Below are 72,089 nucleotides of genomic sequence, written 5' to 3' on the forward strand. Positions count from 1 at the left end.
GCCATCCTGAATATTGTGGGTTTTTAAAATTATTTTGCTAATATCATATTCCAGGAGAAAAAAAGCCTACAAACACCTTGATTAACAGAGTTTTTATGCCATCTTTTACACAGTGGTAAAACTAAGCCAAAGCACTAGACACGTTTCATGAAGGCACATAAGCTGCATAAGGGGTCTGAAAGAAAAAGGTACAATGTAAGATCTGTGAGTTTAAGTTTTATTCAGGGTCTTACTGTGGACTGTAGCCTGGGAGACAGCCTCTCAGACAGCTCTGAGGAACTGCTCCAAAGAAGTAGGGAAGGAGCCAGGATATACATGACTTTGGGCTAAGGAATAAGGGCAGTCAACCAAGCATACCTCTCAGTAAACGATTACCTCTAGTCACAATGAACAGGTAGTTCAGTTAATGATTTTAGTGCTTTTCTATGCATGGGAAGATACAAGAATCTGGGTTCATTAAAATTCTTCCTCAGATATGCATCTCACTGTCTAAAGGCCTGTTTTTCCAAAGCACATTTCATCCTGTTTTTCATCCTGAATTCTTTCTGGGGTACACTGTTGGTCAGTGACTGCAGTGGCTAAAGACTCGATCCTTGTAGAACTGAAGGGTGGGAAACACTCTTTGCTGTACAGGTCTATACAGCTCTGTTAGGGTGGGTGACAATGTAACTTTTTTGCATGTGTGAATCCCTCTAATTCAGATTCTCCTAGAATAGAAAGGTTGAGGAACTGATCTTTCACTGGTTCTTTTACCTTTATTCTTTCATCCCCAAATCCCTCACATTTTCCCCACACACACTCTGACACACACACACACACACACACACACACACACACACACACATACAATCACACTCACACACAAGCAAGAAAGGTGATTTTTGTCCAAGTAACGAAGACCCAAACTCATGGTGCCTTAAAGGAGATAGAAGTAAAAATCTGAATGTGGGCACAGTGTGCTCTGCCCACAGGACAAAGCTTCCACCCCGTTACTATCCTGTGCAGCTCCATTCCTCAGTGCATCACTCTGGCCACATCACCTGCAGGTTAGTCGGCAGGAAGGTGAGGGCAGAAGGATGGGGAAAGGACAGGGAATGGAGAATCTGTCCTTGAAGGAAGTTTCCTAGAGTTTCCATGCTCAAAGGAAAGAGGGTGAGCAATTAGAAGAAGACAGTCTGACTTTCAGTATTAAAGCTACTGAGTACCATGGATTTGAATTAGGAGGATCTGAGCCATATTCTAATCCTGTGCCTGCATGTTTGCTCGCTCAACTGAGACCACAGTTGTTTTTTATTGAACATAAAATCTCCTATTTGATTCTAAGCAGTGGAATAGGGTTTTTATTTGCTAGTAAGTGGATTTTGAATTTCCTCCCAAAAGAAGCTAAACTTTGGTGATAGTTACAATAGTATCTCATTCACACAAAGGTCTAGAACATTTAAGATTCTCTGGGGAGATACCAACTTCTGTGGGCAGGAGACTCAGTAATTTAAAGACAATTTTAGCTGAAAGCATTGCCCTGGTTATCAAGGCAGTTGCTTTCATGCTCCACAAAGCACCAGAGGTATCTTTGAAATCTCCAGTTTCAAAGAGTGGTACAAACCAGGCAGAGCCCACCCACCACAGCCCATCCCCATTCCATCCGCATTTTATGAATATGGCTTCTATATGAGATACTGTTTAAAGAAACATTTTCACTACTTTTAAATATTTGACCTCATTGTTCCCAGCTCAAAATCTATTTCTTGTGGATTTGTTTCTAGTGGACATTACAGCCTTGAAATTCCTTGGCCTTTTAGGAACTGGTGACAAAGGGTAGAAAGAGAAGGGACATATGTGAAAACTTCTGCTAACTTGTCATCATGACATATTTTTGTAAAACTTAATTAAATCATTTAGAAGCATCACAATGATGCTTGCAAAATAGACCTTCAGAATGCCTTGATGAGTGAGATTATATTAGCAAATACCTTTGTTTTCCTGGCAGTCACAACCTATGTGTATATTTGAAATTATTTCATTTTTTATAGTTATTTAAATTTTGCATTCTAATTCTTAAGTCTTTTTAATTGTGTGAATATATTGGTTGCTCCCACAAAACTGAATATTCGTATCTAGGTCAACATATGCAGAGGCAATGACCACCGAGTGACAAGGTTTGCTGGGTTTTCACATCACAGCTGCACCACAACTTTATTGTTTGTTTCTGAATCAGAATCCTCTCAGCAACCCCACTTCATCTGTCAAATACTCCATGGGGACCAAAAAGAGAGAAAGCATTTGTAGTCTTGTTGTTGTTGCAAAAATCCAATCTTTTCTTTCTGGCAGATCAATTACTTAAGTAAAACTCACATCGCTAAAGGAACAGTCAAGGGTTTCACACTAAATAAAATACTCTAAGAATTTATTTCTCTCAGCATCTGTTTCTTCACTTTCCAACTCGTATTTCTTCATGGCAACAAAATATCGAATAAAAGTTTCCCCTAGAGCCTGTCTCAGACATTGATCTTCCTCCAGTGCCATGAGGGCATCTTCTAGTTTCAAAGGGATCTCAGAAAATTTGGGCTGATGAAGGTCTGTGCCATCCTCTGGAGCAGCCAAAACACCATCGTTTCTTTGAAGTCCATCCAAGCCTGCAGCCACAGTGGCAGCCAGCACCAGGTAAGGGTTTGCCGTGGCTGAGCCCAGCTTATTTTCTATTCTGGTGCCTTTCTCACCATGGCACTTGATATTAAAAGCACAGCTGTTATCGTTGTATGCCCACGTTGTCGGCACACTCTCCTTCAGGTCTTTACTGTCCTTGAAATAGCGCTTCCGGCAGCTAGCAGCAGGAGCCATCAAGCAGCTGAGAGCAGCAGAGTGCTTCAAGAGACCTGCCAACCATTTTTTCCCAGTGGTCGTGAGCTGCTCCATTCCAGAACTGCTACAGAACATGTTTTTTTTTCCATCGACATCCCAGAGACTATGAGACAAAATTCCTGAATTGCAGAATCCAGTCTCAATGAAAAAGCTGGTGATGTAATTATATTTCCTTGCCACTTCTTTGACAGCTGTTCTAAAGGTAAATGCATTATCAGCTGAACTGATGCCAAATTCGGGCAGAAAGCAGATTTCCATCTGGCCAGGCCTGGTAGAGGAGGAAAAGCTCTCAACATTGGCCCCAGTGTGATACAACCCATCCACGAGTTCCTGGATGAAAGGCTGGTCGTGGTCATTCAGCAATGCTGAAGCAGGAAGAGATATGGTCTTTGAATTGATAATTTCGGGTACACCAAAAGTGCAAAAATCATAGATGAAGGCAGAGAACAGGGAGAAGCCAGAGTCCTGCAGCCGGCTCAGCTGCCTCTTTGCGATGTGCCTTGGGGAAGTCAGCAGAGGCTCGCCAGTCACAGTGAACGTGTCACAGATCACCCTTGCTGTCCTCTCGGCCCACGGCAAAACTCTGAAGGTCGATAGCTCTGGCATCAGGACTATGTCACTATTAAAACATGTTGCTCTTATGTGATCCACTTCATTGTCCTTAGGATTTGGTATCAATTCAAGATAACCTCGGGGCATGTAAACGCCATGGATCACTTTTTCCTAAAGAAGTTAAAGGATAGAGCAATCAAGTTTTGAAACTTGAAAACAAACAAAAACGTTGGGGGTGGGAGAACGAGAAAAAAATGTTTAACATCTGTTGGTTAAAGCTAGCTTAGTATCAGATAAATTTTAAATAGTTTAAAATAGAACCCCCAAAGGTAATTTATAAACAAGTCTTAATAGCTTTAGCCTTGGAGACTTTATATGCTCATGTTCATGAAAACAGCACTCATAAAGAAAAGCTATAATGATAAAGAAAATGTCTATAGCAAATGACAAAGGTAAAACCTAACGGAATTATTTGAACTGCTCATAACCAAAAATATTTTTTAAAGCACTTTTTATCATGTGGCGTAGTGGCTAATACTTCAGATAAGGCTTATTCTATTGTAATCCCCACAGGTAATTGACTCTCCAAAGTCTACAGTAAAGAATCCTCAGTCTTTCTCAGAGAGCTGACTGTTGTCACACCCGGGACACACAGGACAGAAGAGCCAGGACTGCTGACAGCTGCACTCCACTCTTCACTCACCTTTACAACACACTAACGAACAAACTACCTCACAGGCGCAGAGTTCCAGAAACCTTGCCCGTGAATGTGGACCTATGTTATAGTTTCCAAAATGTTGCAGCCTTCAAGTCAGCAGTCCTAACTCTGTCATTAATTCCTTGTGTGAAGTTAAGCAGGTCACAGAACTATGTTATGTGCCTCAGCCTCCATATCTGTGAAACAGAAGTGTTAGAGTAGATGATTGCTAAGACACTTTCTAGTCAAATACCTCTTGGGTTCAATGGATTTAACTTTTATTTAACTTTTCTATGTGCCCTACAACAGGGAAATAATGAAGTTATAAAGTTGAACAGACACATAAAAATGTAGAAATTGTGTAGTAGGAATATCAATAAGGTTTCATGTGTTGACGTTTCCATTAATGGGTGGAGAAAAAGCTGACTGTAAAGTTTGGTTCCTATGATGTCAGTGAACACCGTGAGGTTAACAAAACCTACTCACATTCTGCAAGCCAAATTGGTTGTTATATTACTTCCAAATCTCAAACAGGGTGGCTAATGAGGAAGGGCTGATGCTCGCAGAAGCGACTCTTCTGCAGGTGTCGGTGAGCCACTTCCTCCTTCACTTTCCACCATCTCTGCACATTTCCAAGTGCCGTTTGACCTGGATGATCCAAATCTGCTTTTGCCAGTAGTACAGTTGAGTAAGTCAAGCACTGTTTATTCAGCGCCTGCTTAATTTTCAACCTACTCAAGGACCTATATACATAAACTTCGTGTGTGTGTGTGTGTGTGTGTGTGTGTGTGTGTGTGTGCAGGCAGATCTAAAGAATTTTTGAAGAAACAGATTTGAATCTTTTGGAATTCTTTAAAAAATGTTTTGAAGATGCCCAATTTTTCCCAATATAAAGCAAATGAGAAAAATTACAATTTGATATTGAAGTAATAAGTAAGATATATTTAAACAATAATCTTAGAGGATGCTTAATTTTCATACTTTTGTATATAATACTGATGTCCCTTCCTAAGAAATGATGTTTCAGTAACACAGTAAGTCAGTTATTAAAGTAAATACATGACATAAACTGAAAAATACTCAGAAAATCTCAAAACATATCTAAAAATATCATAGTTCTTGATATCACTATTTTTGAGAACTTAATAATATTTATTGTCATCCAACAAAAATAGGATATATTCTTATCAGAATTAGAAGCTAAAAGGGATATACTTTTTATCTAGAAAATTCTATTTAATCTTATTTTTCTCTTTGTTTTTACTCCTAGGTCTTCTGTTGTAATTTTCTTATATCAAACAAATTATAATCTTCATAATTGCGATAAGAGAAAAAAGTAGTGAAATTATTCAAGGCTGAAGGATGAAATTTACCAGTCTTAATTAGTTTTATATTTATATTGGGTAAATGAATTGCTGTTTGGGAGCTGAAAGTATACATTCAGCTCTTAGGGGAACAATAATGTGTCTGCGGAGTGGCAAGGGAAGAAACAAAATGAATGATTGGTTTTCAACTAGAATTGCTATATAGGTTACAATAAAATAAGAAAGAGCAATAAGGACCATTTACTTGCAAATGAATTGAATGAAATTATATTCAATCATAACTCTACTTGCAAAACTCACTTGGAAAAATTGTGCAGGGATACTCTTAGACCGGGATACACCATGGAGGTCTGTTGCTTCAAATCGCACAAACTGAAGGTGATTTTTGGCCATCTCTTGTTTAATGTGTTTCATTCTAGAGGAGAGTTGAGGTGCAGTAGGAATTTGAGTGCTGTTCCCAGTGTTATCTGTAAAATAAAAAATGGTCTAAATCATTAGATCATGATGAACTGCGAAGTAAAATGAGGCTAGAGAATAGTGAATTAGTCATTATGATCATTAACAAAAGCATCATATGTTTCCATGTCTTTGGCTTATTCCTGAGAACATTGTCTCTAAACAGTCTAAGAGATTATCACCTGGGATAAGGTGAAGGTTAACTCTATTTGCTTAAGTAAATAGTAATATTATATGTAAGCACTTACTGAAAATGTCTTTGCTTATGGAAATTAGAATATATTTACATCACTGTTTTGGCACCATATAAGGCTGTATATAGATGAGTATCATCAAAGAGACTTTAAGTTTCTTGAACTAACTGGTTTTACCCAAATAAAAAGTTCCTGTATGATTAAAGGTAAAATTATTTGTTTGTTTTATTTTCTGTGGGTTTGCTTTTTTGTTTCATTTTCTTTGCCAAAAGAGCTTTATATCTTTATAACGGCATCTGAATCTAAGACATCTACATCTCTGTCAAATTTAAAACTTGTATAAATGAGCATATAAAAGTGTTTTCCAAGAATGAGAGTGTAGGAGATGAAAAATCTAGACTGAGTACTCCATTTTTAAAAACTAGAAAACTTAAAAAGAAGTTTTTTTCAAGACTTTTAAGATAGTCTACAAATTCTAAAACTCTAGAGTTAGAAGAGACTGGAGATAACATCTAATTCAACCAACTCAGTAGCTTAAGTCCCAGAGAAGTACAACCAGGTTCCCTGAATCACGCTCTCAGTCCATCACCAAAATCGAAACTGGAACACAGACCTTTTGATTCTGGGTGGGTGGCTCAATACCATAAAGTGACTGAATGAATCTAAAGTGTATAGAAGGATCGGGCACACAGTACACATCATAGATGTTGGTTACTGTCTGACTTTTAGGAGATGCAGCAGATTGTAGTCATTCAGCAAAAACACTGAAGCTCATCTGCCTCCCTACAAATCCTGCCTTTGCCCTGGCAACTTTCCTTATCTCAGCTTTCTTATGTGTCTCAGCTTTCTCACTGACACAATATTACCTCTTTCATAGGCTTGTTATGATGATTAAACAAGTTATTTAACAGTTCTTGGCAGACAGTAAGCACCATATCAATGTTTCTTAAATGCATCAAGTGAGCACAATTACTCTAACCCTGGTAAATGGTACCATGATCATGTCTGAATCTGAATACCCATCAATCTGTCACATCACTGATGTTGAACAGCTGTAATTTTAAAGTGATGCTTGAGTATCATTTTTTGAGATATAATTAGGCTTTTAAAACATAAAGATTGACAGTTTAAAAACACAGATTAAGTAGATTTTAAGTACATGAAGCACATGTAGTCATTTGATTGGTTCTACCTATGCAATGACTGGTTCTACCTATGCAAATATATTAGGGATGCTGTCCCGTCACTGATAAATTTGGCTGCTCTCATGCTCCATAGGCTTTATAACTACCTTCCATTTAACAGAAACAATTAAGCTGTAGCAGTTACAGTGTTTTATGTCAAATTATCAGTTGCTGTGTTCCCAAACTTATTCTGAAGTATTGGGTGTTCTGCCCAAGATGAATAATTCTCCTTAAAGAAAATAAAATTTATAGGCATTTTAAAATATGGAAAATTTCAGATAATCAGTATTCTAAACCTAATAAGCAATTACATGTAAACCATAAATATATTAATAACATAAAAAAATCAGAAGACATCTCCTATTAAAAGAATAGTCATTTTACTGGTTCACCAATAATACAATCACAGGTAGTCATTAGTTCTTTGCCTTATCTGTATCATCTACAGTTACTACAATAAATGAGTGTTGTTTTAAAATAAGAAAAAGGTTTATCCACTCAATATAGATTTTTTTTTGTTACCACATACTATTTATACTGCACATATATTATAGGGGCAGCCAGAAAAATGTTGGGCACCCTTAGAGAGCTTTATGTTATTGAGTGAGGAAGCTATAGACAATAAACATGCCACCAAATGCAAAGGTGGGATAATTTATCATGGTGAAAGTGCTGGGGAAAAATAACATAGCCATCTGAAGTATTAATTCTGTGAGATTTGATCACAATGTGGACAGGTCCAACCACTGAGTCTCTCTAACATCACCAAGTTGCACTATGGCTGGACAGTGAGTGCATATATTAGTTTGCTAGGGCTGCCATAACAAATACCATAGACCAGGAGGCTTAAACAGAAATTTATTTCCTTACAGTTCTGGAGAGTAGAAGTCCAAGACCAAGGTGTCAGCAAGATTGGTTGTTTCCTTCTGAAGACATCTCTCCTTGGCTTGTAGATGGCCATCTTCTTCACATGGTCTTCCCTCTGTGTGTGTGTTTCCTAATCTCTTCTTATAGGGACACCAGTCATATTGGATTAGGGCCCATTCTACAGAACTCATTCAACATTAATTACCTCTTCTAAAACTCTGTCTTCAAATACAGTCACATTGTGAGGTAGTAGGGGTTAGAACTTCAACATATGAATTCTGGGGAGACACAATTCAGCCCATAATAATATACTGACCAGTTTCCATTTTCTTCAGGGTCCTAATCACCACCTGCCATGTTGTTGTGTAATACATGTTTACTGTCTTCACCACTTGCATGTTAGCTCCAGGAGAGCTTACTTATTTTGTATTTACTTACTTGCTATTGTATCCCCAGTACCTCCAAGCAGTACAGGCATATCATAGGCACTCACTGGCTATTCCTTTAATAATTTAATAATTAATGTGATTTAATTATTTAGTTAAGTAATTAATACATCATGTGATTTGACCTTGTCTAATTAAAAAGTAAAAATTGGCATCACATATTTTGATATGTATCCTAAGTATCAAATTTTCATTTAAAAGTTTAATTCTTTCACCAAATATGAGAGCCCTATTCAATCAAATTTCATTTTCATGACATCAACTAATCTGAATTGTCTGACTTTCTTTTCTTCAAATAAATTGCACTTCTTAGTTACAATTAAAACTTTTGGTCAGCCCTTCCTAGATGTGTATGATAGAGCATACATGTGTATGATAGAAGAGAAGACAGATATTTGCCAGTTCAGGGGCTCATTTGTTTTACTTATACTGTGGCTCCTGAGAGGTGCTCTCCTTTCCCATCTCCTCAGAGAGTTAATAAATTAAATCAATGCGCTTTTATAGAGGAAGTTTCATGGCTGTGAATTTTTAAGGGGAAAAATAAGAAAACATGAAAAACCAAGCAAACCTCAAAGATCTATAGCAGCTAGAAAGCCTTGGAGAAATGTCCATGTTCCGTGACAATGAGGACATGTTTCAGTTATAGAGAACAAGCCATGGTCACTTATAAAAGGCAAATTAAATAGGTGTTTGGGCTTTCAAAAAACTCATTTCAAAAGAGGAAAAGTGTGGGCTTCCCTGGTGGCGCAGTGGTTGAGAGTCCGCCTGCCGATGCAGGGGACACGGGTTCGTGCCCCGGTCTGGGAAGATCCCATGTGCCGCAGAGTGGCTGGGCCCGTGAGCCATGGCTACAGAGCCTGCACATCCGGAGCCTGTGCTCTGCAACGGGAGAGGCCACAAGAGTTAGAGGCCCGCATACAGCAAAAAAAAAAGAGGAAAAGTGCATTTGAGAGTACACTCTGTAATACATTCAGCTTAGGGACGGCTGCCATATTCCTTTCCTTCATCAACCTGGCTGCTCTGAGAGCCACACTGTTAATGCAGATGTGACCCCACCTTTGGCCACATCACATTAGCCCAGCAGTATTCGAAAACAAGGATGGCAGAATAACCTGGTATAAAAGCCGGGACAAAAACAAAAACAATAAAAAGCGAGGGTAGGGGGAGCTATTCTTTGAAAAAAATATATTTTTAATAAATTCAAAGTAGTTATTACAGAGAAGAAAATACCACATTGAAAATCCTTACACTTATTTTGGAGATTTATTTTTATATTTATTTTGAAATTATTTATTGGTGGTTTGTTTGGAGTTGTGAACTTCCTGGTACTTGGGGCCTGTAAAAAATCTAGCCCTGGGCCAAAGAAGAAGACTGTGAATTAATCAAGTTGAATCAATCAATAATTATACCCACACCCCTGGTCATAGTTGATTGGTAAGAAGAGAACTCATGACACAGTTCTTTTCTCAGATATTTTGACTTGAGTCTAAACAATGGTAAATTCCATTTTTTTTTTATGCCTGAAACTATATAAAACAAAGGTCACAAACTGTGAAAGATCCAGTGTAATCAGCAGATATTTTCTCATTAGCCTTCCCAGTGTTTGGAATTTTTTTTAAATTAGCTGACAGTTAAATATCAGAAAATTCCATATAAAAATCTTGAGTTCAACCTTCTCTTGAGAAAAGAGAAAGATTGGGCAACACTGGGTGAACATTTCTCTGCAGCAAACATTGGCTGGAACTCTGAGGTGGCCTTCAAATGGGGTATGTATGCATCCTCTAATTCATGGGTTGGCAAATGTTTTCTGTAAATGGCCAGATAGTAAATATTCACAACTTTGCAAGCCATGTGGTCTCTGAGTGAGTAGCACTCACTACTTTCTCACCAGCATGCCTCACTCATTGGCATTATCTGCCTGGCCCCTGTGGCATTTGTATTGATAGTCCCTGATGCTTGGAGGCTGTCAGTGCTCATGTTCTTCACTTCATGGAGAAATTCATGAAGCCAAACACAGAAAGAGACATTCATGAAGCCACGGAGAAATGCAGGCATGAGAGATGGTATGAATTGCCCCCGAGGATGTTGACACCCTAAACCCTGGAACATGTAGAATATGTTAAACTGCAGGGCAAACAGGACTTTGCAGATGTAATTAAGGTTATGGACCTTAAAACAGGGACATTGTCTTGTATTATTCAGGTGAGCCCTTAAAAGCAGAGAACTTTCTCCAGCTGTAGGCATAAAAGAGGTGTGGAAGACGAGGAATTCAGAGAAATTCCAAACATGAGAAATATCTGAGGCACCACTGGCTCAGAGATGTAGAACCAAAGGCTTCCAGGAGCTAAGGGCCACTCCAGCTGGCAGCCAGCAAGGAAACAGGAACCTCAGTCCTATGACTGCAAGGAACTGGATTCTCCCAACAATGTGAATGATCTTGGAAGTGTATTGTTTCCTAGAATCTCTGGCTAAGAACTAAGATGGCCAACACCTTGATTTTGGCCTTGACATACTTGAAGTACAGAAATCAGCTGTGCAAACCTAGACTTCCGATGTACAGAACTGTGAGATAATGAATTGCGTTCTTTTAAAATGCTAAATTTGTTATGGTGGCAACAGAAAATTAATATATATGGAATCCTTACAGTGTTCACTCCCAGGCTCTATGTCCTTCTTAGGCCCTGTGTGTGGTAAAGAATTTAACCTTGCCCAAAGAGAGCTCTGGCCTTTACCCTTGGCCCTGACTGGTAATCTCTAAGCCCTTAGAATGTCCTGCCTGACAAGAGTGTCTTTGTTTTCCTTGTGTCTCTGGCCACACTAGAAAGTCCAGCAATGTCATTTATTATTGAGTCATGTGGCATCAGCTTGACCGCAGTGGAGCTGGAGACTGAGGTCAGCCGTGTGACCAGTTGACTGTGGAGCTCCAATAAAGACCTGCACACCAAGACTAAGGTGAGCTTCCCTAGTTGGCAATACTCCATTTACATTGTCACACACCATTGCCAAGAAAATAGTGTTGTTCATGACTTCAGTGGCAGAGGACAAGTGGGAGTTCCATGCTTAGAACTTCCTTGGACTCTTCATCATGAATCCTTTCCTTAATTGAATTTAATCTGTATTTTTTTCATTGTAATAAACCATAACCTTGAGGATAATAGCCTTCGGTGAGTTCTGTGAGTTCTTATAGCTAATTATCAAAACTAAGGTTAGTCTTAGGGAACTCCCAATCTTGAAATTGGTTTCAGAAGTGAGAGTAGCCTGGTAGACACTGTATCTCTAACCTTACACCCTGCTATATTTCTACCTTTCCAAACTTTGTTTGTTCAATCTTTTCATCATGGATTCCTATGTGGAATAAATAAGTTTAAAATTATTTTCTATCACTTGGATCCCACAGATTTTTGACCAATACACTCATAGGTCAAAATAGCTATATCACTATTGATAACCCATAAATTTAGAATAACAGAATTTTTAGTATCTGGTCTTACATTTAGGTCTTTAATTCATTTTGAATTTATTTTTGTGTATGGTGTTGGAGAATGTGCTAATTTCAGTCTTTTCCATGTAGCTATCCAGTTTTCCCAGCAACACTTATTGAAGAGACTGTCTTTTCTCCATTGTATATTCTTGCCTCCTTTGTCATAGATTAGGTGACCATAGGTGTGTGGCTTTATCTCTGGGGTTTCTATCCTCTTCCATTGATCTATATTTCTGTTTTTGTGCCAGTATCATACTGTTTGATTACTGTAACTTTGTAGTGTAGTCTGAAGTCAGGGAGCCTGATTCTTCCAGCTCCATTTTTCTTTCTCATAATAGCCTTGGCTATTCAGGGTCTTTTGTGTCTCTGTACAATTGTAAAATATTTTGTCTAATTCTGTGAGAAATGTTACTGGTAATTTGATAGGGATTACTTTGTATATATAGATTACTTTGGGTACTATAATCATTTTGCCAATATTCGTTCCTCCAATACAAGAACATGGTATATCTCTTCATCTGTTTGTGTCATCTTCAGTTTCTTTCATCAGTATCTTATAGTTTTCTGACTACAGATCTTTTGCCTCCTTAGGTAGGCTTACTCCTAAGTATTTTATTATTTTTGATGTAAGTGGGATTGTTTCTTTAATTTCTCCTGATCTTTCATTGTTAGTGTATAGGAATGAAAGAGATTTGGGCATATTAATTTTGTATCCTGCAACTTTACTGAATTAATTGATGAGCGTTAGTGGTTTTCTGGTAGCATCTTTAGGATTTTATATATATAGTATCATGTCAACTGCAAACAGTGACAATTTTACTTCTTCATTTCCAGTTTGGATTCCTTTTACTTCTTTTTCTTCTCTGATTGCCATGGCTAAGACTTCCAAAACTATGCTGAAAAACTCTTAGAGGAAAACATAGACAGAACACTCTCTGACATTAATTGCAGCAAGATCTTTTTTGATCCACCTCTGAGAGTGAAGAAAATAAAAACAGAAATAAACAAATAGGACCTAATTAAACTTAAAATCTTTTGCATAACAAAGGAAACCATAAGCAAAATGAAAAGACAAAGCACAGATTGGGAGAAAGTATTTGCAAATGAAGCAACCAGCAAGGGACTAATCTCCAAAATATACAAACAGCTCATGCAGCTCAACATCAAAAAACCAAATATTCCAATTAAAAATGAGTGGACAATCTAAATAGACATTTCTCTAAAGAAGAAATACAGATGGCCAAGAGGCAAATGAAAAGATGCTGAACATCACTAATTATTAGAGAAATACAACTCAAAACTACAATGAGGTATCACCTCACACCAGTTAAAATGACTATCATCAAAAAAGTCTACAACAATAAATGCTGGAGAGGGTGTGGAGAAAAGGGAACCCTCCTGCACTGTTGGTGGGAATGTAAATTGATACAGCCACTATTGAGAACAGTATGGAGATTCCTTTAAATACTAAAAGTAAAACCACCATATGACCCAGCAATCCCACTACTGGGCATATACCCTGAGAAAAACATAATTCAAAAAGAGATATGTGCCAGAATATTCATTGCAGCACTATTTACAATTGCTAGGACATGGAAACAACCTAAATGTCCATCAACAGATGAATGGATAAAGAAAATGTGGCACATATATACAATGGAATACTACTCAGCCATAAAAATGAAAGAAATTGAGTTATTTCTAATGAGGTAGATGGACCTAGTCTGTCATACAGAGTGAAGTAAGTCTGAAAGAGAAAGACAAATACCATATGCTAATGCACATATATGGAATATTAAAAAAAAACTGGTACTGGTGTACCTAGTGGCAGGGCAGAAATAAAGACACAGATGTAAAGAATGGACTTGAGAACATGGGGGGTGGGAAGGGGGAAGCTGGGATGAAGTGAAAGAGTAGCACTGACATATATACACTACCAAATGTAAAATCGATGGCTAGTGGGAAACTGCTGCATAGCCTAGAGAGATCAGCTCGATGCTTTGTGATGACCTAGAGGGGTGGGCTAGGGAGGGTGGGATGGAGGCTCAAGATAGAGGGGATATGGGGATATATGTATACTTGTAGCTGATTCACTTTGTTGTACAACAGGAACTAACACAACATTGTAAAGCAACTATACTCCAATAAAGATATAAAAAATAAAATAAAAATAGAGCTACCATATGATCCAGAAATCCCACTCTTGAGCATATATCCAGAGAAGACCATAATTCAAAAGGATACATGCACCCCAACGTTCATTACAGCACTATTTACAATAGCCAGGACAAGGAAGCAACCTAAATGTCCATCAACAGATGAATGGTTAAAGAAGATGTGGTACATATGTGCAGTGGAATATTACTCAGCCATTAAAAAGAACAAAATAATGCCATTTACAGCAACATGGATGGACCTAGAGATTGTCATACTGAGGGAAGTACAAAGGGCAGAGAAAGACAAATATCATCCTATATGTGGAATCTTAAAAAAAAAGGTACAAGTGAACCAATTAACAAAACAAAAATTGAGTTATAGATGAAGAAAACAAACTTACATTTACCAAAGGGGAAAAGGGAGAGAGATAAATTAGGATTAACATATACACACTATATATATAAAATAGGTAACTAATATGAATCTTCCTTATAACACAGTGAATAGTCAACACTCTGTAATGATCTATATGGGAATAGAATCTAAAAAAAAATAATAATAATAACAATTTTACTTTTAGAAAAGACTTGAGAGACCATGCATGGCAACCCCTCCATTTTCCATATGAGCAGCCTAGTGGGGAAAGAAAACTGTAAAGCATTTTATAAATGATAGGTGTATAAATTATTTTAAGTGTTCTGACTTTCAGGCTAGCATCTTCAACCAACAACACAATATCACTAATTCAAATACAAATTTGGGATTAGCAACTAGACCCATATGCCAGTTTGTCCCAGAGTCCTTACCAGTATAGTTGGAGTTTGGGTGAAATTCACCATCAGGAGCGTTAACTGATGTTTTGATGGGCAATGGCTTTATCACTATTTTCTGATCTTTGGAATCCTTGTCATCTTCTGACAAATGAGATTCAGCAGAGCCAGGTCCCATGACTGGTTTATTGGTATCCCCCAATTTGTGACACACCATTTGGTTTCTAATCCTTTCTGTAGAAATAAAGAAAAATGTTAAGGTCTTCTGCCCATTTTTGATTTGCCAGTTTGTCCCAGAGTCCTTACCAGTATAGTTGGAGTTTGGGTGAAATTCACCACCAGGAGCGTTAACTGATGTTTTGATGGGCAATGGCTTTATCACTATTTTCTGATCTTTGGAATCCTTGTCATCTTCTGACAAATGAGATTCAGCAGAGCCAGGTCCCATGACTGGTTTATTGGTATCCCCCAATTTGTGACACACCATTTGGTTTCTAATCCTTTCTGTAGAAATAAAGAAAAATGTTAAGGTCTTCTGCCCATTTTTGATTAGGTTGTTTGTTTTCTTGATATGGAGTTTTATGAACTGTTTGTGTATTTTTTATATTAACCTCTTGTTGGTCTCATTGTTTGCAAATATTTTCTCCTATTCCATATGTTGTCTTTTCGTTTTGTTGATGGTTTCCTTTGCTGTGCAAAAGCTTTTAAATTTGATTACGTACCATGTATTTATTTTTGCTTTTATTTCTTTTGCCTTGGCCTAAAGAAAACATTGACTGATGTAAGAAAATATGGCTACAATTCATGTCTCCTAGGAGTTTCATGGTGTCATGTCTTATATTTAGGTCTTTAAACCATTTTGAGTTTATTTTTGTATATGGTGTGAGAGAATGTTTTAAGTTCATTGATTTACATGCAGCTGTCCAACTTTCCCAACACCACTTGCTGAAGAGACTGTTTCTTCTCTATTGTATATTCTTGCCTTCTTTGTCAAATATTAATTGACCTTAGGTATGTGGATTTATTTCTGGGCTCTCTATTCTGTTCCATTGATCTGTATGATGCTTTTGTGCCAATACTATGCTGTTTTGATAACTGTAGCTTTGTAGTATTGTCTGAAATCTGGGATGGTTATACATCCAGCTTTGTTCTTTTTCCTCAGTATTGCTTTGGCAATTCTGGGTCTTTCATGGTTCCATATAGATATTAGAGTTATTTGTTCTAGTTTTGTGAAAAACGTCATAGATAATTTGATAGAGATCACATTAAATCTGCAGATTGCTTTGGGTAGTATGGCCATTTTATCAAAATGAAATAGACATTTCTCCAAAGAAGACATACAGATGGCCAACAGGCACATGAAAGGATGCTCAATATCACTAATTATTAGAGTAATGCAAATCAAAACCACAATAAGGTATCACCTCACACCAGTCAGAATGGCTATCACCATAAAGTCTACAAATAAATGCTAGATTAAAAAAGGGAACCTTCCTAAACCTTTGGTGGAAATGTAAATGGGTGTAGCCACTATGGAAAGCAGTACGTAGGTTCCTTAAAAAACTAAAAGTAGAGCTACCATATGTTCCAGCAATCCCACTCCTGGGCATATATCCAGAAGAGATGAAAACTCTAATTCAAAAAGATACATGTACCCCAATGTTCATAGCAGCACTTTTTACAATAGCCAAGACATGGGAACAACCCACTTGTCCATAAACTGATGATTGGTTTAAGAAGGTGTGGTATGTGTGATGTATGTGTATATATATATATATAAAATGGAATATTACTCAGCCCCCAAAATGAAATATTGCTATTTGCAGCAACATGGATGGACCTAGAGATTATCCTACTGGGTGAAGTAAGTCAGAAAGAGAAATATATGATAATCACTTATATGTGGAATCTAAAAAAGTAAGACAAATTTATATACAAAACAGAAACGGACTTACTGGTTCTGTAGTAGATTTAATGGTTTTCATAGAAACAAACTTATGGTTACCAAAGGGGAAGGGGAGAGTGGGGAGGGAAAATATTAGGAGTATGAGATTGACAGATACACATCACTATATATAAAATACATAAACAACAGGGATTTACTGTATAACACAGGGAACAATATTCAATATTTTGTAATAACCTATAATGGAAAATAATCTGAAAAAATGTATATAACTGAATCACTTTGCTGTACACCTGAAACTAACACAATATTATAAATCAACTATACATCAATTTAAATAAAGAAAGAAAAATGTTTAAAAATGTTAGCACTGTTTTCAACTGTCTTTCAATATGATGTAAAGAGGAATACTTGATAAAATAATTTATTCCTAGGCAATGACATACCAAATAAGGGGCAGTGGGAGTAGTTCACCCTGGTTTCAAGATATATGGGGTTGCATTTTCTGTAGAGAATTTTAAAACAATAATAAAGTTTACAAAAGTCTAACTGCATTTTATTGTTGCCATGCACTGGCCATTTGTACTGCCCCTGCCTTGGAACACCACTCTTCCTAGAATTGAGACTGTTGTCCACATCAACTCCTAGTTTCAGCACTGTTTCAAATCCACTGGAGTCTAGTTGGAATTCCAACATGTGTTATGAAAACTTGATCCACATCTTCATTGTGGCCTCTCTCAGTAATGATCTTTGTACTCATTCTCAGAGCAGAAATATGCTTCTTTTCTTACTCATATGTTCCTTCTGTTCTGTACTCTCTTTTGTTCACACTACTATTTTCTTAGTTCTACTCCCTTAAAATTCTAAATATTTTTATTATTTTTATATATTTATACTGCAAGCCTATATTTTCCATCTTTTATGTTGCCTATGTAGGAATAAATTTTCTTTCTTTCTTTGCTTCTCACATAGAAGAGAAGAAAAATGTTTTATGAAGAAGAGACCAAATAGAGATTATCTTTGACTACATATTCTTGAGGGATCATAGTAGCAAGATACCTTTTGAGTTGGCTATATCCACTTCTCCTATTTCAGTTGACAAACTATGTAGTTTAGTGACTTCCTTTCTTGTATTTCTTAATTTACTCATCCTGCTGGCTTTAGTCTCATTACCTTCATCTCTGATGTCCTGTAATAATTAATAAACAAAAAGTCAAATAACAGATCATGCACACAATGAAATTTGGAGGTCAAGAAAGAATGATGATATAAAAATGATTCTAGAAGACTTTAAAAACAAGGTAAATTTTGTTTCCACATCCACTTGAATAATTCAAAATTAAGAGGCTTAACATTCTGCTGACAGGATGGATTTTCTGTATCTCCTTTTATATGTGGTACAAAAAATATCACCAAATAAATTAAAATCTTGCCCAACTAGTCAGGATTTTCTATATTTTTTACTCTGGGATATTTTGCATTATTTATTCTTAAGTAATTTTACCAAACCCATTTTAGCTTTAAAAGCCCTCTTTTATAATTTCTCTCTCTCTTTTTTAGGATCTCTAATGTTTCTGACCAGAGACATAAGTATTATACCTAAGGAATTAGATTCTCCTCTTCTTACCCTCATCCTAATTGCGTCAATGTTTACTTCAAAAAAGCACATGCTTTCATAAAATTCTATTTTGTGACTGTATTTTATGTATGTGAAACAATGTCATGCTCAAAGTGTTTTATAGCTTAGGAAAACCTAAAGAAATACATATTAAAACAAAATAACCTAACTTCAACACTCTAGTTATAATCTTTGACAGGATCCCTTGACAGAGCTGTCAAGGGCAATTTCCCACGGGGAGCTGGACAGTGAGGCAGGGGCTGGGGATGGAGAGCTATGGTGTCTCTGCCCCATCAGTGGACAGAATAATCCCTGCAGTCCTGAGTCACAACTGAAATAAATAAGAATTTTTTAAAGTAAAAAGCTGACATTGATTTTTTTCATTTATACACTTTTATTTTTACTTCACTGAAATAATTTTTAAAAGAATCAATTATTTTCTACTCAAATGGCTTGATACTTTATGCACATCATAATGTACTGACTACAGATTCTATTTTAAGTTTTGTGTAGGTGTCATTACTTCTACCAAGTCAACTTTTCTGATTTTTTTTAATGAAGTGTAATTGCCTTACAATATTATATTAGTTTCAGGTGTACAATATTAAATATTTTTATACAGTATACTCCATACAAAGTTATTATAAAATATTGACTATATTCCTTGTGCTGCACATTACATCTTTGTAACTTATTTATTATCTACCTAGTAGTCTGTATCTCTTAATCATCTACTCCTATTTTGCCCATCCCTCCCCACACCTCTCCCCTTTGGTAGTTTGTTCTCTGTATCTGCAAGTCTGTTTCTGTTTTGTTATATTTGTTCATTTTTTTAAATTCCACATATAAGTGAAAATATACAGTACTTGTCTTTCTCTGTCTGACTTATTTCACTAAGGATAATATGGCATATATATATAATGGAATATTATTCAGCCATAAAAAATGAAGTTTTACCATTTGCAACAAGTTGGATGAACCTGGAGGGAATTATGCTGTCACTGGTATTTTTAATGTTTTTTTACAAACTCCTCATTGTGGTTTGAGGTGAGAGGATCAGGGTCAAAAACTATATTCTAAAATGTTTCGAGCTATTTTCTTTTTGAAGAGCTATTTCTGAAGTTTCCATCCCTGGAGGCAAGTTATAAATACATGTCCAGAATGGTTGCTGGGGAACAGCTGTACCATTTGTCAATTAAATCAATTCAATCTCTGAAGACTAAAAGAAGAAACATGAATTTAACTGTTTTGTGTCTACATATAGTTATGGTACATTGTTCTTATTGTTACCATGGTTTTTAAAAAGATATATTTCATAGGATAAAGTCTTTGTGTGATTTTTTTTCAAGAAACTAATATTTATTAAGCACTTAATGGATACTAAATACCAACATTATACTTTAAATTTTTTAAATTTTATTATGGTAAGAACACTTAACATGAGATCTAGCCTTTTAAATTTTGAAGCAATTTTTAAGTTGGCCATAGTGTTTTTTTTTTTAACATCTTGTGTGATTTTAAGTTTCACTTTTTAGAAAATTGTGGTCTTTCACTACAGATAATCTTATATTTGGATCATGTGATATTTATAGTAATTTATTTTTTTTAGTAGTTTATAATTTTATTCAAATATTTGTGTAAATTATCCCTATGCACTTTGGATAGGATTCTGACAGTGACATACTAGCCTTATTGTATATATTCACAATTTCTAAGATTGCATTGCCAGAAATATACATTATATAGTTGTAATTTTGGTAAATGTTTTTACATATTCATGTCTCTGGTTATTTTTAAGAAGTCTTCTTTAGAAAATGACTTATTAGGCCAGTTACACAAATTTCAAAGGAAACTGAGCAGACTAATATTTGTGTTAGTTTGATTCATAGGGATCCTCTCATATACAGATTGATGGAATCAAATGAAACAAATTTTAAGATTTCTTCCAGCTTCAAACTCTAACTGCAACCAAATAACAATGTGCTACAATTGAGCACTCTGTCAGGCACATTTCTTCAGCATAACCCTCAAGATGGTAGAATCTCCATCCTACAAATGAGAAAAGTGAGACCCTGAATAACTTGCCCAGGGCCACAAAAGTGAATGGAAAGTACAGAGTATTGATGCAAACATGTCCTCTGGTTTCCAAAATGCCATTCTGCTTCCTAAATTTCAGAAACTCAAACCCAGAGAATGTTTATTTTAGTAATTTTCACCTGCCTTCATATAAACCAGACCAAAAGGGAAAGTTTATTAAGAGAAAAACAAGGACAATTTACCAAGTTCCTACACTGAGAATTTCACCAATAAAAACCCTAGAACTAAGTCATAGTATGTGCCTCTGACTCCAAAATAGATGCTCAATTTTTTTTCAAATGAAGAATACATTTAGTTCAGTCCTCTGATTTTCCTTTATATACTAAAATGATCATTTCTATAATAGCTCAAACAAATTTAGTGGATCCCTGATTTACCTCACCTCCAATAAGTATTTTTATTCTCCTTAATCTCTTAACTACATTTAGTTACAATGTGAATGATGTTTCAGTAAAAAAAAATCTACTAGTCAAGATTCATGTGATTTGAGTCCTAATTCTGACTTTTCCACTAAGTAGCAAGTCCTCTGGATCCTTGGTATTTTCATCTGTAAACACTGCTATAAGTACAATTCCCAAAAGTATATTAACATTTTACAAGTATTTTTATAACCAGTATTATAACAAGTATTTTAAAAAATATGTTATATCTTATTTAATACTCACAACTTTCAGGGAACATTTATTATCACCTACGTTTTGCCAAGGCAGAAACAGGTTCACCAGGAAATGATTTGTTCAAGGTCATATGACTGCCAAGGAAGAATAGGAATTATCTGGGGAGCTTCCCACATCACCATAGCAGACAGCTGAACTAGATGAAATTCCACTTCTATTTTATAAGATTATCTGTATGACTTGTAAAAATTTGTTCACTCAACTCCCTCAGTTACATATTCTTCTACAATTATATTGTGTTTTAATAACTCTTTCCTGAATAAGGGTTAAAACCATCTTAAGTCACTATTAGCTTAAACTTCATCAGTCCAAACAATGAGGACTATGGGTAAGGTAAAATCAAAGACATAAAAATAAATAAAACATGGTCCATTTCATAAAGAATCTTACAATCTAGTATAGGAGATAAAGTGTTGTTATTGAAGTTGAAGGCTCCCATGTTACAAAGAAAGAGATATAGTTAGGATACCCTAGTTCAGAGGCAGCAAACTCAATGCTGAGCAAGTAACAGAGATGCAGTGGGCTGTATGGTGAACACCAGAGCTGACATCCATCCAAGGAAGGAACCAATGTGTGGCTGTAGCCAACAGTTGCCGTGACAAAATGTGGCCCTAGTGATGCCAGTTTTCCAAATTTCCAAGGAATGCCAGAAATCTGGATTTTCATTTGAAATTCTATGATTTTTTAAAATGTTGACAATCAATTTAAAGTATAAAGTAGGTAGTAAAGAAGAGAAGAAAGATACTCAATTCCCATATAGCCAGATCTCAAAAAGACTGGAATGTTGTTCAGAATATTCAGCAGTGCTAGAGGCCCTGGGCACAATGATAGCAGCAGAGACCACCTATCTTTTCCCCATCAGTGGTGGTTAGTAGAGATGGTCAAGATATTTAACCATTAGTACAGATAATAAAAATAACAAATACTTTTATTTTACCTACTATGTGTCAGCTCTCTTCTAAATGCTCTGCGTTTCGTCTCAGAACAACCACTTGAGAGAGATACATTGTCATCTCCATTTTAGAGATGAGTAAAACTGAGTCAAAGAAAGACTAATTAGCCCACACATCTTGTAAATGGTGGAGCTAGGACTCGAGCCCAGGAAACTGGCTCCAGAGCACAAGTGCTTAATGCATTATTAATGAATACAGTCAGTCAGAATGCCCCAGAATCATTGCTGGGGTGCTGGGAAGCCAGGACAGGATTCTAGAGGGTCCCTGCAGGACCAGATGTTAACTCTTTAGTAGATGGATTATGGAGAGGTCTAAGGGCCCCAGGGAAACAGTAGGAGAGCTAGAGAAATTCAGAGGGTTGGGGTATCTTCAAGGGACTCGTCAGCAGCTATTTACCAACCAGTTTAGAAATGTTGATCAAGTAATTGACATTACAGGTGCAGCCGACAAATTTCCTGCTTGCACCGTTTAGTCGGACAAGCAGTGCCTGATGCGTGGTAAGTACTAAATAGGTGTTAGTCATGATTATCTTTACCCAGGCACCATGCATTACTGAAGATCTCTGCTTCAAAGATACCTCTTTCTAGGCTACCTCATGGGCCCTTAACTCATGAGAGATGACTCTTATTCAGTCAGGCTCTAATCCCTCTCTTTTCTAAGCATCTCTAGACTCTGAACACAGTAAACTAGTGGAACCTCTCAGAGAGGTGAGGATATGTCAAGTAGTCTGAGGGTTCTCAGCTGGGAGCCAACATACTCATGCTTGTACTCTACAGCACTGCTATTAAACAGGCAGATTGTTTTATAAATAGGGTCTTCAGAGAGTCTTCAGGGAAACTAGGCCAAGCTTAAACAGAAGAGGGGACACTTGAACTAAAGATAGAAAGAAGTCAATAAACGAAGCTGGAAAAACCATGAGCATAAACACGGATATGTGTGAACATACAAATCTAATTTATGCTTAATTTGGACAGTCTCAAAATTCTACTACAACCGGTTGACTCTGATTTCTTTTGACATTTCCACCAGAGAAGCTTTTCACACTTCAGATACTTTTCTACTTTCATTCTATCAGATGACTTCAGTTCACACACAGGAATGGTCTTTAAAGAATATTTCATATTACAAGATATTTTCATAATTCATGTTTTTTTCATCACAGCATTTCCTTTGAAAATTGTTTATATGGCTTAATATGTTTGTCATTTTGCATTTACACTCAGTGGCTGATCAAGTTATCTAAAAGATTTAACCTAAAGGGATACTGCCAAGCATTAAATTTAGGCATAATTTGACCTAATAAGTTTCTTTCCAATAAAGTAACCAGTGTTATTTAGATTCTAGATATCACTGATTCTGTTCATTTATTTTTAATTTTCTCTAACAGTTACCTTTTCAATGTCAATACTTTAAAAATCCTTGTTTTAACCCCTGTATACTGGGTATAGTCTGTGGTACAATTATTAATGCATTTACCATACACTCTGATTTTGTTGATGAGGGGAGATGCATGAAACAGCCAGCAAGAAAAAAAAAATCCCACATCCCTACATCAAGTATTTTTTTGTTTGTTTCTTTTTAATTTTTGTTTTTGTATTTGCTTGCTTGCTTTTTCATGTACCTCCCCTCATTAATAAAATCAGAGTTTGGGGTTGACATGTACACACTGTTATATTTAAAATGTATAACAAACAAGGAACTACTGTACAGCACAGGGGGAAAAAAGCCACATCAAGTTTTAACCTGTGTTAGAAATAATGTTAAAAAGGATCAATGATTATCAAATTTAAAAGAATATATCAAAGAGAAAAGAATTTCAGTTTCCTTAGAATGTATTCTTCAAAGAAAAGGGGAAGAAATGTGTTCAAAATATTTGTAGAAAGATACTTCAAAGAACACATTCTAAACTCACATCAGCTTATCTAAAAACATCCACACCTATTAAACATTCTCCTACTTCCGGCAACTTGGTCTAAGAAAATAATTCAAAATATGTAAAGTTATATGCATGTCCAGTGCCATCTTTGTTATAATAGTGAAAACTTGAAAGCAGCATAAAGTAGGAAGAGTTGAATACAGTGTGGTAATTCTGTTCAACAATTCCCCATTTAAAAGTACGTGCTTCCATTTCCCACATTTTTCTTAGATTACCACAGTCATAACCAACTTTCTCCTTACCTTCAGTGTTACCATTCTCCTACCCATCCTCCAGACTTCTGCCCATAACACTTCTCTAAATCACAATTTTGGTCTTGTTATTTCTCTGCTTAGGATACTTCCACAGTTTCCCATCTCCTTCAGGAAAAATTCAAATTAGTATTCTCTGAGGCCCTGCATAACCCAGCCTTACCAATCTCTCCAAACCTTAAGGCAATGATTAGTTTAGCCCAAGTATCATGATTCCTTAAGTGCCAAGTATGTATTTAGGTGCCCCTTCTAGAATTAAGAACTTCTGCAGCCATAAACCAAGGAACTACTTAGACCTCCCAATATCCACTTGGGCAGTCTAGGGTATAGATTACAGTGATCTGAACTAGGATAATGGCTGTAGAGATGAGGCAATAAATGAGCATACTACAGATATATTGGGGAGGTAGATTTGGCAGGTTGGTGTTCGACTGGATATAGGAAATAAAGTAGACAGAAGGATTAAAGATAGCAGTAAGGTTTCTGACCAGGAAACCCAAATGAGGAGGAGACCTGAGAGGAGAGTTTCTGGGTTCTATTTCGGGTATATAGAATCTAAGATAAGTGTGTCATCTGGAGGTACCCAGCAAATATTAGCCATATGGGTCAGAACCCAAAAGATGAAACAAAAGGAAAAAAGCAAAGGCCTGACAGTGGTTGGAATTATTAAGGAAAAAAAGAGCAGAGACTGAAAAAAATAAGGACTAAGATAAAAATGAGAACAGCAATATTTAATGATTAAACATAGAAATTGAATCTCAGACAGTAGTCAGAGAACAAAGGATGAGAATGTGAAAGAAAAAACTGGGACAGCATGGCTTCATTGACATAAAAAGATAAAAGCTGTATTTCAAAGAAGGGAGCACCAATAGGCCATGCTACTGAAATGATAAATAAAGTTAGCATTAAAACTTGCCCATCGTTTTTTGCAACAAGGTCACTGGAGGCCTTGGTAAGAGCAGTTTCAGTGGAAGAATGTAAGCAGCAGCCAGAATGCAGTAAACTGAGGAGGACTGAGAAGTGTTCAGTCCTGGGTCCACACACAATAAGTGCACCAGAGATGTCCACCACCATCGAGTGGAGACAGGCAGGAAATACAACTCAAAAATACAAGAGAAGAAGACAGACAGGATGGCCAATGGGAGAGTAGTGCCTAGGGGTCCAAGAAAAGCTTATGTTGCTTTTAGGAAGAAAAGACTTACGTGTATTGTATTTAAATACTTAATGAAAGGAGTCTATAAAGAAGGAGATGTTGAAGAAAGGAGAAAAAGGATAAAGCGAGATCCCTGAAAGGGCAAAAATTATGGAAACTAGAGTTGAAATGAAGGAATAACTTTAATATATCTCCTTCCATAAGAGGAAGTAAAGAAGATAGAAGATAGAAGTTTAGAGGAGGGGAGAAGAGGAAAAATCTGGAGGAAGAGGAGAATTAGGAGTAGGAGAGAAAGAAGGAATCCTCAACGTTTAATGAGTGCTTTTCAGATGACATAACTGTACCTCAGTAAGATTAATTGCACCTAATGAGTGGCAGAATCTGAATTTAAAACTAATTTTAAACTTTGATCTTTCTTATCCATTCTGGGTATGCTCAGACAGTAAGTGTATGGAAAACTAAAGGTTTAAGAAGAATGGAAGTGGTTTGACATAGACATAGCAGAGAACAAGAAAAATCCAACTCAGGAAACAAAAATGTCTAGTGTCTAAAAGAACTGAAGACTTTAAAGTTTTAGTGGCACCAATCTTCACAGGTAAATTATTTTTCTCCAGCAAAGCTCTGTTGGTGTTGTGAAAAACACATGGTTGAGGTTTTGTGATGATACAAACTCAGGAAGACAATGACAAAAATAAGTTGAAGATATTGGCAAGTAAGAGGCTAAAATAATGAGACATGAAATCCAAGACAGATGGCATAGGAAGTGAAATCAGGAAAGACTGACAAAGAGAACCTAGTCAAGGGATTGGAGAGTCCTAGAAGGGGCCATTTTAGATATACCCTTGAGCTTAATATATTGACTAGAATAAAATGGAAATTGATTAAGTATTTTCTAATAAATGAATGAATTAATGGCAACCAAGGTCTACCATGTTGAAACACAAGGCCAGAAGGGACATTTGATTCAGATCTCTCCTTCATAAATAATACCAAATGAGATTTCTTTAAATGTCCAACAGGACTTGATAGTAATCCAATAGGTTGACATAATCAAAACAGCTTTCCTAGATAAAATATTATGTGGAATCCTTCAAAGTTTTCTCGAGAAGGGCTTAGAGAAAGAGAAGCTTCTGCTGGTGACAAGCTGCTCCACAACTCTGTCCCCTCTCCCCATTAATTTCACCATTTCATAATTTCCTTCAGGGTTTTATTCACCATATTTATCCTCAAAACACCTTATCTCCAGGGTTATGATTACTCCCTTTAAAATATAGAATCTTATTTCCAATGCTTCCTTATAGCATAGCTGAAACATGCTAATATTTCAAAAGAATGTTTTAAACATTAAAGAACTATATGAAAGAAAATAAAGAAAACTCAGAAACATTAAAGAGAACCAAAATATTCACTTTCAGTGAAAATATTCACTGGCAGTTAACTATGTTTGTATACGCTGATCTGTTCCATGTCTTATTTAAAACCTTAGTCAAATTATTCTCCTTTTAAGTTGTCTGGCTTCCCAGATAAATGAACATCATTTGGAGTTTATTTAAAAATTTCAGGGATTTCCCTGGATGTCCAGTAGTTAAGAATCTGAGCTTCCACTGCAGGGGACACAGGTTCGATCCCTGGTAGGGGAATTAAGATCCCACATGGCAATAAATAATTAAATAGAAAAAGAAAAACTTCCACACCGCTTTATGGCTTAGTGAGTAATTCACTCCTTCCACCAAGCTGTCTCTGCAAAGTCACTTTAGTCTTTCACTAAATTAGAGAGTCCCTGAGATCATTATGCACAAGGACCCAACTTATAGAAAATAAGATATTCTTACAAAGACACTATCTACATATCTACTTATTATAAAAACTAGACCTTCATCTTTATATTTTAAAGAATTTTCATCCTTAAACTGTGTTGCATTTTAGGAACCTTCATCTGAATACATGAAAAGCAATAAGAAATCTGAGGGTTTTTTTTAAACTTCACATTCCAACCGAAGAGTGCCATCTCCATCCTTTGAAGTGAAACTATGCATCGACGAAAAATACAAATAAATTTTTTGGAAGTTACAGAGAATCCAAATTTTACTTAATATAATGGGCTAACATGGGATGGGCTATTTGGAAAAGTGTCAAGCTTCTTATCCTCAAGTTCATTTGTGGAAAGGTTAGAGAGTCAAATGTCAGAGATGACCCAGATCATTTCCAGTTCTACCACCATAGATGCTCACCACCTTTGCAATAAGATAATCTATATACTAGTTGGCAGATTAGGTGGAACATAATATATATCCACATCCGCCCAAGAATTATAGAGAAACTATCATTATAAAAAGCCTCTGTGTGAAGCAATTGTCACAGTGTAAATGATATGGCTGTTCCTCAAGTGGAGAGTTCTGGATCTTGCTTCCATTCCCAGCAAGATGGCAAACAAGCAACATCAGCACCAAGCCCAGAGAAAATCGCAACTTCGGGGGCAAAGCAAAATATGCAACAGTACATTCTATACAAGAAAAAAAAAGCCTAATCAATAGTTTCAGATAAGGGAAAAATGTTCTTATAAAGGTCTAACACCATGTTATTTTCATAACATGAAACTAAATAACAAAGGAAGCTGAAATAATAAAGGAAGCAAAACGTTCGGTCAATTCCCTGGGCTTGGTGCTAGTATACCAGTCTTACTTTGCTTTTTCATAAGTGAACCAAAAAAGAAATCTCCACATTTTCCAGAGAAATTAAGATTTTCACCTAAAAATATATTTATCTGTGTAGATAGGATCAAAGTAATTTTTGAAGGCTTTGTGCATGGGCAGAAAAGCAACAAATATACTTCAATACTAAGAAAAGACTTGTAGAAAAATTTTAATGTACATTTAGCATATAATATAATATTTATGATAATGGATTCTTGTAATATAGTTGAAATAAGATCCAAGAACATTATAGAACTGTTGGTGAAAATATCAACTGATAGGCTGCAGTAGATAAAAATACTGGGTCTCATCAAAAATATTTTAAATATGACAGGAGAAGGCATTCTATCTTTTTAAAAATATGATGTGCCTATAACTAGAATACTAAATATAGTTCTCATCACTATACCTTAGGAAAGACTTAATGGGCTAGAAGTGAATAGATGTGTGTTTATATAAATGTATACCACATATAATTATTTCATTATGACATAGAAAAGCAAATGAAGTTCTACCATGTAAATAAAAAGTGTAAAACTCTTTAAGGCTGTAAAAATGAAAACTTAGGGAAGATATTACTAGTCAGTCTAAAATATACTAAAGTATGTATGATAACTAATTCCTGTTTCATGAGTGCTCACTGTGTTGTAAGCACTATTCTAAGCACTTTGCATGTATTACGACATTTAATCCCTCCACAATACCTCTTCCATTTGGTAATATTAATGTCCAAATGAAGCACAGAGAAGTCCAATAATTTGCCCTATGTGACACCGATAGTGAGTAATAGAGCTGAGATTAAAACACAGACATTTTGGCTTCAGGGAATGTACTCTTAGTCACTGCATGTGAAACACAAACCTAATTTTTAACATTGAGAGAGGCGTTTAATGAACTGGAAGGAGGTACATTTGAGGCAAATGAAAATAAGTATAAAATGAGCTAAAAACCTTGAAAACAAGACTTTGAATCCTAAAAGACAAAACACATTTAAAATATAAAAATAGGATCAAGAAGTCCTTAGCAACTTGCACACACAGTAGCATAGAGCAGGAAAAGTAGGGTAGGTAAATCTGTAGCCTTGAGTGCGGCCTCAGTCAGTTACAGCCTCCCCCGGTGCCATGCTTGCTGCCAACACACACAGAGGCTGCAGAGGAAGAGAAGCCTCTGGTCTCACCCCAGCTGGCACCCATTTCTCTTCCACATTTCAATGTGGAAGGCTCAGCCTTTTGTGTCCACCTGGGTGGATGTTTTCTGTATTGAGCCATAAGCATCTACAGGGCAGAGAGCAGATCTTACCCAGGTCTCTTGGTGTATCACGCAACTCAGTGCCGCACTCAAGGTTTTTGATAGATAGATTTTAATTTTGATAACTTGATGTGCTGCTATTTTTCTCAGTTTCCCAATGTCATACACCCATAGGGTGTATTTTGAGGAATAAGAATGTGTTTTTGATCTATTTTCTTTTCACTGTTGATAAGAATTTGACTGAACACACGACTTCATGACATCGGAATAGGGAATGTCAATAAAATATTCTTTAGGGACATACCATATCTAAGGTTAATAACAGTTCATTTTTACTGAAGATTCTGACAAAGAATTTGTTCAGATTGGGTACATGATCATCCTGGGGATTTTCTTCCTACATCTAATCCACCCTCCTGAATCCATTGGGCCTTTGTTAACCTCGTGCTGCTGCTGCTTACTTTACCAGAGTGTCTGGTACAGCACACAATCACTGTCCTTTTCTAGGCATCAGTTAACAGGAAAAGGATATCATACACCATCTCCCTCGCTCCTCTCATATTCATTCTCTCTCTGAAATATGACCCTAGGCAGGAAAACACAGAGGAGGTTATTCAATGAAGAGTTGGGCAAAGTGGACACCAAGACTCACCTTTACTACATCTATTAAATATAATGTCCATCCCAGTTAGCAGGGAACTTTTTCCCAAAAGGCAGAATATGTCTTTTGTTGTAAAAATTGTGTACTTTAAAATCGTATTGTTGGTTTTTGTATTCTCCTAAGAGTGAACTATCAACATTTGGTCTAGGCTGGTCTTGGGGAGAGTGTGACTCATATATTTTCACAAAATCTGGGTCACCTGGAATCCTTAAAATTGTGGAAGGTGGGGGAGAAAACACAGTTCTGCCATAGGCTCAGGAGTAGTAAAACCTAATCCAAGAAGAAATTAAATAGTTAGAAATCAAAATTTCTAAAAGCTATTATGTGTATACTAACTACTTTCTCTAAGCCATCATTTGCAGCTACAAGTTTACTTTCAGACTAACTTGTTCTCTTACACATGTCTATCATTTGATGCCTCTGACAATGAAAGGACACTACTTGATAAGCCACAGCCACTCCGCAGTGGGTCCCTTCTTCACACAGTGTAACCCGGTTTCCTCGTGGAAAGCACTTGTCTCCATCCCAAAGCACACTGCTTATGCTCATTAGACACAGCAGTTATCCCATTTTTCCTCAGGTGTTTGTTTTCTTTTTTTAATAAATTTATTTATTTATTTATTTATTTTGGCTGTGTTGTGTCTTCATTGCTGCGTGCAGGCTTTCTCTAGTGGTGGCAAGCGGGGTCTACTCTTCACTGTGGTGCGCGGGCTTCTCACTGCGGTGGTCTCTCTCGCTGTGGAGCATGGGCTCCAGGCACACGGGCCTCAGTAGCTGTGGCACGCAGGATCAGTAGTTGTGGCACACAGGTCTAGTTGCTCCATGGCATGTGGGATCCTCCCAGACCAGGGCTCGAACCGATGTCCCCCGCATCGGCAGGCGGAGTCTCAACCACTGCACCACCAGGCAAGTCCCGCTTCCTTAGGTATTTAGCTGTCTTCCCCACTAGATGGAGGAGTCTATTCTCTATTTGCCACTATTTCAAACACAGTGCATTGGTCTAACACTGTGCCTCACACAGAGTAGGCATGCTTCTTACACAGTATTTTCTTAACTTCAACTAATGAAAACCCACATACTCCCAGACTTGACCACAACATACATCCCAGTCTACATTCTAGACTTTCAGAATGGTCTGTGAGAATAACAGGAGTCAAAGTTGGGTATATACACATTAAGAAGTAATGAGAAATGCTACATGTTGACAACTGAGTTGTTTAAATATATTCTAAAAGAGATGAGTGGCTGTCACTATTTGAAATGACGTGCATTTCAAATATAATTTGAAAATGGCTTCTTACCTTTAGTCATTTAACCTCAAAGCATTTTTGTTTGAATGAAACAAAAACTTTGGGAAAACAAAGATTGTTCTCTCAATAACAACCAAAATAGGCATACAAATTTTTACATCATACTTATGCTTCAAACTCAGTGTCTAATGAAGTTATTTTAAATGATTCATCAAACTAAATATGCTTTCCTAATGCAAATTCTGAATTTAGTTTTTATTACATTTATAAACTCAATGTGTAGTAGAGAGTTTCTTCATAAACTTCCCCAGTGCAGACATAAAACAAGTGTAATCACGTTGTCCTTATTCATTCTGACACTCAAACAGTTGACATAGAATAATAAAAAGCTTTGCTGTCAGTATTTTGATAAATAACATGTTAATTATTAACTTCATACCTCCTTCAGAAGGTCCCCTTCATCATTCATCTCACACAGTTTTACTTAAGTTGGCTTAGGAAACCACAGTCTCCCCAACAAATGCATTCAACATGTATTTATATGTATACCCAAAACAAACACTGCAGATGATGAATTGCATAGAGGCTCTTTCCAGAGGGGTCTGACAGGTAACAAAAGATAAGCACCAGACTCTGATGTGTCATGCCCAAGGCACAATACACTAGAAATGCACTAGAAAAGTCTAATGACAAATGTTCATTTATGCCTGACTCCCTACAAACAAAGGATATACAAAGCTTAAAACTGTGTTGATCAACATTTTCTGCAACATACTGGTTTTGTTATATAACAATTGTATTCTGGAATGAAATCTATTGTTAGACTGAGATAATGAAATATTTATTAGACAACTATGCTATCGAAGTCCACAGACAAAAACATATTTGGAAAAATACACCTGTAAGTGACCCAGATTTTTACTGATGGCAAAGATCTACTTATTTGTAATTTCTATTCTTATTTTCCTTTCTAGCATCACTTCTAGTCTCTAAATTAATTCTGGTCCTGTGTTGTATAACTACTGTCATCTTTCTTTAGCCTTTTCAATTCTCCAAATGTCAGTCTCTGAAGAACCCCAGCCATTACAGCTGTCCACAATGAGCACAGAAATCATCTACAAGCTGCTCTACATGGTCCCAGAAACAATCCTAACTCAGTCAGAGGAAATAGGAAATGCTTTCTCAAAGGGAGTTTGCTGCCTTCAACCACAACTTCAAGTCTAGTTGATGGGGGATGGTAGGAGGCTTTTTCTGAATCCAGTCAAACCCTCTGTACCCTCCTCCTTGTGTGATGTATAGTCTCCACAGCTGATCACTCCTTTCCAGGGCATCTAGGCCCAAGAAAGTCCAGGCCCAACTCCAACTAGTCAGCTGGGCCTGACTCTCTTGTTCTATCTCTGCAATTGCATAGTCATTATTTTATGTTTGTTGTAATCAACTCTACCTTTTCCTTTATTTCTTTGATCATCGTTCCAGTTGTCTCTCTTTCCTACCTTATGAATGTCAATATCTTCTCCGTTTACCCTCTTTGTTTCTTTCTACTCAAACTGCAATATAAAATTCAAACATACTGTGTACAACAGTTGCTATATTGCTGAGAAATTTTTATCTCTGTTCTTAATTACAAAAATGAGTATTTGAAAGTGTTTTCATTTCTCTTTTAAAACTTAAAAAGCTTAAAATTAACCTATTTACCTGTTCACTTGGTTGTTTTTCATCCAAACCTAAATGCTGATTCTCTTTATAAAATTTAATAATGCATCTATCTATTTTGTAGAATCAAGATGAAGTAAAAACTTATACCTGAAGTTGCCAGATAATCAATATTATTTACATAAAACACAACAATCTAAATACAGTTTGCATCCACAGCCACAACTTTTTCCTAACCCTCCAAATTAATCACTCGTCCTAATTCTAATATTTGAAGTAAAATGGAAAAATTGTTGTGTCATAAAACACAGAGTTGGTACATTTCTGACAAATAAATCAGATAAACTATTAGATCTTACTAAGTTGTTAGAACTTAGTTATTCTTCATTTATAAGATTTTCCATGTCATGAAGAGCTGTCTTATCTGCCCAATAGAGGCATAAACTGCACATTATTAAGTCAAAGAGATCTTAATTCAGATTCTCATTTCTAGTGACAACCTACTCACTGAGCATCCTTCCAACTCTGTTGTACTCATTGGGCCTGTACGTCATCATCTAACCTACTAATCAAATTATCTTTAGCCCCTCCTCATTATAATTGGACTCTTCCTGCACTAAACCTCAAGATTAACTGTTTTAACAGTCTCCCCCGACCCGCCCAGCTTCTTCTCCCACCAGTCTAGTTGTATACTGACTGTGGTTATTTTCACAATTGTTTATCATAGTTGTGCTGGTTATTGCATACATGCAATTTAATTAAACATTATGTAAACTAATATGAAGAAAGATATTTAACATTTCTTCAAATCTAAGCTGAATGTTTTAGAAAGACTTGAAAATATAATACATGTCATAGTTTGGGCTTCTATAACAAAATACCATAGAATGGGTAGCTTATAAACAATAGAAATTTATTTCTCACAGTTCTGGAGCCTGGAAAGTTCAAGATCAAGAACAGATTCAACATCTGGGGAGGGCAGCTTCCTGATTCATAGACAGCTGTCTTCTCACTGTGTCCTAACTTTGCAGAAAGGGTGAGGGAGCTCTCTGGAGTCTCTTTCATAAGGGCACTAATCCAATTTATGAGAGATCAGTTCATAGCAGTATATGTCAAATACAAATTGTTGAATTCCGTTTGGGTAATATAAATGTAAAAAAAATTAAAACAATTTGTTAAATTTAGAATTCTCTTTCAGATTGTCTTACAATGGTTTTTAAGACCTAGCATCCAAGAAACAAAAAACAAAAAATCTTATATTATTCTTATATGATGCACTATGATAATGGTTTTTTGCAGGAAACACAATATGAGATTCAAACCAATGGATGTATACTCAAAAAAAGACATTGTTCTAAATTCAATATGTTGGTTAACAAATGTATAATTATACAACTCAATTTAAAATAATATGTTTAAAATATTTACTCTTTTTTATGATTCCTTATTTCTGCTGACTTTCTTGATTAACCAACCAATTTTCTTACCTGATTGTTTAGGATAAAATACATCTTTTACCTTTATAAGCTTTTCTTAAAATGTTGATGAGGCCTTTTGGGGAGAAATGCCACATTTAATACATGCACTTACTTTTGCCTCTTTCAAAAAAAAAGTTAACAAAATACCATAAGCAAAAAGCGAGAAAAGAAAATGGAAATGGGGACAAAAGAAAAAAGATCTGGGTGGAATAAAGCAGTAAGAAAAATTGTACCAAACATTTAACAAAACTCAGAGAGCTATTCCCACATAATTAGTGAGGAAAACCAGGAAACAATGCAGTGTACCACATAGAACTTTCCAAAAATAAGAGAAATAAAACAAAGAAATGGAAAATAAGATAGAAGGGATTAAAAAAGAAAAAGATTACCAATCCAGGAGGTTCAACATATGAATAATAAAAGATTCTGAAAAAGATGAGAGAAAATAGAGGGAAATAAACCTTCAAAAATATTTATTTCCCAGAATTGAAGGGCATGAGTTTCCAGAATGAAATGGTACTCTGTATACCTAGCTAAGTAGATTACAATTGATACAAGACTCACCGTCATAAAATTTCAGAATGTTAACACATACCATGGATGAGGAATCAGAATGAACTCAGACTTCTTAATAACATCATTGGAACTTAGAAAACAATGGAGAAAGAATTTCAGAATCATGTGGGAAATTGTCTAACCCATAATTCTATACTGAGTCAAAACTAACAATCAAGTGAAGAGCAAAATGAAGACATGTTTCACATACCACTCATATACTTTTCTCAAAAAACTGATGAAAGATGTGTTTCTTCGAAATAGGAAACCAATACAGAGGAAAACCATAAAACCAAGTAACAGGAGATCCAAATGGTGGAGAGTAAAGGGAATCCCCAGGAAATTGATAAGGTGAAATCTCAGAATGACAGCTGAATGACATATATGATAGTACTTTACTTTTATAAGCAGTAAAGTACTATCAGATATGTTCAGGACAAAAGCCCAAGAAATAATTTACAAGAAGAATAAGTTAATAAAATACCTCTTGTACATGAATGTTGGGAAATAATTGAGGATGAATTTCTAATATATATATGGGATAGTAAGCAACTAGGAAAAAAAGCCAATTATTAACTCTGAAACCACACACCTTGGATAGGACTTGAAGCCAGCTGCACTTCAGATTGGGACTTGAACCCACAGTCTCTGATGTAGAAGGGAACTCAAACCCACAGTCTTTTGATTGAAACTGTACACCTGGCCACAGGACTTACTGAAGCTCAGGTTCTTTTGTCTCGGCACAGAGAGAATTCAGCAAGAGGCAAAGTGACAGGCAAAAAATGAGTTTATTAGCGAGGGATGCTTGTGAGAGATATGAGCAGGTAGGCAAGGGAGCGCAGCCCTAAGAACAAAGAGCGTTACATTTTTAAAATCAAAGAAAATTGGGAGGAGATAAGACTCCCTTCTTCCTCATTTTTGGGTAGACATCAAGGCTTATGTCATTAGTTCCTCCTTTGACCCTGTATCGTATAACAGGGACTGTCATGGTGCTATTTAAATCATAGGTATATTAACAAAATGGTGGTAACATATACTAAAATATGGTGATTCATCCCAGGTTTTTGTATAATGTCCCCTTTCACCTAGTTTGTTTCCCCTTTCACCTGTATTCCTGTCTTGGTTACATGCAGAGATTCTACTCTTTGAGGACCATTAACTTCCTGACTTCATGTAACAAGATTCAGACCCCATATCTATTGTCATGTGTTTTAATTATCAGGGTTTGTGGTTTGAGTGTGCCTGGTGCTTAAATGCACCTGGTCTTCCTTCAAGGTAAAATAAATTGTTGCTAGGCTACTGGATTATTTTCTTAAGTGGTCACTGGCTTACAACAGTCTTCCAAACTCCCTTAAAATTCCCTTTCTTCCTTTAATCTTCTAGTAGGATTTCTAAACTAACTGTTTAATTATACTACTCTATGCCTATCAACTCCATGGAAAAGAAAAAATTATATGAGCAAGGAAAAATTATCATATAATAATACTACATGGCTCAATTGTGGATAGCGTTACAATTGTGAATTACATTCACAATGTAAAGACTAAATATTTGTTCTACTAAAATCACAATACTTTATTAAGATGATTAGGAAAATTGAAAGTGTGCATGTGCATTCAGGGAGGAGGGAGGAAAAAGAGTTAAATCCTCATTTATCCAATGTGAGAAGTCAGTAGTTAATGCCAAACAATTACAGAGGAATAAATAGTAATTTAAGTATAATTTTTAGACATATTGAGTACAAACAAAAGATATAGCTAAAGAAATTGAGAATGGATGTCTTTGGAGGAGAAAAAGAGGTAGAACAAAGAACTGTTTAACTCTTTAAACCATGGGCATTTATAACTTTAATGATTGTAGACAAGTTGTCAGAGTAGAACAACTTGAGCTCGCCTCCTCTCATGAAAGCAAAATCGCAATGAACTGCTGAACAGCCATCAACAAAAAATGACTGGAACCTACCAAAAAAGATATTCTACATCCATAGAAAAAGAAGAAGCCACAATGAGACAGAAGGCAGGGACACTTTTGCAATATAATCAAATTCCATGCCTGCCAGGTGGGTGACCCACAAACTGGAAAATAATTATATTGCAAAGGTTCTCCCACAGAAGTGAGAGTTCTGAGACCAACATCAGGTTCCCAAGCCTGGGGTCTGGCATCAGGAGGAGGATTCCTCAGAGCATTTGACATTGAAGGCCAGCAGGGCTTCAGTTCAGGAGCTCCACAGGACAGGGGGAAACAGAGACTCCACTATTGGAGGGTTCACACAATTTTCACATGGACTGGGACCCAGGGCAAAGCAGGGACACCATAGGACCCTGGCCCAGACCTAACTGCAGGTTTTGGAGTGTCTCCAGGGGAGGAGGGAGTCAGCTATGGCCCACTGTGGGAGGCAAGGACACTGGAGGTTGAAGCCCCTAGTGAATATTCCTAGGCATGATCACTTCTGTAGGTCATCATTTTGTCACCAAGACCTGGTCCCACTCAACAGCCTGCAAGGTCCAGGGCTGGGGCACCTCAGGCCAAACAAGCAACATGGTGGGAACACAGCACCACCCATCAAGGCAGGCTGCATAAAGTCCTCCTGAGCCCACAGCCACCTCTAGACACACCCTTTGACACAGCCCTGCCCACCAGAGGGACAAGACCCAGCTCCACTCACCAGTGAGCACCAGTCCCTCCTACCAGGAAGCCTGCACAAGCCCCTGGACCAACTTCACCCATGAAGGGGAAGACACCAGAAGCAAGAAGAACTACAATTCAGCATCCTGCAGAATAGAGACCACGACACAGAACACTAGACAAAATGAGACGGCAGAGAAATATGTTCCAGGTGAAGGAACAAGATAAAACCCCAGAAGAACACCGATGTGAAGTGGAGGTAAGCAATCTGCCTGAAAAAGAATTCAGAATAATGATAGTAAAGATGATCCAAGATCTCAGAAAAAGAATGGAGGCACAGATGGAGAAGATATAAGAAATGTTTAACAAAGAGCTAGTAGATTTAAAGAACAAACAAACAGAGATGAACAATACAATAACTGAAATGAAAAAATATGCTAGAAGGAATCAATAGCAGAATAACTGAGGCAGAACAATGAATAAATGAACTAGAAGACAGATTGGTGGAAATCACTGCTGTGGAACAGAATAAAGAAAAAAGAAATGAGGACAGTCTAAGAGACTTCTAGGACAACATTAAACACACCAACATTCACATTATAGGGGTCCCACAAGGAAAAGAGAGAGAGAAAGGGCCTGAGAAAATATCTGAAGAGATAATAAATGAAAATTTCCCTAACATGGTAAAGGAAAGACTCACTCAAGTCCAGGAAGCATAGAGAGTCCCATACAGGACAAACCCAAGGAGGAACACACCAAGACATATATTAATCAAATTGACAAAAAACAGAAAATATTAAAAGCAGCAAGAGAAAAGCAACAAATAACATACAAGGGATTCCCCATAAGGCTATCAGCTGATTTCTCAGCAGAAACTCTGCAGGCCAAAGGGAGTGGCACAATATGTTTAAAGTGATGAAAGGGGAAAACCTACAACAAAGAGTACTCCACAGCAAGGCTCTCATTCAGATTTGACAGAGAAATCAAAATTTTACAGACAAGCAAAAGCTAAGCAAATTCAGCACCACCAAAGCAACTTTACAGCAAATGCTAAAGGAACTTCTCTAGACAGAAAAGAAAAGCCCACAACTAGAAACAAGAAAATTATAAATGGTAAAGCTCACCAGTAAAGGCAAACATACAGTAAAGGTAAGAAATCATCCACACATAAATACGATATCAAAACAAGCAATTGTGAGAAGAGGAGAGTGCAAATGCAGGATGTTGGAAATGCACATGAAATTAAGAGACCAGCAACTTAAAACAATGTTGTATGTATATAGACTGCTCTATCAAAACTTCATGGTAACCTTAAACCAAAAATCTACAATAGATACACACACAAAAAAGAAAAAGCAACCCAAACGCAATACTAAAGACAGACATCAAATCACAAGACAACAGACTAAAAGAGAAAGGGGAAAAACTTACAAAAACAAATCCAAAACAATTAACAAAATGGTAATAAGAACATACATATTGATAATTACCTTAAATGTAAATGGATTAAATGCTCCAACCAAAAGACATAGACTGGCTGAATGGATACAAAAATAAGACCCATCTATACACTGTCTAGAAGAGAACAACTTCACCTCTAGGGACACATACAGACTGAAAGTGAGGGGGTGGAAAAAGGTATTTTAGGAAAATGGAAATCAAAAGAAAGCTGGAGTAGCAGCACTCATATCAGAAAAAAATAAGCTTTAAAATAAAAACTGTTATAAGAGGCAAAGAAGGATACCACATAAAGATCAAGGGATCAATCCAAGAAGAAAATATGTCAATTGTAAATATATATGCACGCAACATAAGAGCACCTCAAAATATAAGGCAAATGCTAACAGCCATAAAAGGGGAAACTGACAGTAACACAAAAATAGTGGGAGAGTTTACCACCCCACTTTCATCAATGGATAGACAATCCAGACAGAAAATCAATAAGGAAACACAGGCCTTAAATGACACATTAGGGCTTCCCTGGTGGCAGAGTGGTTGAGAGTCCACCTGCCGATGCAGGGGACACGGGTTCGTGCCCCAGTCCGGGGAGATCCCACATGCCGTGGAGCGGCTGGGCCCGTGAGCCATGGCCGCTGAGCCTGCGCATCCGGAGCCTGTGCTCCACAATGGGAGAGGCCACAACAGTGAGAGGCCCACGTATCGCAAAAAAAAAAAGACACATTAGATCAGTTGGAATTAATTGATATTTATAGAGCATTCCATCTGAAAGCAGAAGAATATACATTCTTTTCAAGTGAATATGGAATGTTCTCCAGGATAGACCACATCCTAAGCCACAAAGCTAGCCTAAGTAAATTTAAGAAAATTGAAGTCATATCAACCATCTTTCCTGACCAAAAATGCTCTGAGATTAGAAATCTCATACAAGAAAAAAAACTGTAAAAAACACAAACATGTGTAGGCTAAACAACATGTTACTAAGCAACCAATAGATCACTGAAGCAATCAAAGAGGAAATAAAAAACACCTAGAAACAAATGAAAAAAACCACATGATGATCCAAAACCTTTAGGACAAAGCAAAAGCAGTTCTAAGAGGGAAGTTTATAGCAATACAATATTACCTCAGGAAATAAGAAAAATCTCAAATAAACAACCTAGCCACACACCTAAAGCAACTAGAGAAAGAAGAACAAACAAAACCCAGAGTTAGTAGAAGGAAATAAATCATAATGATGAGAACAGAAATAAATGATATAGAGACGAAGAAAACAATAGAAAAGATCAATGAAACTAAAACCTGGTTCTTTGAAAAGATACACAAAATTGATAAACCTTTAGCCAGCCTCATCAAGAAAAAAGGAATAGTGCTCAAATCAATAAAATTAGAAATGAAAAAGAAGTTACAAGACACCCCAGAAATATAAAGGGTCGTAAGAGGCTACTACAAGCAACTATATGCCAATAAAATGGACAACCTAGAAGAAATGGACAAATTCTTACAAAGGTACAATCTTCCAAGACTGAATCAGGAAGAAATAGAAAATATGAACAAACCAATCACAAGTACTGAGATGGAATCTGTGATTTTAAAATGCCCAACAAACGAAAGTCCAGGAACAAATGGCTTCACAGGCAAATTCTATCAAACATTTAGAGAAGAGTTAACACCTATACTTCTGAAACTATTTCAAAAAATTGCAGAAAAAGGAACATTTTCAAACTCTTTCTATGAGTCCACCATCACCCTGATACCAAAACCAGATAAAAATGCCAGAAAAAAAAAAAAGGAAATTTACAGGGCAATATCACTGATGAACGTAGATACAAAAATCCTCAACAAAATACTAGCAAAGCAATCCAACAATATAGTAAAAGGATCATACACCATGATCAAGTAGGATTTATCCCAGGGATGCAAGGATTTTTCAATATCCACAAATCAATCATTATAATACATCACATTAACAAATTGAAGAATTAAAACCATATGACCATCTCAATAGATTCAGAAAAAGCTTTTGCCAAAATTCAACATGCATTTATGATAAAAACTCTCCATGAAGTGGGCATATGTAAGTTCCCTACCTCAACATAATAAAGGCAATATATGACAAACCCACAGTTAACATCATACTCAACGGTGAAAAGCTGAACTCTTTCCTCTAAGATCAGGAAAAAGAAAAGGATGTCCACACTTACCATTTTATTCAACATAGTTTGGGAAGTCCTAACCATGTCAATCAGAGAAGCGAAAGAAATAAAAAGATTCCAAATTGGAAAAGAAGTAAAACTGTCACTGTTTACAGATGACATGATACATAGAGAATCCTAAAGATGCTACCAGAAAACTACTAGAGCTCATCAATGAATTCAGTAAAGTTGCAGGATACAAAATTAACACAGAGAAATCTCTTGCATTTCTATACATTAACAACAAAAGATCAGAAAGAGAAATTAAGGAAAGAAATACCATTTACCATTGCATCGAAAAGAATAAAATACCTATGAATAAACCTACCTAAGGAGGCAAAAGACCTGTACTCTGAAAACTATAAGACACTGATGAAAAAAATCAAAGATGACACAAACAGATGGAAAGATATACCATGTTCTTGGATTGGAAGAATCAATATCATCAAAATGACTATACTACCCAAGGCAATCTACAGATTCAATGCAATCCCTATCAAATTACCAACAGAAGGCAGGAATAAAGACGCAGACCTCCTAGAGGACGGACTTGAGGTTATGGGGAGGGGCAAGGGTGAGCTGTGACAGGGCGAGAGAGAGTCATGGACATATACACACTAACAAACGTAGTAAGGTAGATAGCTAGTGGGAAGCAGCTGCATGGCACAGGGATATTGGCTTGGTGTTTTGTGACAGCCTGGAGGGGTGGGATAGGGAGGGTGGGAGGGAGGGAGACGCAAGAGGGAAGACATATGGGAACATATGTTTATGTATGACTGATTCACTTTGTTATAAAGCAGAAACTAACACACCATTGTAAAGCAATTATACCCCAATAAAGATGTTAAAAAAAAATTACCAACAGAATTTTTCACAGAACTAGAACAAAAAATTTTACAATTTGTATGGAAACAAAAAAGACCCTGAATAGACAAAGCAATCCTGAGAAAGAAAAATGGAGCTGGAAGAATCAGGCTCCCTGACTTCAGACTCTACTATAAAGCTACAGTAATCAAAACAGTATGGTACTGGCACAGGGACAGAAATATCGATTAATGGAAGGGGGTAGAAAGCCCAGAAATAAACCCACTCACCTATGGTCAATTAATCTACGACAAAGGAGAAAAGAATATACAATGGAGAAAAGACAGTTTCTTCAATAAGTGGTGCTGGAAAAACTGGACAGCTACATGTAAAAGAATGAAATTAGAACATTCTCTAACTCCATACATAAAAATAAACTCAAAATGGATCAAAGACCTAAATGTAAGACCAGATACTATAAAACTCTTAGAGGAAAATATAGGCAGAACATTTTGACATAAATTGCAGTGAGATCATTTTTTTAAAATTTATATTACATGTTTATTAAGACAAGGAACTATATATATAAAAAAATTCTGCTTAAGACATATTTGGAGATAAACCATTGTACAAATTATTGCCCAACTGAAACCACAGTGCATAAAAGACTCTCTGCCTAAAAAGGTTAAAGTAAACCAGGTGCATTTACCTGACTTAGGTTATAAATGTAGACTCGAAGACAAAAATAGATTTTCTCATCAAAGTATGCAGCAGTTTGAAAATTTTGGCCTCATTTGGCACCTTTAGAACCAAGACTCACCAAGCACCGTTGTTTAGGCTATTAAAACACATTTTCTGTACCTGATTTTCTTCTTCTTCTTCTAAGATCATAATAACGGCTTTTAGAAGAGAATACAAGGTGATCTTTATGCTTATATTGCATTGAAACAATTCAAGGTTTTCTGGTCTTCCCTCCCCCACACTCACTGATCTAATTTATACCCTGATATCCACCACTTCCAGTAGCCCCCTTGGTGTTTTCGAAGTCCAGGAATATATATTCAAGTTGGATTTAGAATTGGAATGATAGAAGATCCAGTCACAGACCCCGTCTGTTCTTTGTCGTTTGGTTTCCTCAGGTCTCCTGATTATCCATTCACAAGTTCACTCATTGGGAACTTGACCATGATTGTAGTGCTTTCCAGCTGGGTTCCTTCCCTCACCAGAAAGACAGTGTGAAAGGTAAAAAATACTGAATTATCTTCTGGCAAGGTGGGTCATACCCACTGTTTTGGGATTTAAAAGTGCCTCTTCACGTGTAAGGCGAAGTGGTCCAAACTCACAAATGCTGGGTCGCACTTCTGGCACTGGAAGGGGTGGTGCCCGGTGTGTTGGCGGTAGTGCCTGGTCAGTTCATCTCAGAGGGCAGATTTCTACTCACGGCCGTCCCAGTCACTGTGGTAAGGTTTCTCACCTGGGTGGACTCACAGGTGTGTGCCTTGAGATGAGAACTCTTCCTGTAGGTTTTGCCGCAGCCTGCATAATCCCAGGTGTGAGTGGCCATCCTTTTCTGGGGCCACGACGTTCTTCCCTCTTTGGCTCAGGTTCCTCCCACATGCAGGAACTGGGTGGCATGGGCTCTTGGTAATGGAGCGGTGGGACCTGCGGCTGCATCTGGTAGGGCAGGAAGGGAGGGTAGTTGGGTGGGGATGGAAGCCTGGGGTAGCGGCAGGGCAGGATGACTGCTGCTCAGCAGTTCCTCGGCACCCAGGGTTGGGGTACTCCTGCTGGGGAGCTGCGACCCCAGGGGAAAGTCATGCGCCAGCAGCCAGTGGCCATTGCTGAGAGGGGGTCCAGTGACCAAGTGGGCCTCTAGGGTCAGAACGACAGGATGCATGAGGAGACAGCCTCACGCTTGATCTTGGGGCACAAGCGGGGCGGCCCACCACTGTAGGGTGCCGCCACCACCAAGTGGCTGCCATCCAGGCTGCCTTTGCTAACACCGATGATCAGGGGCACTCAGCAATGCCTTCAACACAAACTTGCCCATCAAGGTGCTCATCAAGCCACCTGGCGGCTGCGGCTGCTACCATGGAGTGTACACTGGGTCCAATTCGGGCCACAGGAGCTCAGCCACGCAGCAGCCAGAGGGGTTCACGTGGTTGATGTCTGCCAGGTTGAAGGGAGCTGTTGCAGGGGGTGCAGATTCCCGGCCATGGAGCAGGCCACCGCCCTTGCTGCCTGGCTCCAAGTCTGGGTCGCCCCCAGCCTGGTCTGGACAGCTGAAGCTGCAGGTGGAGGGTGCACAGGCAGGACCGCTGCTCGAAGGGGAGGACGAGGATGAGGCTGATGCCGACGACACGGTGGAAACCACTGGCTCATGATGGGACAGCGAGTTGGAGAGATTAAAGTCCAGGTCCAGGAGATCACTGAACTCCTCCGTCTCCCTCCAGGGTAGGAGAGCCGGGTTGCTCTGTCGCAAGCCGCGCTGACTCTGCCACTCTGCAGGTCGGTGGCCACGGTCGCCGCCGCCAGGTCGTAGGGGCAGACAGGAAGCCCCGGGGGGAAGTCACTTCACGTGGGAGAGCTCCCCCACCCACGGTTATTTAGGACACCTGCTGGACGCAGTGTCTTCCCCCTTCCCTGGGGGCCGGAACGGACAGTGGAGAAGGATGGGAGCAGTGCGTCGCTGACAGCCAAGTCAGACTCGCCAGGTGGCTGCCTCATTAATGTGGGTGCCCAGAAGGTCCTCAGGAATCCGAAGCAGTGGGGGTGCCCGAACACCAAAGTCAACAAAGAGGAAAAAAGACTTAGAAACGAGGCCAAAACCAAAAACCCCAAATTGCCCGAGATCCTTCTTTGGATTAAATATAAAGGGGAAATTACTTTAAAAAAAAAAAGTTCCTTTGTATACAAAAGTTCTTAGAAAAGTTGTAAACCCATAAAAATAGATAATCAGCAAGATGAGGAAGTAGGTCTGATGGCCGGGCTGTGCTCTCTTCCACTCAGCAGCGTCCACACCACACCCTGTCTCCCATGTGGAGGAGGGATATATTAGGAGTTGGGGATTGACATCTACACACTACTATCTATAAAATGGATAATCAACAAAGACCTACTGTAGAGCACAGGGAATGCTACTCAGTATTCTGTGATAATCTTCATGGGGAAAGAATCTGAAAAAGAATGAATATAGGTATATGTATAACTGAATCACTTTACTGTGCACCTGAAACTAGCACAACATTGTAAATCAACTATACTCCAACATAAAATTAAAAATATGAAAATGGGGGCATAGAGAAATGAATAAATTGTTGACATTCTTTCTTCAAAAAGCAGTTCTTTCAATTGTATTTATTTGATCTTTCTTTATTTGATGATATCTTATTTAATTTATGTACAGTTAGTCACTCTATCCTCTGGCTTTCATATAACTATATAGTGCTCATCAAGTTTTACTGTATTTTATCTGTTTTTATATCTCCCACCTAAGCTGTGAATTCCTAGAGTTTCACATAGCAGAGGGTTCACATCCTAGAATTTGGATTCTCTTTTGTAACTTGAGCACCTGGAACACTGCCTATTTCATTACAAGAGATCAGTATACATTTGTTGAATGAATGAATGATATATGAGAAAAATGGAACTTATTATCTAGGAAAATATGTTACATTTCTATTATGAGAATTAAGTATGTATTGCCAAAGAACAAATACTCTCTTCTGCTGCACCAAATCAAATTTTTATGATGACCTAGTTTCTGGTGATATCCTCTATACTCCTGTCAATCACCATAGCCACAGTGCCTTCTTTCTATTAGATAAAGGACTGAAAACATCTACTGTCAGACATCTTCACCCATAAGTAATTATTTATATTCATAATTTTTTTTCAGATAAAGTTAGAGCCCTTCACACAATTTACACACCAAACACTTTAGTGTTCTCTAACCACATTCCTGATTTAGAATGTAATCTGTATTATCTACTCCTGTTTCGGGTTTGTTAAGAATCATTCTAGGGGAGTCATTTAAGATTCACAAAATTAACTTGATATTCGTACCACATTGCCTCCTAGATAGTAGACAGAATTAAAGATAAGTTGTACCTTCTACTTGAGTCTAGATGACTTATGAATAATTTTGTCTGCAAAACAGATATAATTGTAATCTATATACAAATATATTTTTAAAAACCATAATGACATTAGATTCTCAAATAATAGGGCCCAAAATCACTTGAAGACTTTAGTTTCCATTGTATACTGGCTATTATAAAGGATGATAGATAATAATCTAAATGGTGTATATCGCCTGTCCATTGGTGTGTTTTATGTTACAACACAATAAATAAATTTCTGATGGTATCATAAATTTTAAAGTAATATGTCTTTAATTAAGCAAACATGTTTTAGAAAAAGAAATAAAAATTTTTAAAAACTTCCCAAAAAACTTCTTTCCTCTCCTCATTAACCGAGCTTCTTCAATGAGAGCCCATGTGCCTACACAGCACAGTGTATATCAGTCTCTTTACTTTGGAACTGTGACCTAGATGAAGCTGGAGTATCCACACTGCTTCCTCCACTCCAGTTGTAAAAGTTTGTAATTACAACAAAAGCTTTAAGGATTTAACAAATATTTAGCACTACTACATTATTGTAATGAATAAAATAAGACAGACTTAAATAGTTCTTAGAGTGAACTTCTAAGTGCTTTACAGATAGTAACTCATTTAATTACCAAAACCAATGAGGTAACACCATTACTACCACCATTTTACAGAGGGGGCAACTGAGGCACCGAAATCTTAAGTGTCTTGTGGAAGCCTCACACAGCTAGTAAATGGCACAACCAGGATATGAACTCCAATAGCCTGTGCCCAGAGTCCATACCCTCAACCACAAAGGCAAGATGGGAAGGAATCCAGACTTTTAAAAAATTCAGCACCTAAGAAACCATAAATAGATGCATAAATATAAGGTGAGGAAGCTTCAATAACCCTTTTCTCTTTTCATTAGTGAGACTGTCAGGAGCCATTCAGATTAAAGAAGCTCTATTCGTATCATTTCTTTGTCTCTAAAATTGTCCCATCTGAGTGGGAAATTTATTTGACCACTTACAGCAAAAATCAAATTGTCAATCGATTTTATGAGGGCACAGGTGTTTTAGAGTTTTTAGGAGTGATGTTTGATATCATATATTTAGCATTTCTAAATAGTAAAATCTTCAGTTGGAAGTCTACATAGGAGGAAATATAATTCTTTCATTTGTAGAAAGTGAGTGATAGCTGAAAGTTTAAGGAAAGGAAAAATTTCAGAATGGCATTTATAGAGAATCTGAAACCAAAATGTATTTCACATACTTTTGTCTCTTCTTTTTCAGAAATTGCCAATTTGATTTTTTTCTCAATTTTTCAGAGAGAAAGAAAATACCTTGAAAGGAAAAGAATGCTTAAAAGGAAATATTTAAAAGATACTTAGCAAGCACGTGTGAATCTGAAGAATAAATCTGTTTTTTTGTTGTTATTGCTCCTGTAAATTTTATAAAAATTTGATCATATAAGCAACATAATACCCCATAGTGGAAAAAATCAAATTCATTTAACTATCTTTCTATGCATGGTAATCTGGTTGCTTTTTTTTTCTTAAGATGGATTATATTCTTTTTTTATTGAGGTATAGTTGATGTAAAAAAATATATGTTACAGGTGTACAACATAGTGATTCACAATATTTAAAGGTTATACTCCATTTATAGTATTATAAAGTATTGGCTATGTTCCCTGTGTTGTACAATATATCCTTGTAGCTTATTTATTTTATATATAATAGTTTGTATCTCTTATCCACTACCTCTATCTTGCCCCACCCCCTTTCCCTCTCCCCACTGGTAACCACTAGTTTGTTGTCTATATCTGTGAGTCTGTTTCTGTTTTGTTATATTCACTAGTTTACTTAACTTTTTAGTTTCCACATTTAAGTGATATCATACAGTATTTGTTTGTCTTTGACAGACTTATTTCACTAAACCTAATACCCTCCAAGCCCATTCATGTTGTCTCAAATGGCAAACTTCCATTCTTTTTTGGCTGAGTAATATTTCATTGTATATATATACCACATCTTCCTTATCCATTCATCTGTTGATGGACACTTAGGTTGCTTCTTATCTGGGAAATTATAAAGAATGCTGCTGTGAACATTGAAGTGTATGTATCTTTTCAAATTAGTGTTTCCATTTTTTTTCAAATACATGCCCAGGATTGGAATTGCTGGGTCATACAGTAGTTCTAGTTTTAGTTTTTTAAGAAACCGTCATACCATTTTCTACAGTGGTTACACCAATTTATATCCCCAGAAACAGTGTATGACTGTTCCCATTTCTCCACATCCTCACCAACATTTTTATTTGTGGTCTTTTTGACAATAGTCATGCTAACAGGTGTGAGGTGAAATCTCATTCTCGTTTTAATTTACATTTCTCTGATGATTACTGATGTTTAGCATCTTTTCATGTGCCTGTTGGCCAACTGTATGTCTTCTGTGGAAAAATGTATATTCAGGTCCTCTGCCCATTTTTTAATTGGGTTGTTTGTGTTTTTGATGTTGAGTTGTATGATCTATTTATATATTTTGGGTATTAACCACTTTTGCAAATATTTTCTCCCATTCAGTAGCTTGTCTTTTCATTTTGTCCATGGTTTTCTGTGCTGTACAAAAGCTTTTGTGTCTAATTAGGTCACATCTATTTATTTTTGTTTTTATCTCCTTTTCTTTAGGAGTCAGATCTAAAAAATATATTGCTACCATTTATGTGAAAAAGTGTTCTGTGTTTTCTTCTAGGAGTTTTATGGTTTCTGGTCTTATATTTAGGTCTTTAATCCATTTTGAATTTATTTTTGTATATGGTGAGAGAAATGTTCTGATGTCATTCTTTTACATGTGGCTGTCCAGTTTTCCCAGCACCACTTATTGAAGAGACTGTCTTTTCTGTATTGTATATTCTTGCCTTCTTTGTCATATATTAATTGATCATTCTGTTCCATTGGTCTACGTGTCTATTTTTTGTGCCAATATCATAATGTTTTGATTATTGTAGCTTTGTGGTATTGTTTGAAATCAGGGAGCAGGATACCTTCAGCTTTGATCTTTTTTCTCAAGATTGTTTTGGCTATTCAGGGTCTTTTTTGTTTCCATACAAATTTTAAAACTATTTGTTTTAGTCCTGTGACAAATGCCATTGTTATTTTGATAGGAATTGGATTGAATCTGTAGATTGTCTTGGGTACCATGGTCACTTTAACAACATAAAATCTTCCAATTTATGAACACGGTATATCTTTCCATCTGTTTGTGTCATCTTCTGTTTCATTCATCAGTGTTTTACAGTTTTCTGAGTACAGATTTTTACCTCCTTAGGTAGGTTTATACATAAGTATTTTATTCTTTTTGATGCAGTGGTAAATGGGATTGTCTCCTTAATTTCTCTTTCTGATAGTTTATTGCTAGTGCATAGAAATGCAACAGATTTCTGTATGTTAATTTTATAACCTGAAACTTTACCAAATTCATTGCTGAACTCTAGTAGTTTTCTGGTAGTGTCTTTAGGATTTTCTATGTATAGTTCACATCATCTGCAAACAGTGATGGTTTTACTTCTTCTTTTCCAATTTGGATTCTTTTTATTCCTTTTTCTTGTCTGATTAATGTGGCTAGGAGTTCCAATACTGTGTTGAATAAATGTGGTGAGTATGGCTATCCTTGTCTTGTTCCTGATCTTAGAAAAAATTTTTCTGCTTGATAAGTTTAATGAGTATGATTGTTAGCTGTGGGCCTTTATTATGTTGAAGTATGTTTCCTCTATACCCACTTTCTGGAGAGTTTTTATCATAAATGAGTGTTGAATTTTGTCAAAAGCTTTTTCTGCATCTACTGAGATGATCATAGGGTTTTTATTCTTCGATTTGTTAATGTGGTGATTGACTGACTTGCAGATATTGAAAAATACTTACATCCTTGGGATAAATCCCACTAGATCATGGTGTATGATCCTTTTAATGTATTGTTGATTTAAGTTTGCTAATATAATGTTGAGGATTTTTGCATCTATGTTCATCAGTGATATTGGCCTATAATTTTTTGTGTGTCTGTGTGATATCTTAGTCTGGTTTTGATATCAGGGTGAGGCTGAACTCATAGAATAAGTTCAGAGACATTCCTTCTTCTGCAATTTTTTGGAACAGTTTCAGATGGATAGTTGTTAAATCTTCTCTAAATGTTTAATAGAATTCACTGTAAAGCTATCTGGTCCTGAACATTTTTGGGGGGCAGTTTTTAAATTACTGATTCAATTTCTATTACTGGTAATTGGTCGGTTCATATTTTCTATTTCTTCCTGCTTCAGTCTTGGGAGATTATACATAATTTGTCCATTTCTTCTAGGTTGTCCATTTTATTGGCATATAGTTGTTTGCAGTAGTCTCTTATGATCTTTTGTATTTCTGTGGTGTCAGTCATAACTTCTCCTTTTTCACTTCTGATTTTATTGATTTGGGTCCTCTCTCTTTTTTTTTTTTTCTTGATGAGTCTGGCTAAATATTTATCAATTTTGTTTGTCTTTTCAAAGAACCAGCTCTTAGTTTCATTGATCTTTTCTACTGTTTTCTTAGTCTCTATTTCTGCTCTGATCTTTATGATTTCTTTCCTTCTATTAATTTTGGGATTTGCTTATTCTTCTTTTTCTAGTTCCTTTAGGTCTAAGTTTGGGTTGTTTATTTGAGTTTTTCATGTTTCCTGAGGTAAACTTGTGTTGCTATAAACTTCCCTCTTAGAACTGCTTTTGCTGCATCCCATAGATTTTGGATTGCTGTGTTTTTGTTTTCATTTGTATCCAGGTATTTTTTTATTTCCTCTTTGATTTCTTCAGTGATCCATTGATTCTTCAGTAGCATATTGTTTAGCCTCCAAGTGTTTGTTTCATAGTTGTTTTCTAGTCTCATAGCATTGTGTTTCAGAAAAGATGCTTGATATGATTTCAATTTTCTTAAATTTACCAAGGCTTATTTGTGGCCTAGTATGTGATATATCCTGGAAAATGTTCCATGTGCACTTGAAAAGACTATGTATTCTGCTGCTTCCAGATGGAATATTCTATACATATATCTAGTAAGTCTATCTGGTCTAAAGTGTCATTTACAGCCTTATTGATTTTTCTGTCTGAATGATCTGTCCATTGATGTAAGTGGAGTGTTGAAGTCCCCTACTATTATTGTGTCACTGTTAATATCTCCCATTATGCTTATTAATATTTGCTTTAGGACTTTAGTTACACCTACGTTGGATGTTATATCTTCTTGAATTGATCCCTTGATCATTATATAATATCCTTCTTTGTCTCTTATAACAGACTTTAAAGTTCATTTTGTCTAAGTATTGCTACCCTGGCTTTCTTTTGATTTCCATTTGCATAGAATACCTTTTTCCATCCCTTCCTTTCAGTCTGTGTGCTTTATTTTATTTTTTTAAGAATTTATTTATTTATTTTATTTTTGGCTACATTGGGTCTTTGTTGCTGCACATAGGCTTTCTCTAGTTGCAGCAAGTGGGGGTTACTTTTCGTTGTGGTGCATGGGCTTCTCATTGTGGTGGTTTCTCTTGTTGCAGAGCATGGGCTCTAGGCATGCAGGCTCCAGTAGTTGTGGCTCAGGGGCTCAGTAGTTGTGGCTCATGGGCTCTAAAGTGCAGGCTCAGTAGTTGTGGCGCACAGGCTTAGTTGCTCTGTGGCATGTGGGATCTTCCCTGACCAGGACTCAAACCTGTGTCCCTGCATTGACAGGTGGATTCTTAACCACTGCACCACCAGGGAATCCCAAGTCTGTGTGTTTTTAGATCTGAAGTGAGTCTCTTATAGTCAGCATATATACGGGTCTTGTTTTATATCTATTCAGCCACTCTATGTCTTTTGATTGGAGCATTTACTGCATTTACATTTATGGATATATTTATTGATATTTAAGTTCTTATTGCCATCTTGTTTTAATTGTTTTGGGTGTTTTCATAGGTATTTTTTATTCCTTTCATCTTCTTTTGTTCTCTTCTTTTGTGATTTGATGACCATCTTTGGTGTTATGTTCAGATTCCTTTTTCTTTTTTGTGTGTTCATCTATTATAGACTTTTGTTTTGTGGGTATCATGAGGTTTTTACATAGTAATCTATATGTATACGTGATTGTTTTAAGTTACTGATATTAGTTTCAAATGCATTTTAAACATCCTGCATTTGTACTCTCTTCCCCTCACAAGTACTCTTTTTGATATCTTATTTTACATCTAATTATTTTATATATCCCTTAACTGCTTGTTGTGGATACAGATGATTTTACTACTTTGTCTTTTAACCTTCCTAGTAGATTTGTGTGTGGATGATTTCCTACCTTTACTATATGTTTGCCTTTACCAATAAGCTTTTTCATTTTATAATTTTCATCTTTCTAGTTGTGACCTTTTCTTTTTTGCTTAAACAAGTTCCTTTAACATTTCTTGTAAAGCCAGTTTTGTGGTACTTTTTTGGTTTTGCTTGTCTGCTAAGCTTTTGATCTCTCCATCAAATCTGAAGTAGAACCATGCTGGGTAGAGTAATCTTGGTTGTAAGTTTTTCCCTTTTATTACTTTAAATATATCATGCCACTGCCTTCTTCCCTGCCAAATTTCTGCTGAAGATTCAGCTGATAGACTTATGACAGTTCTCTTGTATAATCTGTTGTTTTTCCCTTGTTGCTTTTACTATTCTCTCTTTATCTTTAAATTTTTGCCATTTTAATTACAATGTGTCTTGATGTGTTCATCTTTGGGTTAGTCCTGTATGGGACTCTCTGGACTTCCTGGACTTCTTGGATGTCTGTTTCCTTTCCCAGGTTAGGAAAATTTTCAGCTATTATATCTTCAAATATGCTCTCAACACCTTTCTCTCTCTCTTCTTTCAGGATCCATTGTATTATGAATATTAGTGCACTTGATAGTGTCCCAGATGTCTCTTAAACTGTCCTCAATTTTTTTCTTTTTTTTTCTTTTTTCTGTTCAGCAGTAGTGATTTCCACTACTCTGTCTTCTAGCTCTCTGATCCATTCTTATGTATTATTTAATCTACTGTTGATTCCTTCTAGTGTATTTTTCATTTTGGTTACTGTATTCATCTCTGGTTCTTCTTTATAATTGTAACTCTTTGTTAAAAATGTTTAACTTCTAGTTCTGTGTACCCATTCTTCTCCAGAGTTCTTTGATCATCTTTACAATCACTACCGTGAATTTCTTCTTGAGTAAATTGCTTATCTACACTTCACTTAGTTCTTCTTCTGGGGTTTTATCTTGTTCCTTTGTCTGGAACACGTTCTTCTATTGCTTCATTTTGCTTAAGTTGCTGTTTTTATTTTTATGTATCTAGTAGATTGGTTATGTTTCCCAATCTTGGAGAAGTGACATTTTGTAGGAGATGTGCCATGCATCCCAGCAGTGTACCCCACTCTCATCCCCCAAGCTATTTATTCTAGGGGTTCCTGTTATGAGGGCTGCATGTGTCCTTCTGTTGTGGGGGATGGATTATGTGTGTGGTCTCATGGACTTTGTTGCTCCCAGTCTGGTTTGTTTCCAGGTCATGCCTTGTGTAGAGGCTGCTGCTGGTGGTACTGCATCATGAATGGCTGACTGCAGAACTCCAGTGGTCTCCAGGGCTTATGTTAGTTCACTAGTGGGTTGAGTTGAGGTCAAGAAGACTCCAGTGCTATTGCCTACCCACTGGTAGGTGAAGCCAAGTGTTGCACTACTGACAGGCAGAGCTGGGTCCTGGAGCCTGCTTGTAGGACCCAGGTTTCTCAGAGTTGGTGTCAGATCAATTGGGGGAAGGGGTGGTTTCTGACACAGTTGGGTATGGGCCCAGGGTGTCCCAAAACTTGTGTTGGCCTTCTAGTGGGCAGTACCAGGGCCCAGGTTATCCCAGGGAAGGGTCTGTCCTGCTTATGGGTAGGCTGGATCTGCAGGCTGTGGGACTGTGGTTTTCTTGAGTCTGGTGTCAGCCCTCTGGTGGGTGAGGCTTGTTCAGAGGCTAGAGGAGGCTCCCTAGAAGGCAGGGCCAGGGACCAAGGAATTCTGGAACTCGTGTCTGCCCAATGTTGTGTACAGCTGCATCCTGGGTCCTCTAGTGGGCAGGGTCATGTCCAGAGGAGGCTGTGGGCTCAGGGGTTCTTAAGGTAGCCTGTCTGTTGATGGATGATGTGTCCCCACCAATTTAGTTGTTTGACCTGAAGAGTCTTAGCACTGGTGCCTACAGGCTGTTGGATGGGGCCAGGTCTTGGCCTAATGAGCTAGAGGGAGGATGCTGCAATGGCATTTGCCAACTCTAGTGTCCACGTGGTAAAAGGAACTCCCAAAAATGGCTGTTACCAGTGTCTATGTCCCCAGAGTGAGCTGCTGTTGCTTTCTGCCTAAGTTCAGCAAATAGGTTTGACACAGGCTCCTCTCAAATTACTGCTTCTGCCCTCAGTCCTGGAGTGTGTGATATTTTGTGTGCACCCTTTAAGAGTAAAATCTCTATTTTCCCCAGCCCTCTGGGAATCCTAAATGTAAGCTCCACTCTCCTTCAGAATCAAATACTCTGAGAGCTCATCTTCCCATTGCAGAAGCCCCGGGCTGGGGAGCCCAACATGGGGCTCAGACCTCTCACTCCTTTAGAAAAACCTCTGTAATGTAATTATTCCCCAATTTGTAGGTTACCCGCCCAGGAGTATGGGATTGGCTATATTGTGAGTCTACTCCTCCTACCCATCTCATTGTGGTTCCTTTTTTATATCTTTAGTTGTAGAAGATCTTTATTTGTAGGTCTCAGTCTTTTTCATTGATGGTTGTTCTGCAGATAGTTGTGATTTTGGTGTGCATGTGAAAGAAGGTGAGCTCAGGGTCTTTCCACTCTGCCATATTGGCCAATTTCTGTCTTGAATATTTTTAAACATTTTAAAATTATTCACTCAATAAGCAAAAGTTGAAAAAAGTTGATTACCTATATGTAAATTAATTAAATTAACTTATAAGTAACAATAAATGTGAATAAGCTCTGGAGTTAAGAAAACTAGATTTATAGTTCTTTTGGCCGTGTAATAGTCAACAAATACCTTGATTTCTTTCACTATTACTGTAATATGAAAAAAAAATTACTATAGTAATGAACTTGGATCAAGATGGCAGAGTAGGAAGATGCAGAACTCACCTCTTCCAAAGAACACATCAAAGATACATCTGCACATGGAATAATTCTCCCTGAAAACTAACTGGAGACTAGCAGAAAGACTCCTGTACAGCCAAGGCTTTGCAAATGATATGTCTGATAAGGGATTAATATCCAAATATATAAACTGTTCATACAATCCAAAATCACAAAAACCAACAACCCAATTAATAAATGGACAGAAGATATGCATAGACATTTTCCCAAGGAAGATATACAGATGGCCAACACACACATGAAAAAGTGCTCAACATTGCGAATCATCAGAGACAGCAAGTCAATACCACAATGAGATATCACCTCACACCTATCAAAATGGCTGTCATCAAAAAGTCCATAAATAACAAATGTTGGTGAGGATGTGAAGAAAAGGGAACCCTTGTACACTGTAGGTGGGATTGTTGCAGCTACTATGGCAAGCAGTATGGAAATTCCTCAAAACTAAAAATAGAAGTACCATATGATACCAGTTCCACTGCTGGTATATATCCAAAGAAAATGAAAACACTAATTCAAAAAGAGACAAACACCCCAATTTTCACAGCAGCTTATTTACCATAACCAAGATATGGAAGCAACCCAAGTGTCCATAAATAGATAAATGGATAAAGAAGATGTGGTATATATATATATTACTCAGCCATAAAAAAGAATGAAATTTGCAGCAATGTGATTGGACCTAGAGAGTATTATGCTTAGTGAAATAAGTCAGACAGAAAGACAAATACTGTATGTTATCAGTTATATGAAGAATCTAAAAAACTGAAGCAAAATATTGTATATAACAAAACAGAAACAAAGTCACAGACAGAGAGAACAAAGAAGTGGTTACCAATGGGGAGAGGTAAGGTGTGAGGAGTGAGATAAGGGTATGGGATTAAGAGGTACAAACTATAAAAGAGAAGAAACACAGGGAAATATAGCCCTTATTTTAATATAACTTTAAATAGAGTATAATTTATAAAACTATTGAATCACTACACTGTACATCTGAACCTAACAAAAAATAAAAAAGAGTATCATGGAACAATTCTATATAAAAGATTATTGGCCTGCATTAAACACAATGCTTCTATTCCCACTTGGGGTCCTTGTGCAAATTCAACATCTAAAAACTAGCTTCCATATGTTCATGGCTTTTCTTTCCCAGTCATTATGTCATTGAAAAAAATGATAATGTTTTTTTTCCTTGGATATTCTCCTGAAAAAAAGGATTAGTTTCTGTAAAAGTATCAACAGATTTTATAGTATTTAGTGGAGTCAGAAAAAAAATTCTGTTTTCCCCTAATATTTCAGTATGTTTTCTTCATAAAGCTGAATATACCTATAAAAAACCAATTACTGTACTAATTACTTCACAGTATTATTACTAGTACCAAATTAACTAAAATATTTGAAGAAATTTATAAACTGTAAAACAGTTCACAGGTTTTACTTGTGATTGCTACTGGGTCTAGTCATAGTTATATGTTTGAAGACCATAGATTATCTCAGAGCACTAAAATTAGTCTGAACTGTAAGTGCACAGAATTTTTAAATTTTACTTTATTTCCAGATTGAATCAACAGCATACTTAAAAAGTGCTACATACACATCAAAAAACTACAAAGTAAACAATTCAGAAAAACAATTGTTAAGTAAACTAATTGGTATTTTATCCTAATAAAAAGAATCTGACACAATCACTGACATCTAAATGTATTTACAGGGAAAAAAAAACAACCAGATATTTATTTTATACATGTCTTGAATTTGAATCTGAAAATAAAACTAACAGCAATCCAGTAATCTTAACCTCTTTGAATTAGATTAGAGACTAAAGCATTATTAAAGTGGAGTTTCAATTATAGATACTGCATCTCTTTTCCAACTTCAGAATGATGTCAACATATTGGAGAAGATTTAAGGAATATTAGGTCACTTTCTCAGGATTTTTCCAATGTATCAGTGGAAGAATTTCTTGTAATGACCCTTTGGATACAGTATTTAAAAGTAAGTAAGTAAATAAATCACTTCAAAAGAAGAAGGCATTGAGGTTAAAATGATCTTTGCAGAAAAAGAAATGCAGTTAGAGGGAAGAATATTGTTATATAAAGTGAATTATATGTACTAGTATGTATCTAGGCAAACAGTAGATGGCAACATCTACACAATCTTGTTTTTGAAAGGATTATATAATATCAATATAAATCAGGCTAATGGTTCATGAAATTTGGGACTTCCCAAAACTCATGTATTAGAAAGGATATTTATGCACATTCACATTTTGTTTTTATGCTTCCTATTTTACAATATAGTGCTTCTACCTTATTAGAAGGACTTCACTAAGATCATTAACCTAAAAAATGTTTTATTGTGAGTCACATTAGATTGCCTACCTAAACAAAGGGACAGTATTGTTTTTCCTCATATGAGTCGGCCAGATGAGGTGGTTGAATTAGATAAGGATGAAGATTAATGGAAAAATGGATACCTTCTTTAATGAAAACTAACAAATAAATAAATCTCTGACGTGACCTCAATAATTGGAGTTGCAGCAAGCTGCGGCAGGAGGCACATCTGGTGGTCAAGGGAAGGTGCAAGATGCATCTATCAAGTTTCCTTTTCTCTTTTGAGGTCATACAGCCCCCACCTACCTGTCAGCAACGCTGAAGTCTGAAGACATTCTCACAAACCACTTTCAAACCTAAGAAAACCACGGAAGTCACTGTGGACTTTGATGCCTGGGGGTATTTTTATTTTTCAGAATAATGAGATTTATTATTGATGGTTTTCCTGGTCAGAAATCAGAGAGCAGCTCTGCTGGCAAGCAGCAGTGTTGCTTTACAACAGCAGAGGTCACTAAGAGCAAAAGGGAAGGAGATGGAGCCATCCAGACAGAACCTGCTCCCACTTCCTTTGACAATCAGCAGGCAAGAGGCTGACACACATGAAGGATAACCTAATCCTAAGTGCCCAATAGGATCTCCTGGGCAAGCAATGGCTCTATCCTGGTCACAGTGCTTTCCTGGACATGCTCAGAGATGTTTAAGACCCTCCACACAGAGAATTAGTTCCTACCAAAGAGTATATTTTTAGGGAACCATAATAAAATATAGAGTGAAAATTTCCACTATATGCTTTTACAATTATTGAAAATTTTCCTACCTCTCCAATCCTGGATGTGGATCCATCTTTAGAAAGAACAAATAACAGCCATCGCCCAACAACAACAACAAAAAAGAATGGGAAAAATAAAATAGTTTAACTCTGCATTCTTTCAGCAAAAATGTTTGAGTGTCAGGCACTGTTCTAAGTACTCGGGTACAAAGGCAAACAAAATACATTACATCCTTTTCCTCATGGAACTTAAAGAGCCTGGTAGGAGCAGGCAGAAACTCAACAAAGAAATGGTATATCACACGTCAAGTGGTGTATTTGTTTTCTAGAGCTGCCGCAACAAAGTGCCACAAACTGCGTGACATAAAACAACAGAAATTGATTGTCTCATAGTTGTGGAGGCTAGAAATCCAAAACTGAGGTATCTGCAGGGCCATGATCCCTCTGAAACCTGAAGGGAAATCTCCCTTGCCTTTTCTTAGCTTCTGGGTGTTTACCAGGAATGCTTGGCTTGTATTGATAGATGTGTCACTCCAATCCTCCATCTTCACATGGCATTCTCCCTGTGTCTCTTCACAGACTCCTTTATATATGTCTATGTTTGTGTCCAAATTTCTCCTTTTTATAAGGACACCAGTCATACTGGACTAGGACCCACCCCAATAAACTTAACTTAGCTACGTCTGCAAAGAACCTATTTACAAATAAGGTCACAGTCTGAAGTACTGAAGGTTAGAGCTTCAACATATATTTTAGGAGGTGGGGACAAAATTTAACTCATAACCCATATTATGAAAAACTGAAGCAGAGTAAAGGAAATAGAGAGTAACAGGCAAGGGTAGGGAAGGCACACTGAGATACGGTGGTCAAGGAAAATGACATTTGAATAGAGAAAGTAAAATCTGAGGAATTGAGGCATGCAGGTAACTGAGAGAAGAGATATCTGCTCCTGAAAATACATGACTTTTAAGTGGCAAAATTGTAATACGACCAATTGTCTTCACTCTTTAAAATATTTTCATGATTATAAAGAAAGGCGTATTAACATCACAACCCCAAATCATTCTTTTTAACTCTAAACAAATTGATTCATTTTCCTTTAACTTATCCTTAACAAGAATAGAGGGGATACTGATTAATTGTAAGCTTAAATGATGATTCTCTAAACAAATATTCATTTTGTAGCAAATATTCATTTTTGTACACTTCTAGCTCCTGGGGAAAAAGGGAATAAAAAATGTAAAACTCTTTGCCTTCATGGAGTTTATATTTCAATAAGGGGGAACTGAATTTGACTTTTCACTGTTTCTCCCCCACTGGTTTGGAAATTGAAGACACCTGCCCAGAAAGAGTAAAGTGTGTCTTTGCAGCTATCAAGAATCATGAGATCTCATGAGGACCCATAAACTTTATCTGTTCCAAGTATTCATTGGATGGGGAACACTTTATAGACTCTCCTTCAAATGGCACTAACTTGTTTGGCAACACCATCAGCAACAGAAGTTCACAATCCCCCCAAACCCACCATCCACAGGAACTTCTTTCACCCTTGCTCCCTCTGTTCCAAAAATACAGTCCTGCTGCTTTTATTGGAAAACACCAGGCTCTGCACTTGCTGCTCTCCAGAAAATACCTTCCTGGCTAGGTGCTTCACATCCAAGTCTTTCCTAAAATGTCACCTTCTCGCTGTAAGTCTTTCCTGGTCTCTCCATTTAAAATTAATCCTCTGCCACTTCAACTGTCCTTATTCCCCTTCCCTGCACATTTTTCTCCAAAATATATATAACCGTCAAGTTTTTTAACTCACAGATTTTGTTCATTGTCTGTTTCCTCATATTGAAACATAAACTCCATGAAGACAAATATTTTTATCCTTTTGTTTTTTACTGCTATGTTCCCTGGAGTGAGAAGCATGCCTGGCACAAAACAAGAATGTGTTTAAAGAATGATCATTTAAACATAATCTGCAGCCCCTCTATTTGTGCTAAAGGAGAGTTGACTGCAAGCCGTCAACTTTTCCCAGGTGGGCCACATCTGAACATTGACACTGTCTCTTCAATGAAAGTCATAGGAAATTTAGAGACATTCCTTGAAATTGATGTTCCTCATATTTCTCTTTATAAATAGTGAGAATGTCTTTAAATCTTTATCTTAAGGAAGGGAAGACCAGTTCATGTGTGCTATTTTATGATGAACTAACCCATACACAGATAAAACCTGGAGAACTTGGCCCAGGAAGTCCTACAGTTATTGCACCAAACACTGAGCATGATCTTGATGGAATAAGTCATGTGACTTGCCCATATATGTGCTGCCTTTTCAAATGTAGGTAGAAGTCCATTATGATTAATAAGTACATACAGGAGAAATAATTCTGCATTAACTTGGCTGCATTCATATGCAGATATTAAGTATTAGATGGAAACAATGTTAGGTGACTTGAAATTTACTCTGATAATGAAAAGACTTTTCATTTGTACAATACTTTTCTATTGTACAAGAATGTAATCCCTGTCAGGATACTCAGAATTGTAGGTGGAGCAGTGCTTCTAGACTCAAATTAGAATCACCTGGGAAGATTTGTAAGCACGGCTGCCTAGTCCTCACCCCTCCAGAATTCTGCTTTAGATAGTGAAAGGTGGGGCAGGGGCTTCCCTGGTGGCGCAGTGGTTGAGAGTCCACCTGCCGATGCGGGGGGGACATGGGTTTGTGCCCCGGTCCAGGAAGATCCCACATGCCACGGAGCGGCTGGGCCCGTGAGCCATGGCCACTGAGCCTGCGCGTCCGGAGCCTGTGCTCCACAACGGGAGAGGCCACAACAGTGAGAGGCCCGCGTACGGCAAAAAAAAAAAAAAAAAAAAAAAAAAAGGTGGGGCAAATAGTTTCTTAAGCTTCCTAGGTGATTCTAATGTGGAGGTAGGTGAAGATCTAATGCAGTAAAAGAACTAAATATCCTCTAAGAAATGACCAAGGAAACTGTACACAGATGGTCCCTGACTCTCAATGGTTTGGTTTATGGTTTTTCCATTTTATGATGGTACAAAAGCAATACCAGCAGAAACCATGCTTGGAATTTTGAATTTTGATCTTTTCCCAGGCTAGTGATATGCTGTACAATCCTCTCTCTCATGATGCTGGGCCATGGCAGTGAGCCACATCTCCCAGTCAGCCACACAATCATGAGGGTAACAACTTACAACAATTTTGTACCCAGACAACCATTCTGTTTTTCACTTTCAGTACAGTATTCAATAAATTACCTGAGATATTCAACACTTTACTATAAACCAGGCTTTGTGTTACATGATATGGCCAACTGTAGGCTAATGTAAGTGTTCTGAGCACATTTAAGGTAGGCGAGGCTAAGCTATGACGTTCAGTAGGTTAGGTGCATTACCTTTCATCTTACAAGGGGTGTATTAGCTTTTCAAATTACAATGGGTTTACTGGGACATAAGCTCATCATAAGTTAAGGAACATGTGTATTGAGTTTACAGAATTATTCCAGAAGTGCACTGTCCTAATGAAACCATGCCACATAGAGTTAAAAAAAAAAACATCCTGAAACCATGCCCCACAAGGTTAACAGAAACCGGAAAATAACAGAAAGTCTTGAGATTATCTTACAAAACAGCAGATAAGGGAAGAGCTTGTTAAAAACCACTCTGCTTGTAACAAAACTGGCTGAGACTGGATGGAACCAAAATGGCTGATTGGAGTCTGCTCAGAATGGACGTGCTTGTCCAGTAGGTGACCTTTGGACATCACGGACCCAAATTCCCCTGCACATTTCATACCAACCCTCCTGGACTTTGCACATGTGTCCCATGAGGAAGCTTGTCCGTCCTGTGCAGACTGACAATTGCTGCACATTTCCCTCCCTCCAGTCACCTTCCCTTACACCTCTGGCCACCCTATGCTCTTCAACCATAAATATCCCCACTTCCCACTTTTGCAGAGATAGACTTGAGATTTGTTCTCGCATCTCCCTGCTCAGTTGCCTTGTGAATAAACTCTTTCTTTGCTGCAAACCTCCAGCATCTCAGCATTAGGTTTACTGCATGTCAGGTAAGTGAAACTCTTTGATAACATTAATAGGAAAAGAGGAGGACCTTCAAGCTGGCAGAGGAGTAAGACATGGAAATCACCTACCTCCCCACAAATATATCGAAAATACATCTACATGTAGAACAACTGCAACAGAACACCTACTGAACACTGGCAGAAGACCTCAGACTTCCCCAAAGTCAAGAAACTCCCCACATACCTGGCTGACAGGGTCTTGGCACTCCAGCCGGGTGTCAGGCATGAGCCTCTGAAGTAGGAGAGCCGAGTTCAGGACATTGGACCACCAGAGACCTCCTGGCACCATGTAATATCAATTGATGAGAGCTCTCCCAGAGATCTCCATTTCAACACTAAGACCCAGCTCTAATCAATGACCAGCAAGCTCCAGTGCTGGACACCCCATGCCAAACAATGAGCAAGACAGGAAAAAAAACCCCACCCATTAGCAGAGAGGCTGCCTAAAATCATAAGGTCACAGACACCCCAAAACACACCACTAGATGCGATCCTGCCCACAAGAAAGACAGATCCAGACTCATCCACCAGAACACAGGCACCAACCCCCCAACCAGGAAGCCTACACAACCCACTGAACCAAACTTACCCACTGGAGACAGGCAACAAAAACAATGGGAACTATGAACCTGCAGCCTGCAAAAAGAAGACCCCAAACACAGTAAGTTAAACAAAATGAGAAGACAGAGGCATATGCAGCAGATGAAGGAGCAAGGTAAAAACTCATCAGACCAAACAAATGAAGAGGAAATAGGCAGTCTACCTGGAAAAGAATTCAAAGTAATGATAGTAAAGATGATCCAAAATCTTGGAAACAGAATGGAGAAAATACAAGAAATGATTAACAAAGACTTAGAAGAACTACAGAGCAAACACACAATGATGCACAAGACAATAAATAAAATTTAAAATTCTCTAGAAGGAATCAGTAGCGGAATAACTGAGGCAGAAGAACAGATAAGTGACCTGGAAGATAAAATAGTGGCAATAACTACCTCAGAGCAGAATAAAGAATGAAAAGAATTGAGGACAGTCTCAGAGACCTCAGGGATGACATTAAACTCACCCACATTAGCATTATAGGGGTCCCAGAAGAAGAAGAGAAAAAGAAAGGTACTGAGAAAATATTTGAAGACATTATAGCTGAAAACTTCCCTTTCATGGGAAAGGCAATAGTTGGTCAAGTCCAAGAAGCGCAGAGAGTCCCATACATGATAAATCCAAGGAGAAACATACCAAGAAACATGTTAAGGAAACCACCAAAAATTAAATACAAAAACAAAACAAAACAAAACATTAAAAGCAGCAAGGAAAAGCAACAAATAACCTACAAGGGAATCCCCATAAGGTTAACAGATGATCTTTCAGCAGAAACTCTGCAGGCCAGAAGGGAGTGGCAGGACATATTTAAAGTGATGAAAGGGAAAAACCTACAACCAAGATTACTCTACCCAGCAAGGATCTCATTCAGATTTGACAGAGAAATTAAAACCTTTACAGACAAGCAAAACCTAAGAGAATTCAGCAGCAACAGAACGAGCTTTACAACAAATGCTAAAGGAATTTCTATAGGTGGGAAAAAGAAGAGAAAGAAAAAACCTACAATAGAAAACCTAAAGCAATTAAGAATGATTATAGGAGCATACATATCAATAACTACCTTAAATGTAAATGGATTAAATGTTCCAACCAAAAGACATAGACTGGCTGAATGGATACACAAACAAGACACATATATATGCTGTCTACAATGGACTGACTTCAGACCTAGAGACACATAAAGACTAAAAGTGAGGGAATAGAAAAATGTATTCCATGCAAATGGAAATCAAAAAAGATGGAATAGCAAATCTCATATCAAACAAAATAGACTTTAAAATAAAGACTATTACAAGAAACCAAGAGGGACACTACATGATGATCAAGGGATGAATCAAAGAAGATATAGCAAATGTAAATATTTATGCACCCAACATAGGAGAACCTCAATACATAATGCAAATGTTAACAACCATAAAAGGGGAAATCAACAGCAACACAATAATAGTAGGGGATTTTAACACCCGACTTTCACCAATGGACAGATCAACCAAAATGAAAATAGATAAGGAAACACAAGTTTTAAATGATACATTAAACAAGCTGGACTTAATTGATATTTATAGGACATTCCATCCTAAAACAACAGAATACAATTTCTTCTCAAGTGCTCATGGAACACTCTCCAGGATAGATCATACCTTGGGTCACAAATGAAGCCTTGGTAAATTTAAGAAAATTGAAATTGTATCAAGTATCATTTCTGACCACAACACTATGAGACTAGATATCAATTACAGGGAAAAAACTGTAAAATATACAAAGAAATGGAGGCTAAACAATACACTAATAAATAACCAAGAGACCATTGAAGAAATCAAAAAGGAAATCAAAAAATACCAAGAAACAAATGACAATGAAAACATGATGCTCAAAACCTATGGAAAGCAGCAAAGGCAGTTCTAAGAGGGAAGTTTATAGCAATACAATCCTACATCTAGAAACAAGAAACATCTCAAATAAACAACCTAACCTTACACCTAAAGCAATTAGAGAAAGAACAACAACAAAAACCCAAAGTTTGCAGAAGGAAAAAAATCATAAAAATAAGAACAGAAATAAAGGAAAAGAAATGAAGGCAATGATAGTAAAGCTCAGCAAAACTAAAAGCTGGTTCTTTGAGAAGATAAATAAAATTGTTAAACCATTAGCTAGACTCATCAAGAAAAAAAGGGGAAAGACTTAAATCAACAGGATTAGAAATGAAAAAGGAGAAGTAACAACTGATGCTGCAGAAATACAAAGAATCATTAGATATTACTAGAAGCAACAATATGCGAATAAAATGGACAACCTGGAAGAAATGGACAAATTCTTAGAAAAGCACAACATTCTGAGACTGAACCACAAAGAAATAGAAAATATAAACAGACCAATCACAAGCACTGAAATTGAAACTGTGATTAAAAATTTACAACAAACAAAAGCCAAGTACAAGATGGCTGCACAGTCAAATCCTATCAAACATTTAGCGAATAGCTAACACCTATCCTTCTCAAACTCATCCAAAATATAGTAGAGGAAGAAACACTACCAAACTAATTCTACAATGCCACCATCACCATGATACCAAACCTGAGAGCGATGTCATAAAAAAAGAAAACTAGAGACCAATATCACTGATGAACATAGATGCAAAAATCCTCAACAAACTACTAGCAAACAGAATCCTCCAGCACATTAAAAGGGTCATACACCATCATCAAGTGGGGTTTATCCCAGGAATGCAAGGATTCTTCAATATACACAAATCAATCAAGGTGATATGCCATATTAACAAATTGAAAGATAAAAACCATATGATAATCTCAGTAGATGCAGAAAAAGCTTTCAACAAAATTCAACAGCTTTTTATGCTAAAAACCCTCCAGAAAGAAGGCATAGAGGGAACTTACCTTAACATAATAAAGGCCATATATGACAAACCCACAGCCAACATCGTTCTCAATGGTGAAAACATGAAACCATTTCCACTAAGATCAGGAACAAGACAAGGTTGCCCACTCTCACCACTATTATTCAAAATAGCTTTGGAAGTTTTAGTCACAGCAATCAGAGAAGAAAAAGAAATAAAAGGAATCTAAATCAGAAAAGAAGAAATAAAACTCTCACTGTTTGAAGATGTCATGATACTCTACATAGAGAATCCTAAAAATGCTACCAGAAAACTACTAGAGCTAATAAATGAATTTGGTAAAGTAGCAGGATACAAAATTAATGCACAGAAATCTCTGGCATTCCTATACACTAATGATGAAAAATCTGAAAGAGAAATTAAGGAAACACTCCCATTTACCACTGCAACAAAAAGAATAAAATACCTAGGAATAAACCTACCTAAGGAGACCACAGACCTGTATGCAGAAAACTATAAGACAGTGATGAATGAAATTAAAGATGATACAAATAGATGGAGAGATATACCATGTTCTTGGATTGGAAGAATCAACATTGTGAAAATGGCTATACTACCCAAAGCAATCTACAGATTCAATGCAATCCTTATCAACCTACCAATAGCATTTTCCACAGAACTAGAAAGAAAAATTTCACCATTTTTATGCAAACACAAAACACCCGAATAGCCAAAGCAATCTTGAGAAAGAAAAATGGAGCTGGAGGAATCAGGCTCCCTGACTTCAGACTCTACTACAAAGCTACAGTAATCAAGACAGTATGGTACTGACACAAAAACAGAAATATAGATTGCCAACAAAAACATGAAAAGATGCTTAGCATCACTAATCATTAGAGAAATGCAAATCAAAACAAAATGAGGTATCACCTCACACCAGTCAGAATGGCCATGATAAAAAAATCTACAAACAATAAATGCTGGAAAGGGTGTGGAGAAAAGGGAACCCTCCTGCACTGTTGGTAGGAATGTAAATTGATACAGCCACTATGGAGAACAGTACAGAGCTTCCTTAGAAAACTAAAAATAGAACTACCATATGACCCAGCAATCCCACTACTGGGCATATACCCTGAGAAAACCATAATTCAAAAAATGTCATGTACCACAATGTTCATTACAGCACTATTTACAATAGCCAGGACATGGAAGCAACCTAGATCTCCATCGACAAATGAATGAGTAAAGAAGATGTGGCACATATGTACAATGGAATATTTACTCAGCCATAAAAAGAAATGGAATTGAGTTATTTGTAGTGAGTTGGATGGACCTAGAGTCTGTCATACAGAGTGACTTATGTCAGAGAAAAGCAAATACCATATGCTAACACATATATATGGAATCAAAAAAAAAAACGTTCTGAAGAACGTAGGAGCAGGACAGGAATAAAGACACAGACATACAGAATGGACTTGAGGACACGGGGAGAGGGAAGGGGAAGCTGGGACGAAGTGAGAGAGTGGCATTGACATATATACACTACCAAGTGTAAAATAGATAGCTAGTGGGAAGTAGCCGCATAGCACAGGGAGATCAGCTCCATGCTTTGTGACCACCTAGAGGGGTGGGATAAGGAGGGTGGGAGGGAGGTGCAAGAGGGAGGAGATATGGGGATATATGTATACGTATAGCTTATTCACTTTTTTATACAGCAGAAGCTAATACAACATTGCAAAGCAATTATACTCCAATAAAGATGTAAAAAAAAAAAAGTATATAAGAAATAGGAAAAGAGTCCTCAAAATAGCTCTAGAAAAAGAGGCAAAAATCACATTTCTCTTCCAGGTATTTATGATACAAAGATTTATAGAAAGTATCACTTGTGATAGTGGAAATGCAATTATTTCAGCTTATGATAAAAATATTTGAATCTTAATACTGTGTGACATTTCCCTCAAGTAAGAAGTCACATTGCAAAGGTGGAGTGAATTGTTCTAGGTGCCCTGAGGTGATTCCAGTAGAGAGTAACCAACAAGATGTGCTGGCTTGGTCCCTGTCTTAGGTAAGAATAATAAAACCTACCTCAAAAGGACTTATGAGCAGGGCCTTGCAACCCACAGAGAAGCACAGTGTTCCACACTCAAATGGGTTTTATGTTTGCAATTTAGTGCTTTGTGGTCACTGTCTTGAAATTCTTATTACTTTTATTTTGAATTATGTGACTTCTTATGGAACAATGGAGTAGGCACTGGAGGCTTGGAAGCCCACATGGGGTCCTGCCTATCCACATCCCCAGGGTGGGTTCTCAAGGATGCTCTCTTCACTGACCAGTAACCACTGTTGTTTTCCACCCCCTAACCCCTCCATTGGAGCCTGGGCATGGTTTGGGATCAGATGCAAATGCCCTGCTTGCCAAGTCAGAGGGCAGGGCCGTGGGCTCCTGTGAGGGTCTGCACTTTCCCTGCAAGTAATTCTTTACCAAAGGAGCAAGCTACTAAATAGCAAATACAGAAGATATGATATATTGAGAAAGAAATCTTGGAGGAAATAAATGTAGTTTTCCTTCTTTTGGAACAAGGAGTCTGCATTTTCATTTTTCATTGGGTCCTGCAAATTATATGGCTAGCCCTGCTTGTGAGATACTGATTTTTATCATACATATTTGTTGTGCAAAAATTAGAAAGAAAACATGAGACAATAAATTTGTTCTGTTGGAGTGGAAAGGCTAATAACACATTTGCCAATAGTTCATTCTCTTCATCTCTTTCAATGAATACCTTTCAACAACGCAAGTTGTTAAAATACTAATGGGCATATTCAGACTTATCTAAGAAATTAGAGGATAATCTAGACCAGATATGGATGCTTTTCTTTCAATAATTTCTATTTTCTAGGTTGTCTGAAGCAGGACTAAGGTGGGTCCCTGCCTCAGCAATTAAAGTCATAGAGCCTGGTCATGCAAAGACCAAACAATATCTGTAAACCACTGAACCAAGAAATTTGCTTTGTAAACCAATGGAAATAATACTTCCCCCTAGGGAGACTTAGATTCAGAACAATTAGAAGTTTCTACTCTGAAAATTATTTCAGACTTTGAGCTCCCTCAATTTCTTTTTAGAAATAGGGCATAAATTAAAACTCCATGTAATCTCCTTTAGAGCCATCTGGTGTTGATTTTTCTGCTCTACCTCCTGAGAACTCAAAAGAGCCAAAAATGGGAAGAAAACAATAATCCTCTGTTCACTGCAGCTGCTGAAGTAATCACTACATTTTTTTCTACATTCACCTGTAAATGAGAACCAGCATTCAAAACAATAGATGTTTTATTAGTGTAAATCTGTATTAGCCAAATATGGAATGATTTGTATTGCTATAATCCAATGCTAATGACTTTTGGCCCTTTCAAGTTCCTGAATTGAGCAATGTAATATCTCATGTCCAGGATGATGGTGGTGTTGAGAGAAAAATAGGGACCCAAGAGTAGTTTTGTTAAAGAACTGCTTATTCTTAGTTCATATTTTTACAGAACGAAAAACATTTTCCCTTAATCTTTTCTTTTGCAGAGTGAATATAGTATTCCCAAATCTTTTCACTTTTCATGATAAAGTCCTTTAATCTATGCTTATGCTCACTGATGTCTGCAGAATCTTCTCCAGCCTGCACCTTCCTAAAGCTGTTGACTTCAGAAATTATGTATATGTAACTCATGAAGATGAGTAGGCAATTTTGTGATTAAATGTCTCTAGTTATGCTACTAGCCCTGTTATATTTATCATGCAAAAGAGATACTATAGAGATACTGTGAATAAAACAGTCCTCTGGGGTTACAACATCCAGGGGACCCCAGAAAGTCAGCTCTCAGTTCTAGACAGAGTAGGTAGTTCTCTATGTGGCAGAATCAGAAAAATCTTTGCAGTTCTTTAAAAACAATACCCCACAGAGTACCAAGATGTGAGAAAGTTTTCAATCAAGTTTCTTTTCTTTTCTTTCTTTCTTTCTTTTTTTTTTTGTCAAGCTAACCAATGGTTTCGTTCCCATAAAAATGCACATATGCTGAGAAAGGGCACTGTTTTTCCTGACTCAATTCACTTTAAATTAGTTGATCAGACTTATTTTCCTAAGAGCAGCTTTATCTTAAATGTTGGGAAGTGACTAATTAAAAGAGAGGCAAGAGAAATGGTTAGATATGACCAAGGGCATTTTCTAAATTCAGGTTGAGAATAGCAAAGAATTGGTTATACATCACAGTTTTAACTAGGGCTTATCATGCTGATGGCACATTGTAAATTATTTTCATCTGAGTTTCTTTTAGGACATATAAGAATACAATTTATAGGGGAATAACAGTAAAGAATAAAATAGAAGGAATAGATGAGCAAAGTCCTTGTCCTGTAACTTCAAAACCTCTAGTATACGGAATCTAAGACACCATGAATTGTAAAACAGCATTACATACTAATAAAAATGAAAAAACACCTCTCAATTAAACAATGACAAAGTTTTTTAAACACTAATTATATTTATTTATTCTTATTAAAAGAGCTCTTTTGGACTTGATTATATGCAGACTTTTATTAGACATCACTTTTATGCATACATGATAACAAATTGGTTATGTTTTTTTCCTACAAATTTTCTACATTCAAAGTCTTTTGGGCTCAGACTCACCAATGTTTGTGCTTTTATTTTTTTCTACATAATGTCATCCTCCATTCCACCAACTGCATTGGTGATGCAGCATTTCATGAAATAATCCACCAAAGAACAAAAGCCATTGTCACAAGGCTCTGTATTGCCTTGAGATTACGTAGAGTTGGCACACCTTCGACTCACATTTCAAGAGTGTAGCAAACATGTGACTCACCACTTTCCATACCTCTTCCCCACAACCATTTTGTTCCTATGGTTTAAAAGAGTGATCTACTGAGAAATTATGATGTGAGAAAGGATATTTACATCATCACAAAATTTCTTCCTATATGATATGTGCTTATTACAAATGGAGAAATAGTTACCATGATGTAGGAACCCGGCGACAGTACCTTCACTAAGTGATCAAAGTTAGCATCAGTAATGAGACAGGTAACTCCTTGATACACTGGAAAGGAATATCTGTGATATTTCTGCCAAAAAAAAAAAAAGAATTGCCTAAATCTAATCATGAAAAAACATCAGAACTAACTCAAATTAAGGTATATTCGACAAAACAACTGGCCTGTAATCTTCAAAAATGTCAAGTCATGAACTACAAGGAAAGACTGAAGAGTTTTTCAGGTTAAAAGAGAGTAAATTTAAACACAGTATGTGATCTTGGTCTGTATCCTGAACCAGAATTATGATTTATTTTGCTATAAAGGACATCAGTGGAACTATTGACAAAACGTAAATATTTTAAGAGTATTTTATCCATGCTAATTGACTTATTTTGATAGCTATATTGTAGTTATGTAAGAGAATGACCTTTGAGATATGTGTACACACACACACACACACACATATACCAAATTACTTAAAGAAAGATATATATAATTACTTAGAGATAGAATGGTAAAAAAAATGTGGTAAAATGTTAACCTTTGTGGAATCAGGATCAAGCTTATACAGGAATTCTTTATACTATTTTTCTAAAAGTCTGAAATTATTTCAAAATAAAATTGTTTTAATGGACCTCCAGCATTTTCTCTGGCATTTTATTTCAAAGAGTTGACACCCATTTTGCAAGTTTTACTGACAGTGCTTTTAGGTTTCCAAAGGAATGTGTAATGCTACTGTAGTACCTTTACTGCCTAACAGCAATTGTAAGATGTGACTGATTTTAAGATGCTTCATGGACTTCCCTGGTGGTGCAGTGGTTAAGAATCCACCTGCCAGTGCAAGGGGACGTGTGTTCGAGCCCTGGTCTAGGAAGATCCCACATGCCGTACAGCAACTAAGCCCATGTGTCACAACTACTGAGCCTGCACTCTAGAGCCCATGCT

The 72,089-nt window shown here is 37.0% G+C and overlaps 1 protein-coding gene and 1 pseudogene across 1 annotated transcript; both read right to left on the bottom strand.

Annotated features, from left to right (window-relative positions):
- Window positions 1-2,377: 2,377 nt before the first annotated feature.
- LGSN (lengsin, lens protein with glutamine synthetase domain) lies at window positions 2,378-22,762 on the bottom strand. The gene is made up of 5 exons (XM_060283956.1): window positions 22,640-22,762; window positions 17,954-18,083; window positions 15,295-15,492; window positions 5,734-5,900; window positions 2,378-3,582 (listed from the first exon to the last, which is right to left on the bottom strand). Exons 1-5 carry the CDS (start codon window positions 22,760-22,762, stop codon window positions 2,383-2,385), a joined length of 1,818 nt encoding a protein of 605 aa, XP_060139939.1. The 3' UTR covers window positions 2,378-2,382.
- A 20,735-nt stretch (window positions 22,763-43,497) lies between these two features.
- Window positions 43,498-44,926, bottom strand: LOC115848661 (Krueppel-like factor 4 pseudogene; annotated as a pseudogene).
- Window positions 44,927-72,089: the final 27,163 nt, after the last annotated feature.

Source organism: Globicephala melas, chromosome 14 (genome assembly GCF_963455315.2).
Source record: "Globicephala melas chromosome 14, mGloMel1.2, whole genome shotgun sequence".
Classification (NCBI taxonomy): Eukaryota; Metazoa; Chordata; class Mammalia; order Artiodactyla; family Delphinidae; genus Globicephala; species Globicephala melas.

What these genes read in the sequence shown, in the direction of transcription:
- LGSN (XM_060283956.1), bottom strand. Translation starts at nt 22,762, where the DNA reads ATGACTAACACCTATTTAGTACTTACCACGCATCAGGCACTGCTTGTC. An exon ending in CCCAAACTCCAACTATACTG is followed by an intron (nt 5,901 to 15,294) that starts GTAAGGACTCTG and finishes TTTATTTTACAG; the next exon opens with ATAACACTGGGAACAGCACT. An exon ending in TCCCTGCACAATTTTTCCAA is followed by an intron (nt 3,583 to 5,733) that starts GTGAGTTTTGCA and finishes TAACTTCTTTAG; the next exon opens with GAAAAAGTGATCCATGGCGT.